General features: G+C 41.7%; 2 protein-coding genes across 2 annotated transcripts; one reads left to right on the forward strand and one right to left on the reverse strand.

The window, feature by feature from the left end:
* Nucleotides 1–10,308: 10,308 nt before the first annotated feature.
* LOC132864640 (alpha-2-macroglobulin-like) lies at nucleotides 10,309–46,540 on the reverse strand. The gene is made up of 34 exons (XM_060898056.1): nucleotides 46,503–46,540; nucleotides 38,023–38,203; nucleotides 37,735–37,891; nucleotides 37,573–37,625; nucleotides 36,525–36,545; nucleotides 36,251–36,416; nucleotides 36,078–36,162; nucleotides 32,988–33,117; nucleotides 32,786–32,906; nucleotides 32,534–32,643; nucleotides 32,243–32,410; nucleotides 31,919–32,152; nucleotides 31,591–31,803; nucleotides 31,334–31,483; nucleotides 27,028–27,153; nucleotides 21,822–21,918; nucleotides 21,446–21,563; nucleotides 20,946–21,171; nucleotides 20,734–20,860; nucleotides 19,714–19,835; nucleotides 19,575–19,626; nucleotides 19,379–19,462; nucleotides 14,932–15,108; nucleotides 14,752–14,827; nucleotides 14,459–14,615; nucleotides 14,282–14,356; nucleotides 13,877–14,039; nucleotides 11,948–12,138; nucleotides 11,615–11,830; nucleotides 11,281–11,402; nucleotides 10,895–10,976; nucleotides 10,709–10,777; nucleotides 10,438–10,543; nucleotides 10,309–10,349 (listed from the first exon to the last, which is right to left on the reverse strand). Exons 1-34 carry the CDS (start codon nucleotides 46,538–46,540, stop codon nucleotides 10,309–10,311), a joined length of 4,254 nt encoding a protein of 1,417 aa, XP_060754039.1.
* A 21,026-nt stretch (nucleotides 46,541–67,566) lies between these two features.
* On the forward strand, nucleotides 67,567–70,965 carry LOC132901132 (uncharacterized protein K02A2.6-like). Its single transcript, XM_060943487.1, has one exon. The coding sequence runs from the start codon at nucleotides 67,567–67,569 to the stop codon at nucleotides 70,963–70,965; it is 3,399 nt and encodes a 1,132-aa protein (XP_060799470.1).
* The last annotated feature ends 1,124 nt before the right edge of the window (nucleotides 70,966–72,089 follow it).

The raw sequence follows: 72,089 nt of genomic DNA on the forward strand, positions 1-72,089 counted from the left end.
TTTTTTTAGGTGATAAAATGCTGTTTTAGTGGTTGCTTTCATGTGACTGTCAAAGTTTAGCTCGCTATCAATGAAAACACCAAGATTTTTAACCATTTCTTTTGTTTTAATCCACTTTGTGTCAAGAATAGTGGTAATTCTGAGTCTTTCATCTTTTTTTCCAAATAGAATTACTTCTGTTTTATCTGTGTTCAGCTGAAGAAAATTTTGTGACATCCAGTTGTTGATTTGATCGATACACTGGTAGAGACATTCAAGGGGGGCATAATCATTAGGTGATAGAGCAAAATAAATGTGGGTGTCATCTGCATAGCAGTGATACAAAATTGAATTGTTCTTGATAATTTGCCCAAGTGGGAGCATATAAAGGTTGAATAGTAATGGTCCAAGAATCGACCCCTGGGGGACACCACAGGTCAAGGACATTGATGTTGAGGAACAATTTCCCATGGTAACAAAGAAGCTTCTATCTTTTAAGTATGATTTTAACCAATTGATAACTTTACCAGTCAACCCAACCCAGTGTTCAAGTCGATATAGCAGTATGTTGTGATCAACAGTATCAAAAGCTGCACTGAGGTCCAGTAATACCAGGACCGATGTTTTGCCTGCATCAGTATTAAGACGTATGTCATTTATAACTTTAATCAACGCTGTTTCAGTGCTATGATTGGCACGAAATCCTGACTGAAAGTTATCAAAACAGCTGTTTGATATCAAGAAGGCAGTTAATTGATTGAAGACAATTTTTTCAAGGATTTTCCCGATGAATGGTAGATTTGATATTGGCCTGTAGTTATTTAATACTGAAGCATCCAGATTATTCTTTTTAAGTAGGGGCTTTACAACGGCTTTTTTCAGGGACACAGGAACCATGCCAGTCTCTAGGGATGTATTTATGATTTGAAGCACATCTGTAATTATAAGATGAAGAACAGACTTAAAAAAGTTGGTGGGCAGAATGTCCAATTCAGATGTTGAGGAACTGAGATTTTGTACAGTTTTTTCAAGAATCTCATAATCAATTAAACAAAATTCTGACATTGTGTTGAAGTTATCTGTCTGTGTCACTGGTGATTGCAGTTTTTCAATTATTTGCAACTGAGATATATTATGAGCAATATTCTGCCGTATTTTATCAATTTTACCTTTGAAGAAGGATGCAAACTCATTGCATTTATTAACTGAGAGAAGTTCAGGTGCTAATTGTGGTGGGGGATTAGTTAGCTTCTCTACTGTTGAAAATAGCACACGGGCATTGTTCATATTCCTGTTGATGATGTTGGAGAAGAAAGACTGTCTTGCTTTACGAATTTCATAATTATATTTACAAAGCATCTCTTTATGGATTTGATAATGGATGTGAAGTTCAGATTTGCGCCATTTTCTTTCAGTCTTTCTATATTCTCTCTTTAGCAGTTTAACAGCTGGGTATTGCTTCCATGGTGCTTTCTGCTTATTATTGACTCTTTTAATTTTGAATGGAGCAATATCATCCATAATTTGGGTCATATTTAAATTAAAAATTTCCAGTAAATCATCTACAGAGTCTGACATTTTGGTTGAGATCCGAGAGAGAGCTTGCTCAAAGAGAACACGTGTTGTCGTTTATGACTCTCCTACCCATAGTCGTTGAGCTGTTCTGAATGTGAGGAGACATAGAAACATCAGAGAAAACACAAAAATGATCAGATAAGGTCAGGTCAACAACAGTAGTAGAAAAAGTAAGACCCTTTGTGATGACGAGGCCAAGGGTATGACCACGAGAGTGGGTCGGCCCCTGTACATGTTGTACTAGGTTGAAGTTGTCAATAAGTGCAAGTAGTTCTTTGGCATAAGTGTTTTCAGGATTATCTACATGCAAGTTAAAATCCCCAGATATAATAAGACAGTCAAACTCTAAGCAAATGACTGACAACAGTTCACCAAACTCTTCCAGAAAAACTTTGGCTGAATGTCTCGGAGGCCTGTAAATAGTTAAAGGTCCCATGGCATGAAATTTTCAATTTCTGAGGTTTTTTAACGTTAAAATGAGTTCCTCTGACCTTCTTAAGTCACCCCAGTGGCTAGAAATTTCATAATGTGTAAACCAAACTATGCCCAACATTTGAGAATGGCGTGCCAAAACGGCGCGTTGATAAGCTCTTCCCTTTACTATGTCAGCAAGGGAGATGATCCCCACGCCCCCCCCCCCCCCCCTGGATTCCCACCCACTGTATGGATTGCCATGCCCAGTTGTAGTGAGGAGACCATAGAGGACACAACAACATAGCATCACCTAAGCGAGCGAAACATGGAAATTGCGCTGTACATGGATGTGACAACACAGAAAAGAGTCTGTTTTTACTGCCGACGGGAGAGCCCCTGAAGACGCAGTGGCTTAATTTTATTTACTTCAATAATACGCCGTCGAGTCTACCTAAGATGGTGTATGTTTGTCGGAAGCATTTTCCTGAGGAATGTTTCCACAACTTGGGACAGTACAGGGCAGGTTTTGCACATCAACTGTCACTGAAGCCTGGGTCCGTACCAAGCATCCCTGTCGCATCAGCAACAAACACCGAACAAGTAAGTGTATAACTGGTCGTTTTGCCATGTTTTAAAATCGGTGCATTAGCCTAGCAATGGCTACATTAGCTGTGCAGCTAACCGCTTCCTGCAGTTAGCCAGGTAATCTGCGCTACAAAACTAAAGAGCATGCAGCATGCTCTGTTAAACTGAGTTTAGTCTGGAAATTGACTGTAACTTATGAGCTTATGTTTGACTATTGCTCCGCAACGCATGTCTTCTGTTGGATAAGCGATATGTTGCTGTAGTTGCTGCTTCTATCCTCTTTGGTTATGGAGTGCGTGTTCAAGCCTAGGGTATTATACATTCGTAAACTACCACTCCGAACACTCTCACTCTCTGTTCTCTGTGTCACGTTGAGTTTACGAAAGGAGTCCGAGGGAGAATGGGGTTTTGTCTTAGCAGCGTGGCTACAGGTGCTGATAGCAGCGAGTATGTGTGTGCGCAGCTTGGTCAAGCCCCTCCCCCTCCCCCATGGCCCGCCCCCACCCTCTACCCTTCCCCGCCTCCTGCTTCTCATTTAGCAAAATGACGCACTGGGAAAAGCGCTGAAATGGGGCTTTCTCCCAGGAGGCTATATTTACGTGCCGAAGGTTCATTTCGAGAAAGCCTGCGGATATAACATCCGGAAGCCTCCACGAGCCCATTTAAAGCATCAACAAACCACCATGCCATGGGACCTTTAATAATAATATGTTAGGAGAGCATGTAACAAGTGCACATAAGTGTTCAAAGGATGTAAAATCACCAAGTGAGGATTGTTTACATTGAAAAGAGACTTTGAATATATTTGCGATCCCTCCACCTTTCCCCTGTTGGGTAACATTCATAAAATTAAAATTTGGGGGAGTTGCTTCAATAAGGGTGGTAGCACTATTTGCTTGATCCAGCCAAGTTTCAGTTAGAAGCAAAAAATTAAGATTGTGTTTGCAGATAAGATCATTAATTAAAAATGACTTGTTTGAAAGTGATCTAACGTTCAGAAGAGCTAGCTTTACAGAAAGTCTAGAAGTAATATCCGCTTGGGCATTCTGATATTGTTTTGAAACAGGAAGGAGACTAGACTGGTTTACCCCCTGGGTTAAATATGCTCTATGTTTTCTATTTCTGATCAACACAGGAATAGAGAATGGCATAGGCATACTGGGTCCCAGCTTATTTTCAAAACTACACCCAATGCAGGGACCCACAGCACATCATACAAGACTTTCTGTATGTTCCATTTGGTTTGACGGTGAAAGAATTGGAGATGTCATGTATCTTTTAGATAGTGAAAAAGATTGGTAGCCAGCTGAAAGTCCTGGGCGAACACAGTTCAGTCTGTTGGTTAATTTTTGATGAACTGGGTACACTGCTTGTCGCGACAGATTTGGGCTGGAAAAAGAGAGTGTAGCCATTGGCAGCAGTCTCTGCATACTATTAGGGAAATCCATGCAGGGGGGAGACGGAGATGGTACAGTAAAATCAGAAGAGCGAGACTTTGGTGAGGTCTTTGTAAGTGTCTCCATGACTGTCTCTGTGGTGACTGTCTCCCTGATAGTCTCTGTGATACTTGCATGGGGTCGAGATGTGGATGATGCAGCCTTGACATGATTATCTTTAGTCAGGTCCTTAATCTGGATGGAATCGCATGATAAAATCGCATGCTCACATTCTCCGTGTGATTGTTGATGTCCTTGGCAGTCTGCCCCAGATGGTTCTTGGCAGTCTGCCCCAGATGGCTGTGTGTCCTTGGTGAAGACTTGCATAGATGATTGTTTTGGCTTTGCAGAGGTATTGTTGATATTAACTAGGTCAGTCTGCGACATCTTATCAACTGTTTTCCTCAATGTTGGCTGAGAGAAAATTGCAAGTCTATAATGATCTGCTAAGACTTTGGTCCCAATCCAGCTGAGTTCAGTGCTATTTGGCTTGAAGAATTCTCTGTGATTCCAGAAAAGGTTAAAATTGTCTATGAAGTTCATACCAGATGAAAAACAAGTTTTTCCAAGCCAGGTGTTAAGACTGAAGAGTCGAGTAAATGCAAAGCTTCCCCTTGCAGGGAGTGGGCCACTGATAAAACATTGTATTCCAGTCTTATAGAGATCAGAAAAAAGTTTTCTGAAATCATCTTGGACAAACAGCTGTTCTCTGAAAACATCATTTGCTCCCATATGCACAACAATACGTTTGATAGTTTCATGCTCGGACATGAGCTTCAAAATGCTGTCTTTGGTGTCAGAGATGGATGCATTTGGAAGGCAGCAAATAATCATCCCATGTCCTTTCAAATGTCTTACAGTGGAATCACCAAGAACAAGGGTTGTGGGATCAGGTGGTGTTACGAGCTGCTTTTTGCCTCTTCCCACAGCTCTTTGGTTGTGGTGCGATCTCTTTTTATGATGTGACGTCCGCCTGCCTGAAAATTCCGCTTCCACATCCCTGAGGCATTCAAATTTGTTCTGAAGCCTTATGGGCTGTGGATTTTCCATAGGATTGTAAATCCTATTGTAATTTGTAGACCTAGCTCTATTTCTAATAGCATGGCTGTGGAGCATGGGTTGCATAGTATCAGAACGAGCTGGTGTTGAGGTAATTACCCTTCTGTTTTTATTTTTGGGCCTGCCACCCATCATGTGCCAGTTTTCTGTACTCACATTTTGCCCTGTTAGATCGATGAATTTATCCACTCGATCTGCAATGCCATCGGCCTGTCGGGGTGCATTCTCTGCATTCTCAGCCACTGTTTCTGTACTCCTTTCCTGAGATATCGCTCTTAATTCGTCCGTCTTTGGCAGAGCATCAATCTTTGATTCCAGGATAGAAATCCTCTGTTCTAGTTCTGTGCATTTTCTGCAGGATCTCCTGGATTTTTTGCCCCCTGGCATTTTGTTTTAAAAGCTAACTTATCTTATAAAGATGAAAAATAAAATGAAAAAAAATAGTGGAAATTAAATTAAAATTAAATTAAAAGCTTATAAAGATGAAAAATAAAATGAAAAAAAAAATAGTGGAAATTAAATGAGAAAGTAAAGTAAAATAAAGATCAAGCAGGAGCAAAGCAGGAGCAAAGCAAAGAAGCATCCTACTCGCTTGAGTAGGAGGAGTCAAGCCTCAGGTAATCAGGTAAAATATCTTAGTTTAAATGAAAGGCCAGTGTCTAAGACTATCATCAACAAGAGGACCAAGCTCCAAGTCACTGATTCCACCCACACTTACATAACTGTGTGTATTTAAAGGTCCCCTTGCATCGCTTTTTCATCAATTTTGTGGCAGTCTCTAGTATGAATGAATGCCCTGTGAGCCGGTTTTGGTGAAAAAAATGCTGTGGTTCTCCTGTTTCAGGCTGTTCTAGTTTGGTGGAGGAGTGGGTGGCGGGAGAACGACAGGATTTCAGCTCTTACTCATTAATATTCATGACATGTAAACGTATTACCTCTGATTGGTTAACAGCAATCAGTAAACGTGTTACCTCTGATTGGCTAACAGCACTGTGACGCTACCTCCAGTGGGTCAGAACAAGCGGATGTGGGTGTCTTTGTAAAAACTGTTTCAATTGGCTATTATGGTCTCGGCATCGATGTTTTGACCAATAACAATGTAGATGTGGCAGCGGGGGCATGGCCGAGCGTCGGTCTGTGAATGGAGGGCGGAGTCAGGGAAGGTAAGTGGCAGAATCAATGCACCCTGACGGGAATTAACGTGTGTTTGTGTGTCTTCCCCAGTGACCATGCCCTATAAGAGGAGAGGGAGAGCAGAGGAAGGGAGCTCTCCCCAACCAGAATGCTTGTGTGTGTGTGTGCACACGTATGCGCATGACTGGGAGGGATTAATTAATTAATTAATTAATTAATTAATTAATTAATTAATTAAACTGAATACTCCCTGCGGTAGCGGCTCTCATCAAGGCACGAGGCACGGAGCGGAGCTCGCCTCGGGGGTGGGGGGAATAACGTCCCCTGGCTGGGAGCTGATGGGCCCTGGCAGCACTGGTTTGTTCGGGAGAGGGCAGGGGTCGCTGTCTGCCAAGTCTGGGGAGGCTGGGACCTAGGGTTAGGGTTAGGTGAATTACGTCCCGAGGCACAGAGCTAGCCCACCCAGGGAACACTCTTTCGTTCGGGAGAGGGCAGAGGGCGCTGGCTGCCAAGTCTGGGGAGACTGGGACCTCCCCTGCCCGAGTTACGAGCGTGTAAATTCGGGCTGGAGCCGCCGTTGAAACGAAACTGATGCGGAGCACTGCGCCATGCCTCGTCGCGAATTACGTCCCGTGGCGTGGAGCTAACCCGCCCTGGGAGCACTGTTTCATTCGGGAGAGGGCAGAGGCCGCTGGCTGCCAAGTCTGGGGAGGCTGGGACCTCCCCTGCCCGAGTTACGAGCATGCAAAGTCGGGCTGGAGCCGCCGTTAGAAACGAAACTGATGCGGAGCACCGCGCAGCCCCTTGGGGCGAATTACGTCTCTCTCCTCGTGCTTTCTTCCCACGGCCAGTCGCAAGCCAAGGTGGGCGAGGCCATGAATACTAATTTTCGAAGTGACGTAACTTCGTATGGCTTTTTCTGATCCGCTCATTTTTCCGACTATTTTCTTTCATAAGCTAATACAGGGAATGGGAGTAGAATTACATTTTCACATGCAGCATGCATATGCAACTCGGAGTGAACTATGGTATTTCAAAAAGAGCCAGTATTAAACGTTTTTGGTTGAAGGGCACCTTTAAGATGCAAGCTGTATCTTAAATACACACAGTTGTGCCCTGAATAGCTCTCTTTTATTCAGTCTTTCACCTGATTTAAATCATATGACACTAGGTATCAGAGAGATATTGCAGTTGAGGCCAGATAATGTGGGATATAGGGCTATTTTTAGGTTTTTAAATGATACAGGAATTATTAGGAGAATTTAGCACAATAGGGTGTGAAACATTCTGGTTCACACTCCAGTCCAGAAGGTGGTGGTAATGCAGCGAAGAGATGTTTGCCAACCGCCATAAAATAATATAAAAGAAGAAGAAAGAAGCTTTACCTAATGTGGAAATCCCGCTCTGGTCATTGGTATGCGAGTCTCGCTCCTCCACAAAATCATGGCGTGCCGATCGCCGTTGATGGAGAATTCATGCTCTGCGTGAGGCTTACGGCTAGTTCGACGAAACAGGAACAACATGGGAATAGTGCAGATTTCGTGTCAATTACGAGAAATACATGCTACTTCTCGCTAATTTCGGTGTTTTTAAAGAAGAAGGTCAAGACATTGGGTTTTATGCAGCCAAGTTTATTTAATCAACATTTGGTTTTATTTATTTTATTATTTTTACTTTTGGTAGCCTATTTTGGGCGCTTGACCTTAATTTGGGCACCTATGACGTTATCCATCGCAGGTTTCATGCAATTGAAAGGCCTGAATACTTTTAACAGGAAAGATACAGGAGTGGGGAACAGCTGTTTGGGATGTCTTTCAAAAGGTGTGAAAGAAATCCCCCAGAATTCTACAAAGAAGGAATTCTCCAATGGAAACACCACTTGCAGAAGTGTTGAGACTTAAATGGAGGATATGTAGAGAAATAGCTTTGTTATTTTCATAAATAAAGATTTTTTTTCAATTTGTCTTAGAACTTTTTGACTTACCCTTGTATATATACATACTCGTGTGTGTGTGTGTGTTCATTTCGTTTGAAATGCATATAGCACTGTTGCTAATGATCTGGACCAAACGAGAAACAGGGTTAAAGAACCAGGATTATGTATTTTCCCCTTTGCTGGTTGAAAGCCATTCAACCCATGCTGCATGTCACAGCAGACATCAAAATTCATAAGGCAGCATTTTACCAGTCTTCAACTGTCCAGTTTTGTTTAGCCTCTGCTCAATGTAACCTCAGATTCCTGTTCACGCCCAACAGGAGTGGAACGCAGTGTCATCTTTTGCTGTTCTCTGACATGTGCTTTTCGAGATGCATGTCTGTCCACCACAGTTATAAAGAGTGGTTCTTTGAGTTACCATTTTCTTCTTGTCATCTTGAACCAGTCTGGCCATTCCCTATCTGACCCGGCCTCTTGTGAACGTTTCTCAACGACCATTTCCTATCTGACCTCCTCAAAGGTGTTTCCACCTGCAGAACTATTGTGTGTGAAAATCCCAGGAGTTCATCAGTTTCCAAAATGCTTTACCCAACCCATCTTCCATCCCACATCAATGCCACTATTAAAGACTGAGATCACATTTTCCCCATTCTGATGTCTGATGTGAACATGAACTGAAACCACTGATCTGCATCTGCATGATTTTATTCATTGCACTGCTTCCACATGATTAGCTGATTGGATAATTGCATGAGCAGGTGTTTCGCTTAATAAAGTTGCCAGTGTGTGAATTACAGTTTGGTACTTTTTTCTTGGTCTACTCCTACTCCTCATCCTTTGAATGTATTTAACTGTTTTTTTTGATTACTGTATTTTATTTTTTGTTTTGTACATCTTTGATATACATACATCATATTAAGTGTGGGTATATTTAACAGTTACTGCATGAAATTGAGTCGGATATGCGCTGATAGCCAATGAGTCGCAGAGCGCCGAGTGGGGTATAAGCCATATATGATAAAATTGAGTGTAATAACTGCTTTATTCTGTCCACATTCACTGGATTTTGAGAAATGGAGCATTTTTATTTTTTGCAAATTCGATAAATAAAAACTTTATACAAAACATTGGACAAAATTTCTGCTTAGACTGTAAACAAACCGGTGAAATGACAGTAGCAATTTGTGAAAAATACTATAATAATAATTCTTGAAAAAATAAAAAGGATATGTTCTTGCCATCAAATACTTTTATTCCATATTTTGTTGCTTTTTGCATTTTTGGGGGGTTTGTTTTTGAACAGAGTTTTTATTTCATCCTTGGTTGGTTCAGTAACACGGTCTGCCATTTTCTTCTTCTTCTTCTTGAGGGTTTTTGGTGGTTTGACACCACCAACTGGGCTGGAGTGTGGAACAGGAGATGGGGGGGGGGGGGACTATATTCTTTTAGCTATTTCTATTTCTTTTAAATACTTGATAACTAAGTGATATCTGACTTGATGCACTCCGTCATTTTGGTTTTCTCTCCTCCCGGTATGTGAGCTGATATCCTAGTAGTAGAGTAGCCAATTACAGTGTGCGACTGTTCATATCCAGTGAATGTGGATAGAATAATAATCAATATATTAAATAATAGATTGCTAAAAAATTACTGGATAATTTACATTAACTGATCAACTGCCAGTTGTTTTGTCTTCTGTGTGCAAGGAGAAATGTTCTGTGTTCCAATGTTATAGAGCAAAACAAAAGAAAATCCGCTTTCCTGGTCTATGCTAGTTTTAGTTTTAAGATTAAAAATTAACGAGTCAAGCTTAATGGTTTTCCTTCACAACCCACAATCTGTTTTACTACCTACAGTATATCTGCTGATGGTGCCAATAGGACTTAGTCCATTTTTCCTTCATCTCTACCTAAAGAGATGATTTCAAAGCTTCAATTTTCATGCTAATATTGCCATCAACCCCACCATATTTGTCATCTTACAGCCTGCAAACCAGCTGAGCTGAATCTCTTCATATTATAGCTGTACTATTACACTGTGAACATCTTCAACACAACAGTAACATAAAAGGAATATTTTGTTTGAAGAGTATTTTTATTTCAGCAAAAACAAAAAGAAAATCTTTGTCATTAACTAAAACCATCATACTGCAGATATACAAAGGATATTCTGCCTCTTTGATCCACATTTCTACACACACGGGGAGGTGTACTCCACCTCTGAATGGTCACCTGTATAAAAAAAAATGCTCAAAATCAGTAAATGAAAGAAATACGGTTACAGTAACGGCTTAAATAATGCAACCTAGGGCAATCTTACTTGTTTGGTAGTAATCATAAACTTTGATCACCGCTGGCTTGAGATTCTTGACAGGAAGCACCTGTTTAATGTGTAGCTCATAGTTGATAGGAATATTCTTTGGGAGCTGTTAGAGATACAGTACACCAATCATATTGTAAAAACACAACATCATATCTGTTTTATGTGCAATAAATAAAGCATACATGTTTCTTGAAGTGGATATACAGCACAGTTGTGTAATATACAGTAAACAATGATACAATATTCTTAAACCATGTTATTCTCTTACCTCATTAATGTATGTGATAATATGGTCATCTTTAGAATCAACCCGTTCCACAAAAATGCTATTTTTCAGCTAAGAAAACAATGGAATAATTATTCTCCCGCTATCATATCAGTAACAAGGCATTTGCATATCTGTTTATTGAGGCATGTATATTACAGAAATTTTATAAACACTACTACTGCTTACTTCACCAGGATCTGCTGTGAACCCTGATAAGAGTTTTATGTCCACTATGATCATGTTAGTGCTGTTAAATGACCCAGTATATCTGAAAAAAAAAAAAAAGTTTTTCAATAACTTCAGGAGTATCAAGAGCAATAAGGATAGTCAATAAAGTAATAATTATTGTCAGTGCAGGGTAAAGTGTCATAAGATGATGTGCAGTCATTAATCATTATATTTAATGGTTTTACATATAAAGCAGGCTTTTAATATATATGTAAAATATTTACAGCAACTTACTGTAAACGTTTAAAATAATGACTAAATTATGGTATTTCATTATACTCTGAAGACATTGTTTACCAGTTTTCTGATTTTAGGACAGTGATTTATCACACATTCATTCTTACCCAACAGTGAACTTGATGGACAAAGTTTGTCCAAATGATTTTGTGCAGTTTCCTTCAGTCTTCGCTGTGATGCTCAGTGTACTGGGTTCATTAGGTACGGGGACGTTGTAGAAAAGTGCTATCTGCAAGCAGGGGTTTAAAAAACAAATGAAACCATGAAGTGATCAATAAACAGATAAACAAAAATCAAGCAATAAAAAAAAATAGTAATTTGTTTAGACTTGCATGGAAAGTAATTGTTGGGGAAACTGGGTAGTCAGTACTTATACAATCCCTTGCAGATTCACAGGACTGCATTTTACTTTGTTAGATAGGAACAGTTAGATGCACTGACCTGTACTGACACACAGGTTGAGCCCTTCACATCAATGCTGTATTTTCCAGGAACATTCTGCAATGATCTTTCTTGGTACAGTAACTTGTTGTTCTGGTTCACATCAAAGTTGTAACTGTGTCCATCTGCTGACTTTACAGTTACTGTACTAGAGCCATCTGAGCTGAACACTTTAGAGGAGTACAGCGCCAGAGCTTGGAGGGCCACAACTGTGTCCTGTTTGAAAAAAGATAAAGCCCTTTAAATAATGCTGCAAAAGTTAAACATTGATTTATCATTATCCTGACTAAATGCAGAACAAGCTAAAGGGAACAATGCAATTTAATTGAGTACCTGGGTGGAGGAAAAGCCTCCATAAGGATTTTGCTGTTTCACCAGCCAGCTGACTATCCTATTAGCATAACCCAAATCAGCAGCAGTGAGCTGACCTTCAGTGAGAACAGCTAGAAGAACGTAGGAGCTGATTTCCACTGACAATGCGCCGGAGTCATCTGATGCTGACTGAGACCAATGAAGACGACCATCTTAAATAAGGGAGACAAGATATTGTAAGCATAACCTCAGATATCAGCCATCATTGCCTTGTCCCAGTGCTAGCTAGCAAAAATTAGCCACCTATAAAGCATTTACCTATTTACCTCACAGACACACAGAGACCTGCAGAGAGCACAGAGATCACAAGAGAAAGAAAGCTTTTCCTTTTAACGTAAATTTGTTTCGACTGCCTTGTTAGCCTGATGTTAGCTAGCTTATTCTCTCATATTGGCTCTGTACTGTCTTCTGATTATGGGCATTTAAAAGTAACACTATAATCCGATGGTGGTTTACCTAGCATAAAGTAATTTTGAATGAATTGCCCTGTGTATTTGGTTAGCTTAAATATAGAGTTAAATTTGAGTTTGCAGTCACTTCATTAACTTGTTATAAACAAAATGATACAGGAAAATGCTTTCATGACTTAAATCTCATGATTGATATTATAGAATTTGTTTGCTAGAATTATGCTCAAGTAGAGTTGAGTGCTACAAAGTATTGTTTGGGTTTATGTCTAGGGATATAGCTTAGGATACTGCCTCAAGGAAGTCTTTAATCATTTACTTAACATTTATATTAATATTTTCATTTATGACCATTCACTGTCAGAAACAGGGGTACAGTCAGAGTCCATTTCTGTCCCTCAAGGCACAATCTACACCAATATACCCCCTGGGGCTGATTATTGGACTTCAGGATAACTATACGTACCTTTATAGTGTCAAAAAAGTACATACGGTACCTGTTCACAATCAGGATATAAATGGTACAAATAAGTACCTTAAAGGGTACTACCTTAGTGACAAGCTGTTGTACCCCTAAAGGTACAATGATGGACTTTGTTTTCTGAGAGTGTTTTGGAGATCGAGGATGCTAAATCTGTGGCTGCATCCAGAAGGCCCCTTTTGTCCAATGAGGAATTGCCAGCCAAGCCAGAGTCACCATGAAGCACATCTGATTTAGCCTTTATCTAACAGGCAATGGGAAAAGGCTCTAAACAGACCATAGCTCACCTCAAAATGGTGACAGCCTATGTTGGTTTGGATACAGAGGTGCAGCTCATAGAGCTAAATGAACTGTTTCATGCAAAGGTTTTTGCAACATTGCAGTGTAAGGACCCCATTAAGAGTGTGAAAGCAGGTGTTAATTTGACAGCAGCATCACACTCACATGTAATGTAGGGTGTTTTAAGTAACATGACTGGTGATGAACAAGTTAACCTCGGCCCCATACTGGTTGTTGGTACTTGCATTGCCTTTTTGGTCCACAAAGATACATGCTGGCCCAGCACTGAGTGCAGGTCCTCAGATGATATTTTGCTAAAGGCTTTTAAGATTGCTATGTGTATTGCACACACAGGCTACATGCTGGCATTTCTGTTGCTAGTATTAGATAGATTGTTCCAATCTTCAGCATTTGACTTCTCTGGAATAAATCTAATTATTTAAAAAATTATGTGGATCCAGCAGATCCCAGTTACTTCAATTATATTTAGGCATCCTGTTTAGTGTCCAGAATGTGGTACAGTAATGCCTACATTACAAAATGTTCCTCCATGAGTAGCTGCAATAGCATGTTTTTCCCCATTTCCAATTATCACATTCAGCAGTCGAAGAAGAAGAAGCCTTTATTTGTCACATGCACACTCAAGCACAGTGAATATAGAAATGTAGTTTGTTGCACTTGTTACAAATATAAACGTGACAATTTTTTCTAATAATTCAGTACCTCCTGAAATGGCAACACTATCCAACTGTTTTAGTAGCTGCTCCCGAGTTTTATTCTCTCCAGCCAGACTGAAAGTGTAGGCCAACAGTGCAGTAGTGTAGGTGTTTGTCAGGTTACCAATAGAAGACTTGAGGCACAACAGTCCATTAGTTACAACAGGATCCTGCAATCCAAATGTACATTATCATATAGAAGAAAAACAATTTCAAAGGTTTACTTAAATGTATTCATAAAAAGACTGGTATATATATTTAATTTAACCACAATTTAAGACAACTTTTAAAAATCAGTATGCTCCTGGTTGAATTAACCAATGTGATTGTGATTTAGATTAGATGCATTTTACCAAGCTTATATGGATTTTGAATGCAGTGAAAAGAATATTTAACGATATCATCCTCTTACCTGGACAGTAGTACCCAATTCAAGCAATGATGCAATGATGTAGGCAGTAATAGTCACATCATCATTTACGCCACCCTATAATACATTAGAATAATATGCATGAAATGTAAAAAGAAATTCAACAAATTAAATGAGAAATGAGTTTTATAGTATGGACTGCCCTAGTAGCATACATACCTTCATTCTGTTATTGAAGAGACGCCCTTGTCGTATAAAACAGCCATCTGGTCTCTGCTTACTTATAAGCCATTGCTTTGCACTATTAATGCTTTCTGGATCAATAAAGATGTAACGTTGTGCTTTGCCAAATGTCCTCAAAACAAAAGCAGTTAACCTGGTGATGGAGATTTTTTGTAATTGTGTTTGCATTCCAGAATTATATAAAAATTCACAATCACTAGCACATAATTATTAAAACACTTTTCAGTTTATCACCAGGTAAGTGGTGGTTTGTTTGAAGAAATTCTTACCATGTGTTCCCCTCTCCCCTGCCAAATGTACTGTATGCACCATTCAAATGTTTATAGTTAAGTTGCCTCTGGTATCCTGTGTAAAGTCAAATGATCTTATTCTTCTTAGTTCAGTAAAAGCATGATCTGATTGATAATAAAGACTGTAAAGATTTAAAAGTAAAAAATAACCTCACGAACCACTCTTAAGGAAGCCAGTAGCCCTCTCACGGATAGCTGTGGTGAGCTGCTCAGTGTTCTCTAGATACTGAAGAATGTAGATATTGGGAGCAAGGAGAGCAATGTTTTGTTCTCCACAGCCATATGGCATCCGAAGCAACCCATCCAGATTTTTTAATGCACGCCCAAGTATGTCTCCTACAAAAGAACACAATAATATTCTTTACATGCTCAGGTAAAAATGTTGGAACTGACAAAAACACAGTGGTTTTGATTGGCTAACATCTAACTCTGTCATCCAAACCCACACATTTCTTTAGCTAATCAGAGCAAAGTTATTTTAAAATTTAAGAAAAAAGTAATTTAAAGGCACAGCTGCAAAATCAGCCTGTCTTCAACAGAGTTTCCATACGATGATAAAACAACATGAGAAAAAACAACCAAGGCATATTTTCAACTAAAAAAAAAACAACAAAAAAAAACCTCACAAACATTTTCAAAAGCATCTCAGGAAATACTATAAAATAATTGAAAAGGGGTATAAATAAGTCTCCTTTAAGAATCAGGCCATACCAAAGGCCTTACAAGAGGCCATACAACACAGGTAAGGAAAGTGATTTAATCTTGGAATGCCATTTGGAGTAAAGGAAGAAACTGCATATGTTGATATCTGGAAAGCCCACAAATAAATGTGCTGGTCAGGTGTCCACAAACATTTGGCCATACAGCTGTAATTTGGCTGTACTGTGGAAATAAAGAAACCTCAGTTTCAGTCTCAGCTCCTCCACATCTGAACTGGACATTTTACCTACAGTCTTTTTCAAATCTGTTCTTCACCTAATATCAGACGAGGTACTTCAGATTATCAACACCTCCTTACGAACTGGCATGTTTCCTTCATCTCTGAAAAAGCGGTTGTAAAACCCCTACTGAAAAAGAATAACCTGGATGTCTCAGTACTCAACAACTACAGGCCCATATCCAATTTGCCATTTGTTGGTAAAATAATTGAAAAAATTGTTTTTAATCAATTAACTGCCTTCCTGACATTAAACGGATGTTTTGATAAGTTTCAGTCAGGTTTTTGTGCCAATCATAGCACTGAAACAGCTCTTACTAAAGTCATAAATGACCTACGTCTTAATTCTGATGCTGGTAAAACATCAGTCTTGGTGCTTTTAGACTTAAGTGCTGCATTTGACACGGTAGATCATTCCATACTGTTACATCGACTGGAGCATTGGGTTGGATTTACTGGTATAGTAATCAACTGGTTAAAATCTTACCTACAACAAAGATTTTTTTATGTGGCCATTGGAGGCCACAGTTCATCACCCGTGTCCTTGAACTGTGGGGTTCCCCAGGGCTCAATCCTGGGACCATTACTATTCAACCTTTATATGCTCCCACTTGGACAAATTATTAAGAATAACTCAGTAAACTTCCATAGCTATGCAGATGACACTCAGCTTTACTTAGCTATGTCACCTAATGACTATGCCCCTCTTGAGTCTCTTCATAGATCAGGGGTGTCAAACCTGATCCATAAAGGGCCGTGTTGCTGCAGGTTTTAATTCCAGCCATGCAGCAGCACCCTGATTTGGCTTATTCAATCAACTGACACACCCACCCTTTAATCAAGGGTGGGTGTGGCTGCAAGTATTTGACTGTGTGAAGACAGTTCAGTTGATTGAATGAGCCAAGTCAGGTGTGCTGCTGCATGGCTGGAATGAAAACCTGCAGCCACAAGGCCCTTTATGGATCAGGTTTGACACCCCTGTCATAGATGCATTGACCAAATTAACAAATGGATGTCTCACAATTTTCTTCAGCTGAATGCAGATAAAACTGAAGCAATTATATTTGGCAAAAAGGAGGAAAGGCTTAGGATTGCCACTGTTCTTGAAACTAAGGGGCTTAAAGCAAAGGATACTGTCAAAAACCTTGGTGTCCTTATTGACAGCGAACTTAACTTCAACAGTCATATGAAAGTGGTAAAAAAGTCTGCATTCTATCACCTAAAAAACATTTCTAAACTCAGGGGTCTCATGTTAAAGCATGATCTAGAAAAACTTATTCATGCTTTCATCTCCAGTAGGGTTGATTACTGCAATAGCCTTTTCACAGGTCTTCCAAAAAAGACCATTAAAAAGAGCTTCAACTAATCCAAAATGCAGCAGCAAGGGTTCTTACAAGAACCAAAAGGGTAGTCCATATCACTCCAATCTTAAGGTCTCTGCACTGGCTCTCAGTGAGCTATAGAATTGACTTTAAAGCATTACTTCTTCTATTTAAAACATTAAATGGGATGGGACCCAGCTACCTACTAGATATGCTTCAATTATATGCACCAACTAGGTCTCTAAGATCACAAGAGAAAAACTTGCTAGTAATACCAGCTGTCAAAACGAAGTGTGGTGAAGCAGCCTTTAGTTGCTATGCTGCTAAGCTTTGGAACCAACTTCCAGATGATATTAAAAATGCTCCTGCTGTTGTTAGTTTTAAATCCAGGCTCAAAACAAAGCTGTTTTCAGATGCTTTCACTTGATTAATTTTTACCTAAAGTGTAATTAATTTCCTTTAACATAATTTCTTTTAATTTTGATTTTAATGATTTTACTTTCTCATCTCATCTCATTATCTCTAGCCGCTTTATCCTGTTCTACAGGGTCGCAGGCAAGCTGGAGCCTATCTCAGCTGACTATGGGGGAAAGGCGGGGTACACCCTGGACAAGTTGCCAGGTCATCACAGGGTTGACACATAGACACAGACAACCATTCACACTCACATTCACACCTACGGTCAATTTAGAGTCACCAGTTAACCTAACCTGCATGTCTTTGGACTGTGGGGGAAACCGGAGCACCCGGAGGAAACCCATGCGGACACGGGGAGAACATGCAAACTCCACACAGAAAGGCCCTCGCCGGCCACGGGGCTCGAACCCGGACCTTCTTGCTGTGCGGCGACAGCGCTAACCACTACACCACTGTGCCGCCCCGATTTTACTTTCTTTAATTTCTTTTTAATCTTGGATTTTAATGATTTTACTTTTACTTTAATTCTTTGTTACTGTTCTTATGCTTTTATTTTTTGTGAAGCACATTGAATTGCCTGTGTGTATGAAATGCGCTATACAAATAAACTTGCCTTGCCTTGCCTTCAGTTGATGGCATTGCAACCTGGTTCCAAATCAGATGGACTGAAGAGTCCAAGAAAACCTTCAGCATTTGCAGACAGATGCAACTGATATAAGCATTAGCTGTCCTATCCTTACTACTCAAAAAAGATTGAACTTGGCACCCTGTGATGGAAATCTGCAATAAGTTGCTTTCCAATGGAAATAATTATGCAACTATTGAGAAAACTGTTTTGCTATTCAATAGGCAATAGAGAAACTCAATATATCTATATTATACACTGTATATTACCTGTTAGGAATGGAATTCACCAATGGCACCTACACTCACCGGCCACTTTATTAGATACACCCATACACCTGCTGTTTTATGCAGTTATCTCATCAGCCAATCCCTTGACAGCAGCACAATGATTCAAATCATGTAGATACAAATCAAGAGCTTCATTTAATGTTCACTTCAAACTTCAGAATGGGAAAAATCGTGATCGCTATGACTTTCACTGTGGCATGGGTGTTTGTGCCAGACGGGCTCGTTTGAGTATTTCAGAAACCTCTGATCTCCTGGGGTTTTCACACACAACAGTCTCTAGAGTTTACACAGAATGGTGTGGGGAGAAAAAAAAACATTGACTGAGTGACAGTTCTGTGGGTGGAAACGCTTTGCTGATAGGAATTTTTTAGAGGAAAATGGCCAGATTGGTTTGAGCTGGCAGGAAGGATATCACAACTCATCGCAAGTCTTTACAACCATGGTGAGCAGAAAAGCATCTCAGCATACAACAGCAGAAGACCACATTGGGTTCCACTCTTGCCAGCCAAGATGAGATATCTTAGAATCAAGAACTAGTTCCTATTAAAGTGGCTGGTGAGTGTTTCATGCCCCTTTAAAATCATTGGTTCAGAATAAGTACAAAAATTGTTAGGGTAAATTGCTAGTTTCATTAGTTGGAGGACTTTTGGTTTACAGAGGAACATGAAGCCTCCAGCACCATGCCAACCACTCTACAGCAGGTGCAGGTTTTTGAATACCATGCTGTGAAAAAGGTATTACCTTAATTACAGCGCATGAATAGCTTAGTGTACAGAGGTGAATCACATTGCACTAAAAGGCATAAACCACTGGTGCACACTATTGGCTCTTCTTATCATAAAGTGTTGTGTTTTATTTGTATTCATTCGCATAAGACATGTAGGATGTTATAAGACAAACATTAGTTTTGTTTTCTGTCTATTTTATTCAGGTGAAAATATTATTTCTATTTCCATCATATACACATCATAAAAATGTACTTTATCGTTAAAATGTTCTTCTCTCAAGCCCTTACCAATTACTGAAACAGAAGCTCGCGCTGATCCCTCTATTACATCATCAGGAAGAATCAGCTCCGGCTCCTCTGAAACACTGTTGCCTGTGAATAAGATGAAAGGCAGCTCCATTATTATTGAGCAGTAAAATATTGTGTGCATCAATTTTAAATCAACCAGACTGGATAAGAAGATAAAAATATTTGCAAGCCTGACCCTGTGGACATAATAACCAGCTCTGGCTCTTTGTCTTCTCAGTTCCTTCAGCCTAAAGGTGATATAGTATTGTTAGATCATAGCTTAATAAAGAACAGGTTTGCAGATTTAAGGTTATGCTTATTTTTAAGACACTGACCTGTACAATCAGACTCCGCGTAACTGTATCAATACGGCCTCTCTCTGGGACACTCACAATTTCATTGTCACACACAGTCTGGGATTGTTCTGCCTCTGCACTCACTGTCACATTCAAGACTCCTGTGATGTAAGAACAGGTGTCAAAAGAAGGTAATTATAATTAAGAAAAATTACCATTACAGCATACAGGTGATCACAGGCCCTGTTTCCACGTGGTGTGGAAAAAAATAAGATTGTCACTGTGTATTAGAAAATAAGTTTTGGTAAGCCAATGAATGTTTTTCTCCCCCTCTTAGAAATTATTAGAACTTTCATGATGTTTGCATTTTAACCCATATAAGTTTTGTGCACTGTTACAGTATGGCTACAGGCTGAAATATTGCTTGTGTGCTGTTTAAATTATGGGCATACGCTGCACAGTACACGGGGTGTCTGAAAAGTCAGGAACCAACTAGAGTAAAGCTACACATACGTGTACATGATTTTGTAGTTATTTACATTATATGCTCTACATGCTCATCCTTATGCTCTACATGTTTCCTAAAGTGCTCTATCATGTTTTTGTGAATTATGCTCAACATATTCAGATCAACATATTTGCTCAGCATTCCCATTGGTTCCTGGCTTTTTGGACACCCTGGAGAATGAATATTTGGTAGAACTTTAATAAAAAATTTAGACTTTGCTTTGTCATACCAGCAAACGTGCAGCTATATACACCAGGAACGTACAGTATAACAGGCAAGAATTCTTCAGAATTCCATTAACATCTGCTCAACCCCTTCGGACATAATGTGTACAATTGTATGCATGAAGTTCCATAGCATTTTTCCTTGCGTCCAAAGGGGATAAGTATGCTCATTTGTGAATATCAGAGTATAAAATAGTGTATATTGGAAAATATTCGTTTTCACCCAACAAAAAATATTAATATGTCTGCATGTACAATCGATTTAGGCTTGCACTGGCAAAAACTATAGAGTCCCTTGAAAGATTGTGAAAGAATTGTAGGACTAACCAAGCACAGTGGGAATCAGAGTCCATTTGAAGGTCTTTCTGCCGTTTGCACACAGACAGGATGTATACTCGCCATCAGAAGAGGGCTTCAGAGTGTAGTCTGAGGAGGGGGCTGGAGTCACTTTAACCTGTTAATGAGGCACGGGTGATTAATTTACTATGCATTATAAGTGGCACAATACTTGTGAAGAGAAAATCTTGGCCTTACAGTACCATAATGCATTTGGAAAGATAATTGAAGACAGTGGCCTTCAGCTCAAAAACCTCTCCCCGAATAATGGAGTAGGGCAATGAGAGCTCCAGGAAGAAGGGCTGAAATACTGTGAGCTGAACAGGAGGAGCCAGTCCCAGACCCACAGAGGAAACACAGAAAGCCTCTGTCTCCCAAGTAGTGATGGTGTCAGGAACAGTGACAGGAAGATGTGCTGATCCAGAGTTCCTGTGAAAAATCATTATACTCTATTTCTGTTACTTATCAAAAAGACAGCATGGATTATTCAGTATATTCTAGTTAAGTTAATACATGCTAATAAAACTGCTAAAAGATTGGGGTCCATAACAAAATTAAAGAGTCAGTGTCATCACGTATGCTCAGAAGCACTACTAATGCTTCAAGCAATCGGTACATTTATTTTAATGATGTACTCGATCTGTAGTTGATTAAAATGCACAAAGAAAATCAACAAAATTAATGACTATGCCGATTCACTAACCCAACTTCAGATAGTTGCCATATCCAAGTCTCCGGGAAGAATTTACGAACTGTCTCAATGGGTTCATCATCTAGATAATTTCCACGAACGTCTGAGAATACCATTCTCTGTGGTGAATCTGAAAATGAGCAAAAATTTTGTTATTAGTGTGCTTCTTTTAACGTAGTAACATCTTGATTTGTTCGAATAATTAGTACAAATAACAACAAGAGCTATGTACCTCACAAATGTATATTGATATCAGCTTTAGTCATCATTTATTGTACAATGCATTTTAATGCAATATACATCACATGATCTCAGTATGATTGAGAAACTGCACTATTTATTGAACAATAATTTATATAGACAAAGTTGAAAAAGGGCCTGGATGTACCATAATATAGATATGATCGACGATATTCCACGCCTTTATATATCAGACACCAAGGTTCTCTCACAGCCAGATTTGTTGCCATCTTGAGCCCCACTCTCTGTCAAGTGATAATAAGTCATAATCAGTGTAGTAAGAATTATTATTATTATTATTGTAGATTACTTAGTCAACCAAATAGTTTCAAATGAAATAAAATTCATTAATATGTACTGAAAGGGAGCATTCATTTTTTCCACATTTAACCTTTCCTAAGCACTTGTAGAGTTATTTCTAAACACCTTAGGTAGTTTTATATCAATTCATATAAATTTTTATATCAACAACTTAAGCAATTTGTTAAAACTAATTCAAATAATGGAGGGGGATGCTGGCAGAGAGAAAGGGAGTGACTTTTGCGCTAACCAGTTCACAGTTTACAGAGACTGCTGACATTTGGGAAAGACTGGTTGGGGTATGGAGACTTGGCAAGCCAAAGCACATCCTACGTAAGGAGGAACCCACTTTCAGTCACTTTGGAATTATATACTATGACACACTTGAGGTTGGGAGAGAGTAACCTACTGTGGATTAGGTCAACCGGCTACTCTAAATTGGCCATAGGTGTGAATGGCTGTCTGTGATAGACTGGTGACCTGTCCAGGGTATACTCTGCCTCTTGCCCAATGCTAGCTGGGATTGACTCCAGCCCACCTGAGACCCACAATGGATAAGCGGCATGGGAAGTGAATGGATGAATAGTAAAGCAGTTCATTGGCCAGTATAGGATTCAATAATCACAGTGAGACAGTTAGACAACAATAGAAACAGAAGCATGTTAATACTATTAATACAACATGTACAGTGCCACAGTGTTAATATTTTGACTCATTTAGTCAGTATGATGGTTGTGCCCGAACTTTCTTAATCCTTGTAATCTTGGCAAAGCCTTGTAATTTGGAGCATCGGTTGAGACTGCCAACTTACAGTAATGTTCAGGTGTCTATCAAGTAGACGTGTGCAGTGCTTGGACTTGAATTTTTCCATTTGTGTGAAAGCATTTGTAAATCCTTGATAATCTGATCATAAATATCCTTGGATACCAACTCCACTTTTCTCACTACCATTGCTGGACCAGTAGGTACACTGTTAATTGCCATTTTTGTCTTCTTTGTTTTTACAGACTGTGAATAATGTGTCAGTGGTGACAGTCATCATTTCTTTTAAAAACTCACCCTCAGTGGGTCTTCTTGTACTTGGCTAGGAGATGGTTTACACTGAATGAAGCCTTGGTATCAGCTTTAGCTCTCTTAGTGCGTATTGTGAAAAGTGATTGCTTGGCTTTAAAACACAATTTTAACTTTTAAATTCTTTTCTCTCGCAGTTTGCTCTTGGGGCTGAATGAGCTCCTGGCTTTCAGATGTCAAGTGGCATGATGGCACTCCAAATTACTTTTGGACATTGCTAAAACCTGATGGCATATCAATCAGGCAATCTTTTTTTTTTTTAACCGCTGTTAAAGCAAATTCCTTTTTTCCTTTTAGGCATGGAAATGATATATTTTCATCTTCTTTCATTGTTTCACTATGGTTTCTTGAACAGAGTTCACTCATTGATGAACATGGACAGAGCTAATGTTAGCTAGCTATGAGCTGAAACAGCAGGTTGACACAGCCAAAACAGTTATCTGCAAAGGTAACCTAATTTCATAACCGTAATGGGCCAGAATTAATGCTTTTTCTTGAGCTACTTCCTGCCAATAGAGATGCATACCGTCAGTAAAATATGTAGCACAATTAAAAACTTGCCAACCAGTGTATATTTTATCATCACATGTTTTTTTTCTTTTTAATGTGTTGCGATCATTGACAGTACGTAGATGGTTGTGTTCTACTAAAAATGCCTCAACGATCGACCGGTAGATCACAATTGACAGGTTGATTTTGACAGCAGTGGCAAATATTTGGACAAAATTATTGTTATTTTAGTGGTCAACTACAGTACACTGAAGTTGAAATTAAATAATAACTGAGTTCAAAGTGTTCATTTTAATAAAAATCAAATATGTTCAACTCAACTTTGAGGGAATTCATATCCAAATTTGGTGAATGGAGCAGGAATTGCGACACTTTGTATATGTTGTCCACCAATATAGATAAGATAACCTTATATACTTCAGAATTCATCCTGAAGCATTTTGTTATATTATCAATAAATACAAGAGAACCAGCTGAATTGGCAGCCATATACAACCCCGATTCCAAAAAAGTTGGGACAAAGTACAAATTGTAAATAAAAACGGAATGCAATGATGTGGAAGTTTCAAAATTCCATATTTTATTCAGAATAGAACATAGATGGCAGGTCAGATGTTTAAACTGAGAAATTGTATCATTTAAAGAGAAAAATTAGGTGATTTTAAATTTCATGGCAACAACACATCTCAAAAAAGTTGGGACAAGGCCATGTTTACCACTGTGAGACATCCCCTTTTCTCTTTACAACAGTCTGTAAACGTCTGGGGACTGAGGAGACAAGTTGCTCAAGTTTAGGGATAGGAATGTTAACCCATTCTTGTCTAATGTAGGATTCTAGTTGCTCAACTGTCTTAGGTCTTTTTTGTCGTATCTTCCGTTTTATGATGCGCCAAATGTTTTCTATGGGTGAAAGATCTGGACTGCAGGCTGGCCAGTTCAGTACCCGGACCCTTCTTCTACGCAGCCATGATGCTGTAATTGATGCAGTATGTGGTTTGGCATTGTCATGTTGGAAAATGCAAGGTCTTCCCTGAAAGAGACGTCGTCTGGATGGGAGCATATGTTGCTCTAGAACCTGGATATACCTTTCAGCATTGATGGTGTCTTTCCAGATGTGTAAGCTGCCCATGCCACACGCACTAATGCAACCCCATACCATCAGAGATGCAGGCTTCTGAACTGAGCGCTGATAACAACTTGGGTCGTCCTTCTCCTCTTTAGTCCGAATGACACGGCGTCCCTGATTTCCATAAAGAACTTCAAATTTTGATTCGTCTGACCACAGAACAGTTTTCCACTTTGCCACGGTCCATTTTAAATGAGCCTTGGCCCAGAGAAGACGTCTGCGCTTCTGGATCATGTTTAGATACGGCTTCTTCTTCGAACTATAGAGTTTTAGCTGGCAACGGCGGATGGCACGGTGAATTGTGTTCACAGATAATGTTCTCTGGAAATATTCCTGAGCCCATTTTGTGATTTCCAATACAGAAGCATGCCTGTATGTGATGCAGTGCCGTCTAAGGGCCCGAAGATCACGGGCACCCAGTATGGTTTTCCGGCCTTGACCCTTACGCACAGAGATTCTTCCAGATTCTCTGAATCTTTTGATGATATTATGCACTGTAGATGATGATATGTTCAAACTCTTTGCAATTTTACACTGTCAAACTCCTTTCTGATATTGCTCCACTATTTGTCGGCGCAGAATTAGGGGGATTGGTGATCCTCTTCCCATCTTTACTTCTGAGAGCTGCTGCCACTCCAAGATGCTCTTTTTATACCCAGTCATGTTAATGACCTATTGCCAATTGACCTAATGAGTTGCAATTTGGTCCTCCAGCTATTCCTTTTTTGTACCTTTAACTTTTCCAGCCTCTTATTGCCCCTGTCCCAACTTTTTTGAGATGTGTTGCTGTGATGAAATTTCAAATGAGCCAATATTTGGCATGAAATTTCAAAATGTCTCACTTTCGACATTTGATATGTTGTCTATGTTCTATTGTGAATACAATATCAGTTTTTGAGATTTGTAAATTATTGCATTCCGTTTTTATTTACAATTTGTACTTTGTCCCAACTTTTTTGGAATCGGGGATGTAGAAAAATGATTGAAACATTTTAATTTATGTGTAATTAGTAAAATATTTTCATTTTCATGTTCTTAAATAACTGATGGAAAATATTTGTCCCAACTTTTTTGGAATCGGGGTTGTATACCCACACCATAAAATGAGGCGGTATGCTTCAGATCATTTGCAGTTCCTTCCTTTTCTTCATATTCTTCTCTGACCAGTTTGTTCTTTTGTAAAATAATGTATTAAATTGTTGATTTGGCCACATGCTATTTCTTTGATGAGTTTATTTTGGTTTTTCAACCTCAAAATGGCTTGCTTCACCGGCAGTGACAGACTATATTGAGAGTTAACAGAACCTCAAGGGACTCCAAATACAAACACCAAACTTGAAATTGACCACAGACTGTTTATCTGCTTACCTTGTGCCTCGTGTTACCAAGCCTTTGTTCTGTCTTTAGCTACTCTGGTTCTTGACTCTGTTTTGTATTTTGCCCTTTGTCTCAGCCTTTGATATCCTCTCTGTGCCTCAATTAACCACTGCCTGTTTCTTTACTCTGATTTTTGATTACTGATTTGGATCTGTTTGCCAGCATGTTTTTAAATAAAACTCTTCCAGTAATTACATTGTCTATCATCTCCAATGACATGACACGATCATCCATCCACCCAAAAAGCATGAGTGGGTCACACATCTTGCACTTTTAATTGCAAAAAGTGCAGAAATTAATCCATCCAAAATTAATTTTTGCACACATCAACATTAGTCAGAATTAGATTGGACCATAAAATGATCAGCCGGTACCCCATATCACCTAGCTATATCATGTCAGGGGTAGATTAGGCTCCATCCATCCATCCATCCATCCATCCATCCAATCATCATCTGTAGCCGCTTATCCTGTTTTACAGGGTCGCAGGCAAGCTGGAGCCTATTCCAGCTGACTCTGGGCAAGAGGCGGAGTACACCCTGGACAAGTTGCCAGGTCATCGCAGGGCTGACACATAGAGACAAACAACCATTCACACTCACATTCACACCTACGTATAGTCCATTTAGAGCCACCAATTAGCCTAACCTGCATGTCTTTGGACTGTGGGGGAAACCGGAGTACCCGGAGGAAACCCACGCAGAGAACATGCAAACTCCACACAGAAAGGCCCTCATCGGCCACTGGGCTCGAACCCAGGACCTTCTTGCTGTGAGGCAACAGTGCTAACCGCTACACTACCATGCCGCCCCTAGATTAGGCTCCATGGAAACAAAATCTAAAGGCATATTTTGTAAATACTATTTTCTGTTATGATTGATTTTATATTGCAGGTATGTTGTGTAAACATTCATACACATACATTTCAGTCATCAGTTATACAACATTTTACAACCAATCAATCATTTACCTTTAATGTATCGTAAGCATGGTCAAACGGTACAGCCCGTCGAGGTCTAACATACAAGCACTCCAGATTATCTTCGACGCTATAGGGGTAATCCGATACCGTTGTCACTGGCAACAAATTAAATATCTATGGGAGACATAGTTTGTCATTATTATAAGGCAATATACAGTATGTCTCAAAACACAAAAATGACTTTGTGACTGTTACATTTATTAATACATTAAAATAAGATGTTTTATTCAATAAATGCCAATAAAACACATTAGTATAGTTGCTATGAGTACAATACATAAGTTCTATAATATAATGATCCTGACAGTAGCTTTCAAGTTTTCTCTCAAGTCTCTGAAGACCACTATGCTTCACATTGAGCTATATCAAACCACCCCGGCATGGATTATTTTGCTAGCAATACCTCCTGTCATGTTTTATTCCTTCCATATCATTCAAAGCTGGATATGACAGCAGAAAGAACTGCACCCTTTCAAACACACCTCCTGACTTTTTCAAAAGCTGTGTCAAAAGCAATGCATCATGAGAGCAGCTGAAAGGATCATTGGTGTCTCTCTCCCTTCTCTAATGGATATCTATAACTCCCGCCTCACCCGCAAAGCCATCATGATTGCAGGTGACCCCACCCACCCATCTCACAGCCTCTTCAGTCTGCTGCCATCGGGGAGGAGACTGCGGAATCTCCGGGCCAAAACCAGCAGGCTCAAGGACAGTTTCTTTTACCAGGTGGTCAGGAGGCTCAACTCCCTCCCTGTTCTGCCCCTCCTCCCCCCTCTGCCCCCTGCCACAGATTCTGCTCGCACACACACCCCTGTCCCCCCTTCAGCATCTGACATGTCACCCTCACACCCCCCCCCCCCCACACACACACACACATACATACATACATACATACATACTCTCAACGTTCATTAACACACTGAACTCAGGGACTGCACATTTCACTTTACCTCACTCATTTGCACTATTCCGCACTACCTCACCTTAACAGCCATTAGTTTATTGTTTATACTGCTTATTTCATGTTTACCTGCTATACCTCAAGTGCCCTTGACTGTTTATTTGCACCAATTTGTGTGTGTGTGTGTGTGTGTGTGTGTGTTTAGTCTATGTCTAGTTCTTACAGTATCTAGAGTGTTTATACTGTTTATATCATTTGTTTATGAGTGTTTAGTCTATGTCTAGTTCTTATCTAGAGTGTTTATACTGTTTATATCATTTGTTTATGAGTGTTTAGTCTATGTCTAGTTCTTATCTAGAGTGTTTATACTGTTTATACTGTTTGTTTTTTCAATTATTCTGTTTTTATTTATTGCATTGCCTGTTTGCACCGTGGGTCAGAGAGGACTGAAATTTCATCTGTGCTGTATGTCGAGCATGTATAGCATATTTGATAATAAAGTTGACTTGACTTGGCTTGAAATGTAAGATCACCTTTCCCACTCGACTGCTTAGCCAGGACAAGAAATATTTCTTTAGTTTTTAGTCACTTATGTTCAGAGGTGGGAAGTAACAAAGTACAAATACTTTGTTACTGTATTTAAGTTTTCAGGTATCTGTACTTCAATTTATTTTTCTGATCACATTTTACTTTTACACTCTGCATTGTAAAACAAATTCCTGTACTTTCTACTCCTTATATTTTCAAACCAGGCTCGTGACTTTAGTTTTAATGCATTTGAGGGGAATTATCAATTATTATTATTTTTTATTTTGCATCATTGTGCACCTTCAAAAAATCAAGACTTCAACCTAAATAGATGGGACAGTAACATAAAGACAACAGTGATTAATCCAGCCCAATCTGGCAACCATGACTATGAATCAAAACATGAGCTGTGTTCCCTATTCATCAAACTGAAGTGAATGGGTTTTCTTTGAAATTTTAATTGTTTTTATGTAAACATACCAAATTGTTTGATCTAAATACCTAACACTTTAACTGTATGTGATGTATGCTCTTCAAACTCTTCAAATAAGTTATGAGCAAGTATGTAGCCTAGTAAGGTAAGGATAGTTATAAGTTACTGTTACATATAGCTGGGTTGTTGGTTAGCACACTGTACATAACTAATCAATATCAACGGCACGTGCAAGTGGATTATTTATTTGTCAGAAAGTACTTGGCAATAAAAATATTTGCAGTGGAGCACCTTATATATGTTATTATTTAATAATTAATATAAGAAAGCATAGATTTGCCTCCTTCTGCCCACACACCGACCCCTCAAATATATTTAAATAATATTGGCTGGCTTTTTTCGTGGTATATCAGGTATATTCCATTCAGTTAGCATGATACCGAACGAGTTGAAGACAAGTTCAATATCATGCCAGCTGAATGGAATGTATCTGATATACCACGAAAAAAGCTAGCCAATATTATTATTATTATTATTATTATTATTATTAGTATTATTATTATATATTTGATGGAACAATTATAGATTTTACCAAAAGTTAAGGGGGGAAAGAGAGAGAGAGAGAGAGAGAGAGAGAGAGAGAGACTTACCGATATTGAATGCTGATTCTGATCAAATTTCATTCAATGTTTTGTCAATCCACTGTATATGTACAAAGTCAAAGTTCCAACAATAAAAACTGTACAATTACAAAAAGCCTGAACAATAACCCAACTGATATACAAGCTATATACAGGTTGACAGTGCAAGTTCAAAGTTATTTTTGGTAGTAGTTAATTGTTACAACGTTATTCAAAACGAAAGGGCTTTGCTGAGTGAAGTCCATGAGTGAAGTCCTCTTGTAAACATCTCTGTCACATTTCCTCGCCTCCGAGTAGAACTTTGACAAAATTTCTGCTATTGCTCCCTTTTCCAGTTTTTCGATGTCATCCAGTTTTTCCATTGTCATTCAAAATTAAAATTCTTTTGATTAACTTGCATATTTTTTGTGGATGTGTCCATATAATATAAAGAACCTTATACGGTGTCATGAAGATATGAAGTTTAGCTGAAACTAAGGACCTTATGAAGTTTAAGAGGCTTAGTTTCAGCAACAGTATGTTTTGCTTTTGTAAATATGTATGAAGAATATCCAGTGGAGTTTTGGTATCCTTTTGGGTGTTCAGCACATCTTTCTCTTTAAATCTTCCTCTTTTAATGAAACAAACCTTACGGCCAAACAGTCCGAGTCACTCACTAGCATGGAAGTTTTATGTCTCCGACGTGCGTCTTTTCCAGTTTTTCAATGACCGTTGGTCTGTTTTTCTCTTGTAAATATGCATGAAGAATATATAATGAAGTTTTGGTAGACTTTCGGGTGTTCAGCGCGTCTTTACTTCCAGTTTTCAGTTTATTTATTTAGTGCTTAAACCGAATACTGAATTAGCCCTATCTTCTTTCTCTCCCGCCCGACAAAGACATGATTGTGAGCATACGCAGCAGAAAAGTTGTCATTGGATCTTCACATGAGCTGTGCGATGTGTGATGTCGTGTTGTCTTGACAATGTGCAATATTATAACAATATTGCATGCTCATTCTCCATTGGGGAGAGTGCTGTAATACACGGAGGATATAACAATATTGCATGCCATCAATAAACCTGCTAGAAGGGAATAGAATACATGCTTTTATTCCATGGAAAAAGTGGCCCATATCTATAATAATTCCTGATATTTCACTCCAATGAGGTCACTTCCAGTGTTTTCCCGCTTACTAGATGTACATTGTCAAAATGGCAAACTGGTTCAAAATTAAAATTCTTTTGATTAACTTGCATATTTTTTGTGGATGTGTCCATATAATATAAAGAACCTTATACGGTGGCATGAAGATATGAAGTTTAGCTGAAACTAAGGACCTTATGAAGTTTAAGGGGCTTAGTTTCAGCAACAGTTACTCCAAAGAATCAGTTAAAAAGAAAGAAAGAGAGAGAGAGAGAGAGAGAGAGAGAGAGAGAGAGAGAGAGAGAAATGCCGTGTACCAAGATGGTACCAAATGTACCAAAATGGTACCAGATTTATCAAAATTTTATTTTATTTTACTATTTATTCTTTTATCTTCAGTAACTGCTTTATCTTGGTCAGAGTTTATTAGAACATTTAGAGCATTCCTGACAACTTCACAATTTGAAATGCAAATGTGATTTGAAAATTCTGAAAACTACATTTTTGTTATGAGCAAATTTAAGGATTAAACAGGAATAAAAAAAAATACAGTTAATTTAGTTTATTTATTACTTAGTTTCAGCACTCTTAGAGGGCACTAGATTTTAAAACAGGCTCAAAATCCAAGCGTGTGTATGTGCAAAAGATTCCGTAAATCTTAACTTCACCTTGTCAGTGTTTAGGCGTTCTCCAGACTCCAAGATGAACACACTCTGATCCACAATACTGAGGCCACACAGTGAACCAGGATGAGCCGTGAGCTCAACAGTGTTCTTCTCACCAGGAACTGCTTTAGAGGGAGAGAACTGTAGCGAAACCTGGAGTCCGTGATGAAAACAAGTTTAGGCAGGTTTAGCAATTTCATGGCTGACTGCAAACTAATTGATTACATATAAAAAGATGATAATGAATGTGTTAGCATTACCTTATTTCTGAAACATTTTTCCACATCAAAATTCTTGCTAGCAGCAATAATGTTCTCACTGGGCAGGACAGAGTATGCCAGAACCTGCAGTACAGGAGCCAGCTCAGCAAAAACAGACAGTTTGAATGAGATTTTGCCTTTTCTGACATCTGGAGAGTCTTCCACTTCAACTTTTTCATGCCCATGATGGACTATGGCTCCTTTAGATAAGACCTGAATTGGAGAAGCCAAATATATGATGATCACTGTCAGGTGCGTTTCAATTACGCTGCTGGAATCTAGGTCATGCAGGTTTTACTGTATCTACAATTATACAGTATGTACTTACCGTGTATATAATGTCAATGCTGTATTTTTCAGTAGTTTCCCCGACAATATAATAATTAACAGTTATGGGAATTTCAGTACCACACTTAAACAGTTCCTCTGAGCTCTCAATTGACAGTTCACTGAATACTGGATTGTAAGGTGTGGCAGGTTGGAGCAGCTGTATACGTGCATCAGCATTTGCAAAGAATGGTGTTTTGTATTTTTGGTCATTTCCGTCTGGATAGACACTTGCCTAGATAACAATGAAACAGGAACATTTGTTTTTGAGATCTACTGAAATGACTTTACAAATTTTGTGAGTGCTTAGGTCATCATACCCTACCATCAATGTTATCTCTGGAGTAGGAGGTTCAGGTGAAGCAACTGAGAAGTTTGCCAATCCATTACTATCTGTAGTGAGATTGAGTAGTATCTTCTCAGACCAGTAACCTTCCAAAAGATAAACCTTCTTGTTTGGAACTGGTGTTCCACTGAAGGTTGTAACTTTAATCTGTTAATCAGGGAAAGCAAAAAAAAAAAAAATGCTGTTAGTTTGCTGAAAACTGTCAAAAACATCACAAATATAAAACAATGTCAATGGTTCAGTGTAAATTTAAAAGCATGAAACTCTTACTTTTCCTTCTATAACTCTTTCCTGTTCAAAATGTTTTGGTAAATCCAAAAGTTCCACTTGACCAATTTGGTAAGTGAGCTCTATGATTACAGATTTTACAATGGACAATTCTAAACAAAAGAAACAAAATGCAACATGGAAGTTGTTATTCATGAATCAGTGTTATAAAAGTATTTTATATTTTAATTATTTTAATCTTTAAGTTTAAAAAACATTTTAGAGTTGACTTTGTTGGCTCTGTTACTGACTCACCTGTTCCTTCCTCTGTTAGTGTAACAGTAGCATTAAGCTTGTCCTCAAAATTACCTTCAAATTCAGAATTGATGAAAGCTGATACATTCAGTTTAAGGAGGGCACAACCAGTCTGATTCATCTGTGGGGAAAACCAAATAACAAATACACGGTGAGATCTATTTCAGACAAAAAAACAAACCAAACAAACAAAAAAATTCACCTTCACTGTTTCAGCCAGGCATGGTGAAATCAAAGGGGCACCAACATTACGAACATAAGGTTGTACCGGTATAAATTTACGACACACTTGCACCAGTGCTGCACCAGGTACTGGTTGTCCATAAGTGTATCTAAAACATGCACAAGCAATGAATGTTGATTTGAACTTTTTTTTAAATAGGCTACAGTGGTGCTTGAAAGTTTGTGAACCCTTTAGAATTTCTATATTTCTGCATAAATATGACCTAGAACATCATCAGATTTTCACACAAGTCCTAAAAGTAGATAAAGAGAACCCAGTTAAACAAATGAGACAAAAATATTATACTTGATCATTTATTTATTGAAGAAAATGATCCAACATTACATATCTGTGAGTGGCAAAAGTATGTGAAGCTCGAGGATTAGCAGTTAATTTGAAGGTGAAATGAGAGTCAGGTGTTTTCAATCAATGGGATGACAATCAGGTGTGAGTGGGCACCCTGTTTTATTTAAAGAACAGGGATCTATCAAAGTCTGATCTTCACAACACGTTTGTGGAAGTGTATCATGGCACGAACAAAGGATATTTCTGAGGACCTCAGAATAAGTGTTGTTGATGCTCATCAGGCTGGAAAAGGTTACAAAACCATCTCGAAAGAGTTTGGATTCCACCAATCCACAGTCAGACAGATTGTGTACAAAATGGAGGAAATTCAAGACCATTGTTACCCTCCCCAGGAGTGGTCGATCAACAAAGATCACTCCAAGAGCAAGGCATGTAATATTCCGCGAGGTCACAAAGGACCCCAGGGTAACTTCTAAGCAATTGAAGGCCTCTCTCACATTGGCTAATGTTAATGTTCATGAGTCCACCATCAGGAGAACACTGAACAACAATGGTGTGCATGGCAGGGTTGCAAGGAGAAAGCCAGTGCTCTCCAAAAAGAACATTGCTGCTCATTTTTAGTTTGCTAAAGATCACGTGGACAAGCCAGAAGGCTATTGGAAAAATGTTTTGTGGACGGATAAGACCAAAATAGAACTTTTTGGTTTAAATGAGAAGCGTTATGTTTGGAGAAAGGAAAACACTGCATTCCAGCATAAGAACCTTATCCCATCTGTGAAACATGGTGGTGGTAGTATCATGGCTTGGGCCTGTTTTGCTGCATCTGGGCCAGGACGGCTTGCCATCATTGATGGAGTAATGAATTCTGAATTTTATCTGTGAATACTAAAGGAAAATATCAGGACATCTGTCCATGAACTGAATCCCAAGAGAAGGTGGGTCATGCAGCAAGACAATGACCCTAAGCACACAAGTCGTTCTACCAGTGAATGGTTAAAGAAGAATAAAGTTTAAGGGCGCTTTCACACCACTAGTTTGATTATTTGGTCCGCACCAGGCAGTAAAATTGTTACATTGTATCATACAGACTGCGTGTGGTCTGCGTTCACACATGCAAACGAACCAAATTGGTCTGAATGACGTTTCGTTATCTTCCGGTGGAAATAAGCGCCAATTTGGACTTTCACAATGGAGTGACACGTTCGCACACTGTTTCTTGCACTGGTCCTTGCTTTTTATATCGTCGACATTACCCGTTTCTGGCAAAATATCCAGTTCCTGAATGAGTCGCGGCTGCAGCTGGAGAACAATCTTCGGATATAGTGGATTCGCCGAAGGCGTATAGCGCGTCATTTCAGGCAGAGGAGACGCACTATTTTCACCAATGCTGTCCTGCTGATGATGAGACAAGCACCTTTCCAAAGACCCACAAGGTAGGCTATAGTCTGTTAGCCTGACAAGCCAGACGGCTTTTACTGTAGAATCTGTTATGCTGTAGGTTAATCCAGGGCAATCTGAATTTCCCACTGACAGAATGTTGACAGAGCTGGAGCACACGCGTGTACCTGATGCTGCTGTTTACAGGACGTTATAATGATCACATTGTGTAGATGCTCACATCATTATCTGGCTCCCAGTGAGCTACAGAATTGACTTTAAGGCATTACTTCTTCTATTTAAAACATTAAATGGGATGGGACCCAGCTACCTACTAGATATGTTTCAATTATATGCACCAACTAGGTCTCTAAGATCACAGGAGAAAAACTTGCTAGTAATACCAGCTGTCAAAACGAAGTGTGGTGAAGCAGCCTTTAGTTGCTGCTGCTAAGCTTTGGAACCAACTTCCAGATGATATCAAAAATGCTCCTACTGTTGTTAGTTTTAAATCCAGGCTCAAGACAAAGCTGTTTTCAGATGCTTTCACTTGATTAATTTTTACCTAAAGTGTAATTAATTTCCTTTAACATAATTTCTTTTAATTTTGATTTTAATGATTTTACTTTAATTCTTTATTTTAATTTCTTTTTAATTTTGGATTTTAATGATTTCACTTTTACTTTAATTATTTGTTACTGTTCTTATGCTTTTATTTTTTGTTAAGCACATTGAATTGCCTGTGTGTATGAAATGCGCTATACAAATAAACTTGCCTTGCCTTGCCTATAGTTATAGTTATTAAAATAGTTACTATTCTTAATGTGGGCAGCCTTTTACATTATATCCAGTGTAGACACACCCCACTTTTCAATGAAAAAATGTGCGTATTATGCGTATTTAGACCTGCGATGGTCCAGGTTCGCATTCTCACCAGAGGGACCGCACCAGAGGTTGACATTTGGTGCGGAATCAAGCGGACCGAGACCACCCCTTTTCGGAGGTCTCGGTCTGCTTGATTTAGTGCGCACCCGAGTGCGATTGATGCTTTCAGACAGACGAAAACGAACCGAACTAAGAGCTTTTGGTTCGGGTGGACTGTTTAGTGTGCACCAGCTGCTGTTGGTGTGAAAGCACCCTAAAAAATCTGATGATGTTTTAGGTCATATTTATGCAGAAATAGAGAAAATTCTAAAGGGTTCACAAACTTTCAAGCACCACTGTATATTTGTGCATCCTGGATATTTATATTGACTATCCGTACAATGTTGTTCTTAAATGTGTTTCAAAAAGATAAATGTTTAAATTAAAGTAAGTAAAGGAACAAAACAAATTTAAAAGTTTAAAACTTCATTTTAGTGGTTTTTCCATTAAATTGTCACTCACTTTCCGCAAACCTCCAGATTCAGTTCCTCCTCACCAATGCTGTGTTTTTCTTGTGCTTTTATTGTAATCTCAAACTTTGGTAAAACTAAAAGCCAAATGTATTTTTTATTACAGTAAATTGTTAGTTACTTCTGTATCAACAAAAAAGGTACTCTACTAAAAGTGTAACTTACCATACTTTTCCACCTTAAATTGGTGTGTGATCAACCTGTTTTCAATTTTAGCAGTCAATGAATAATAGCCTTGTGGAGCTTCAGCATTTAGCTCATGAGAAAGCTGCAGTATCAGGCCTGTTGAGGACACGTTCGTCCACTGACCAATCCTGTTACCATGATTATCCTGATTGGTTCATGAAAATATTAAAGAGTAAGCTACCAAAGTGTACAAATATTAAAAGTGAACAACTGTGTCACAAAATTAAAAATATGGATAGTTTCATTTACTTACCTCAAGAATTACTGAGCTGTACTGTAAATACAATGTAGAGAATACAATAGTGCATAACTCTGATTAATAAACTATCAAATTCTAAAGGCCCAGTCACACAGCCAAAACTTACGATTTACGCATGAATTGCGCATAAATTTCGAGTCGTGCGCGATTCATCAGTGCTGTGCGTAATTCATAAGTTTTTTTGACGTGGAGCATCAGTAGTTGTCAGTGGATGTTCGACGAATCGGGTTTGTGCGCGATTCCAGGTTTTGAGCTGCTCAAAAATATTGATCACGCACAAGTATGCGCGATTGTGCGCCATTTAACGTAATTCGTGCGTCCTTTGCCGTAGTTCTGACGGGGACAATGCGCAACATATGCGTGGACCGTTAGTGGTTGATCGCAAGAAATTTACCGCTACCGCGCACGTCGATGACTTTTCACTGACGAATAACGCACATATCACGCATGTCTCGCTGTAGTAACACGTACATTTCACTGATATCCACTGACATGCGCGCTCTATGCGTCGTTCATCAGTGCTAGTGTGCGGTTCATGCGTGCTTATACGTGGTTCATACGCAGTTTATGCGTGGAGTGTTCGTCAATAAAAAACCAGAAATTGTCCCTCTTTTGACCCTATGCGCTGATGTGCGTGATTTGTAAGTGATTTGTACGTAGTTCATGCGCAATTAATCGGTGATTTTCGACCACGCACACCCCCAAAAAATGGTCAATTTCTCCACTGACAATCACGCACAAGCCAACTTTATACGTGATTTATACGTGATTTATGCGTGATCGGCTGTGTGACTGGGCCTTTACATCATCCTGTACATTAATGCTCTACATTAATTTATTAGAATATCAATACAATACAAATATATTACACAAAATAAGTGTTATATTAATCTTTGCAAAGAAAAATTAAACAAATTTAAACAGTGGATATCCTTCTTGTATAGTTAAATGTAAACACATACTGTAGGACAGGATGAATGATAAAACTTACTGTTCTGCACAAAAGTTACACACTTAGAGGCGTAGAGACTTTGACTCCTACCTTTTGTTTAATTGGAATAAAATTAGAATCCACAGAGACAATTCTGAAATTCACTGTTGAAAAACAATGGTAGAGAAATGTGGCATTTTGAGCTGCACCATCAGTAAAAAAATAAACCTTTATCAGTTCAGCTGGATATTAAGTTTTGCAGGAATCAATCACCTGTTTGGCCTGGACTGTAGATTGGTTTATCAGTCTGAATAAATACCAATGTGTTGTAGGATTTAAACATCACTTTCCTTTTCTCTGTAATCTTAAAGCTTTCACCTTTGACTTCTACTTTGATCTCCTGCACTGATTCACCTTCAACCTGTGGAGCCTGTGAAAATGTCAACCATGTTAAACCACATCAATCACTAACAATACTTAAAAAAAGAAAAAAAAGAAAGAAAGAATCAAATAACAACTATTCTTGCTGTTGTTGTTATTATAGTCTGTGGGATTTCTGACCTCAAAATGAGAGCAGTGGTGAATCTCCTTTTCCACTGTCTCTTGCAAAAGAGTTCTGTTCTGGTTGTTGTGAACCAGATCAATGTTCAGTTGCAGAGTTTCATTTGGCTTCAAAAGACTTAGACAGAACTTAGCATCAGAGCCAGACTCGATTACTGCAGGAAATGTCACAATGAAATATCTAAAGACAAAAATGTAATATTTTAACAAAATAATTTGCGCGAGTGATTAATAAGAGTTGAAAAAGTAATGAAAGTTGTGTAAGATAAACTATTGTAGCTAGATCACTAGTAATCCCTTTATCTCATCAATCAATACTATTGCAAAAGTTTATATACCGTAGAGTGCCTTAAGTTAATCATAATAAAATAAAATAATGTTGAAGAGACAAATTGGTGTCACACAGCATGCCAATATAGCAGGATGGAAACCACACTTATTTATTTATTTATAATGAACCTCCTGTCAGCCCTGTGATGACCTGGCGACTTGTCCAGGGTGTACCCCGCCTTTCGCCCGTAGTCAGCTGCGATAGGCTCCAGCTTGCCTGCGACCCTGTAGAACAGGATAAAGCGGCTAGAGATAATGAGATGAGATGAGATAATGAACCTTCCTCAGAATCTCCCCCGGTGTTCTGAGATTCACATATTAAAGTTCACATTTTAAAAAAAAAGAAAAAAAAAGATATCTATATTCAGTTATTTTTCAGTGTTCACAAATTCAGATTCAATGATTCATCCATCCATCAGTCCATTATCTGTAGCCTCTTATCCTGTTCTACAGGGTCGCAGGCAAGCTGGACCCTATCCCAGCTGACTATGGGTGAGAGGCAGGTACACCCTGGACAATTCACCAGGTCATCACAGGGCTGACACAGAGACAAACAGCCATTCACACCTACGGTCAATTTAGAGCCACCAATTAACCTAACCTGCATGTCTTTGGACTGGGGGGAAACTGGAGCACCCGGAGGAAACCCACGCAGACACAGGGAGAACATGCAAACTCCACATCGAAAGGCCCTCGCCGGCCACTGGGCTCAAACCCAGGACCTTCTTGCTGTGAGGCGACAGTGCTAACCACGACACCACCATGCCGCCCTTAAGTTAATCATAATAAAGTAAAATAAAGAGACAAATTGGTGTCACACAACATGCCAGTAAAGTCGAAGGTAAAGATATTGTAGCTGCCTTTTTATGTTTAGAAATAAGTTAGTATGAAAGACTGCACAATCATAGTCTGATTGCATTCTGGCATATTTGCGGTCTTTTTTCTTTCTTTTTTTAAATACTAGTGCATCTCAAATAATTAGATTATCGTGAAAAAGTACATTTTTTCATCATCCATCCATCCAACATCTGTAGCCGATTATCCTGTACAGGGTAGCAGGCAACCTGGAGCCTGTCCCAGCTGACTATGGGCAAGAGGCAGGGTACACCCTAGACAAGTCACCAGGTCATCGCAGGGCTAACACCTCGAAACAAGCAACCATTCACACTCAGTCAATTCAGAGCCACCAATTAGCCTAACTTGCATGTCTTTGGACTGTGGGGGAAACTGGCGCACCCGGAGGAAACCCACGCAGACACAGGGAGAACATGCAAACTCCACACAGAAAGGCCCTTGTCAGCTGCTGGGCTCAAACCCAGAACCTTCTTTCTGTGAGGTGACAGTGTTAACCACTACACCACTTTGCGGCCCCATTTCTTCAACATTTAATTAGAAAAGGTAAACTTTCATATATTCTACATTCATTACACATAAAGTGAAATATTTCAAGCCTTTTTTGGTATTAATTTTGATGATCATGGCTTATAGCTTACAAAAGTCAGAAATCCAGGATCTCAAATTAGTAGAATTTTCCTGAAATCAATCAAAAAAGGATTTACAATACACACATGTCCAACAACTGAAAAGTATGTTCATTTATACATTCAATACTTGGTTGGGGATCTTTTACCATGAATTACTGCATTAACGTGGTGTGGTATGGAGATTATCAGCCTGTGGCACTGCTGAGGTGTTACTGAAGCCCAGGTTGCTTTGATAGCGGCTTTCAGCTTGTCTGTGTTTTTGGATCGGGTGTTTCTCATCTTCCTCTTGACAATAGCCCATAAATTCTTGATGGGGTTCAGGTCAGGTGAGTTGGCTGGCCAATCAAGCACAGTAATATCATGGTCCGCAAACCATTTGGTCGTAGTTTTGACACTGTAGGCAGGTGCTGGAAAAGGAAATCAGCATCTCCATAAAGTTTGTCAATAGATGGAAGCATGAAGTGTTCTAAAATCTCCTGGTAGATGGCTGCATTGACTTTGGACTTGATAAAACATAGTGGACCAACACTTGCAGATGACATGGCACCCCAAATCATCACAGACTCTGGAACCTTCACACTGGATTTCAAACACCTTAGATTCTGTGCCTCTACATTCTTCCTCCAGACTCTAGGACCTTGATTTCCAAATGAAATGCAAAATATACTTTGATCTGAAAAGAGGAATTTGGATCATTGAGCAACAGTCCAGTTTTTTCTCTCCTTAGCCCAGGTAGGATATTTGTGACATTGTCTCTGGTTCAGGAGTGGCTTGATATTAGGAATGCAACAGTTGTAGCCCCTTTCCTGAAGCTGTCTGTGTGTGGTGGCTCTTGATGCACTGACACCAGCCTCAGTCCATTCCTTGTGAAGCTCTCTCAAGTTCCTGAATTGACTTTTCTTGACAATCCTCTCAAGGTTGCCATCATCCCTGTTGCTTGTGCACCTTTTCCAGCCAGCCTTTTCAGCAATGACCTTCTGTAGCTCACCCTCCTTGTGGAGGGTGTCGATGATTGTCTTCTGGACAACTGTCAAGTCAGCAGTCTTCCCCATGATTGTGGTTGTGCATACTGAAGTAGATCAAGAGATACACGGTATTTATAGTGCTTTACTCAAACAAAATGAAATATTCTCATAATTTGAAATATTTTTATAATTTTTGTGCTGTAGGCCATAATTATCAAAATTGAAGTACAACCCCGATTCCAAAAAAGTTGGGACAAAGTACAAATTGTAAATAAAAACGGAATGCAATGATGTGGATGTTTCAAAATTCCATATTTTATTCAGAATAGAACATAGATGATATATCAAATGTTCAAACTGAGAAAATGTATCATTTAAAGAGAAAAATTAGGTGATTTTAAATTTCATGACAACAACACATCTCAAAAAAGTTGGGACAAGGCCATGTTTACCACTGTGAGACATCCCCTTTTCTCTTTACAACAGTCTGTAAACGTCTGGGGACTGAGGAGACAAGTTGTTCAAGTTTAGGAATAGGAACGTTAACCCATTCTTGTCTAATGTAGGATTCTAGTTGCTCAACTGTCTTAGGTCTTTTTTGTCGTATCTTCCGTTTTATGATGCGCCAAATGTTTTCTATGGGTGAAAGATCTGGACTGCAGGCTGGCCAGTTCAGTACCCAGACCCTTCTTCTATGCAGCCATGATGCTGTAATTGATGCAGTATGTGGTTTGGCATTGTCATGTTGGAAAATGCAAGGTCTTCCCTGAAAGAGACGTTGTCTGGATGGGCGCATATGTTTCTCTAGAACCTGGATATACCTTTCAGCATTGATGGTGTCTTTCCAGATGTGTAAGCTGCCCATGCCACACGCACTAATGCAACCCCATACCATCAGAGATGCAGGCTTCTGAACTGAGTGCTGACAACAACTTGGGTCGTCCTTCTCCTCTTTAGTCCGAATGACACGGCGTCCCTGATTTCCATAAAGAACTTCAAATTTTGATTCGTCTGACCACAGAACAGTTTTCCACTTTGCCACGGTTCATTTTAAATGAGCCTTGGCCCAGAGAAGACGTCTGCGCTTCTGGATCATGTTTAGATACGGCTTCTTCTTTGAACTATAGAGTTTTAGCTGGCAACGGCGGATGGCACGGTGAATTGTGTTCACAGATAATGTTCTCTGGAAATATTCCTGAGCCCATTTTGTGATTTCCAATACAGAAGCATGCCTGTATGTGATGCAGTGCCGTCTAAGGGCCCGAAGATCACGGGCACCCAGTATGGTTTTCCGGCTTTGACCCTTACGCACAGAGATTCTTCCAGATTCTCTGAATCTTTTGATGATATTATGCACTGTAGATGATGATATGTTCAAACTCTTTGCAATTTTACACTGTCAAACTCCTTTCTGATATTGCTCCACTATTTGTCGGCGCAGAATTAGGGGGATTGGTGATCCTCTTCCCATCTTTACTTCTGAGAGCTGCTGCCACTCCAAGATGCTCTTTTTATACCCAGTCATGTTAATGACCTATTGCCAATTGACCTAATGAGTTGCAATTTGGTCCTCCAGCTATTCCTTTTTTGTACCTTTAACTTTTCCAGCCTCTTATTGCCCCTGTCCCAACTTTTTTGAGATGTGTTGCTGTGATGAAATTTCAAATGAGCCAATATTTGGCATGAGATTTCAAAATGTCTCACTTTTGACATTTGATATGTTGTCTATGTTCTATTGTGAATACAATATCAGTTTTTGAGATTTGTAAATTATTGCATTCCATTTTTATTTACAATTTGTACTTTGTCCCAACTTTTTTGGAATCGGGGTTGTAGAAAAATGATTGAAACATTTTAATTTATGTGTAATTAGTAAAATATTTTCATTTTCATGTTCTTAAATAACTGATGGAAAATATTTAACTTTTTCACAATATTCTAATTGTTTGAGATGCACGAGTAGTTTTCATCTTTTCCTTGTTGCACCTTTAATTAGTGTGGCTGTAGGTTATGGCTCTAAGACAATGGCAGATCACATGATGACTGAAAGACAGTAGCCAGGGCTGTTTATTTAATAATTATAATAATTAATTATTATTAATTAAAGCATGTACAACATCTCAGGGCTGTTCTGAGGTCTTTGAGGCATGCTGGGCTCACAGCAACCCGAAGAAGTGTGCAATTGGACGGGTGGAAGTACGGTATCTGGGCTTCCACTTGGGTCATGGGCAGGTGTGTCCCCAAATTGATAAGACTGCAGTGATTGCGGCCTGCCCAAGACCCAAGACCAAAAAGGGGGTGAGGCAGTTCCTTGGGCTGGCGGGCGATTGTAGGCAGTCGGTGCCTAATTTTTCGGACATCACCAGCCCACTGACTGACCTCACTAAAAAGGGAGTGCCCGATCCAGTCCAGAGGATGGAGCAATGGCAACAGGCCTTTAACCAGATAAAAGCTGTTCTGTGTGGTGGGCCACTTTTATAATCCCCTGACTTCTCTCTCCCTTTTGTGTTGCAGACTGACACATCGGACAGAGGGCTGGGGGCTGTGTTGTCCCAAACAGTGGAGGGAAAGGAACGCCCCGTGCTGTGCGTCAGCCGCAAGCTCTCCATGTGGGAGATGAAGTACAGCACCATCAAGAAGGAGTGCTTGCACATCAAGTGGGCAGTCCTCACCCTCTGTTATTACCGTACATGCTGGGACGCCCTTTCACCCTCTGCTCGGATCACGCCCTACTCCAGTGGCACCATTGCATGAAGGATGTTAGTGCCCGGTTCACCCTTTGGTATCTGGCTCTGCAGCTTTTTAAGTTTGAAGTGGTCCACAGGCCGGGGGCACAGATGGTGGTAGTGGGCTACCTCTCCTGGTGGGGGGGAGGGAGTCAGCTGCAGGCCAGATGACTCCCCGGCCTGATTCGGGCAGTGGGGGTATGTGGCAGCGGGGGCATGGTCAAGCGGCAGTTTGTGAATGGAGAGCAAGGCCAAGGAAGGTGAGTGGCAAAGTGCAAGCACCTGTTGTAAATTAAGGTGCTGTCTGTGTGTGCGTTTGTATGCAATAAGAAGGAGCAGATAAAAGGGGAGAGGAGCAGAGAGTGAGGATCTCTTCCCCTGGCTGAAATCATGTCTGTGCAGTGGCACACAGAAGTTTATTTTGAGACTGCTGAAAAGCATTGTGGCAGCGGGGGCATGGCCAAGCAGCAGTCTGTGAATGGAGGGCGGAGTCGGGGAAGGTAAGTGGCTAAGTCATTACACCTGGTGTCAATTAATGTGTGTGTGTGTGTGTGTGTTTGTTTGTTTGTTGCAGGGATAGAGTATAAAGGGAGGGGGAGAGGAGAGAAGAATCTCTCCCCTGACCAGAACACGTGTGTGTTACATGTGTGACTGAGAAAAGCTGAAAAGCTAAGGAAAACAGCAAAATAAAGTCTCTATGTGAACACTTCCTCTTGCCTGCCGTGCTTCTGTGCCCCACCCACATCAGGGATTACTACAGTGGTGCCGAAACCCGGGAAACAGAAGAGAACCACCCCATTGAGTCCTCCCTGTTCGAAAAGCTCATCTTTGCCCTCGCTACTGCCCAGCAGAACCAGCATCAAGCACTGATCACCCTCTGGAAGGAGCAGCAGCAGCGCTTCGAAGCCTTGATGCTGGCCCAGCAGGAAGATCGCCAGGCATTCCAGCAGCTGCTCACGCCAGCCGGGCCGTCGGCCACCGCTGCCACCACCCTCACAAAGATGGGACCACGGGATGATCCGGAAGCGTTCCTCGATCTCTTTGAGCAAGCAGCCGAGGTGTGGGGGTGGCCGCTGGAACAGCGCGCGGCGTGCCTCCTCCCGCTCCTGACTGGTGAGGCGCAGCTCGCAGCGCAGCAGCTCCCTGCTGACAGCCAGCTGGTCTATGCGGGCCTAAAGAAAGCCATCCTGCAGTGGCTCGGCCGCTCCCCGGAGCAACACCGTCAGCGCTTCCGGACGTTGACACTGGAGGAGGTCGGCCGGCCGTTTGCATTCAGCCAGCAACTCCGGGATGCCTGCCGGCGGTGGCTGAGGGCGGAAGACCGCGATGCTGAGGAGATCATCGATCTGGTGGCACTGGGGCAGTTTATCTCTCAACTTCTGGAAGGAACGGCGGAATGGGTCCAGTGTCACCGCCTGGCGTCGCTGGAATGAGCCATTGAGCTGGCAGAGGACCATCTGGAGGTGGCTCTGACGGCAGGCAGACGAGGCGTCTCCCCTGACTTCTCTTCCCTCTCTCTCTCTCCCTCTCTCTCTCCTGTCTCTTGTCCCCCTCTCCACCCTGTTCCTCTGCCACAAAGACGGCGGCTGGCTCCTCCCCAGCCGGCCCATCGCACCCGTGGTGTCCTCCCATCTCCCTCTTCTGTGTCTGTGTTGTCTCCCCCTCAGGTGAGTGACACCCATAATACCAGTGCATAGGGAAAGCCTGGGCCGGTGTGCTGGCGTGGCACGGAATCGGAGCATCTCCAGATTCAGAGCTCCGCAAGGGAGGTGGGTGCTGTCATCTGGCTCCCCAATGCGCCAGAAACCGCCCCCGATCGGGCCGGAATGTATCGCATACCGGTGAGTATTCAAGGGGATACATATCACGCTTTGGTGGATTCCAGTTGTAATCAGACCTCAATTCACCAATGCCTGGTGCAAGGTGAGGCATTGGGGGGAGCACAAGTGGTGAAGGTGTTGTGTGTGCACGGGGATGTTCGCCATTACCTGCTAGTGTCTGTCCATATTCTATTCCGGGGCCAAACGCATAGAATAAAGGCTGCGGTTAGTCCTCGTCTTACCCACTCGTTGATTTTGGGAACTGATTGGCCGGGATTTAAAGAATTAATGGAGTATTTAACACGTAGTGGGTCCTGCCTTAGTAGGTCATGGGAAGATCCCGGTGTGGCATTGGCTGGAGAAGTTGTCTCAGAGCTGTCCACGTTGATACCGTGTCAGAGTGAGAAGCAGCCCGCTCCTCCTCCCTCTCTCGGGGAGTCCCTTGGGGATTTCCCATTAGAGAAGTCGCGGGACAAGACTCTGCGGCATGCGTTTGACCAAGTGAGAGTAATCGATGGTCAAACTCTTCAGCTGAGCATGGCACCGACCTTCCCCTATTTTGCCATTATTAGAGATAGATTGTACCAAGTGACGCAGGACACTCAAATTAAGGAACAAGTAACCCAGTTGTTAATCCCAAAGAGCTGTAGGGAACTCGTATTCCATGCGTCTCACTTTAATCCCATGGCTGGACACTTGGGGCAAGACAAAACACTAGCCCGAATAATGGCCCAGTTCTATTGGCCAGGGATTCGCGGGGATGTCCGTCAGTGGTGTGCGGTGTGCCGTGAATGCCAATTAGTCAATCCTGCGGCCACTCCAAAAGTGCCTTTGCGCCCTCTTCCTCTAATCGAGACCCCGTTTGAGCGAATTGGAATGGATCTCGTCAGGCCATTAGATCGGTCAGCATGGGGATATCGCTTTATTTTAGTTCTAGTGGACTATGCAACGCGATATCCGGAAGCAGTGCCTATCCGCAATATCTCAGCATGCAGCATTGCAGAAGCACTCTTCCACTTTATCTCCTGGGTCGGGATTCCGAAAGAAATCCTGACAGACCAAGGCACCTTGTTTATGTCACGCACATTGCGCAAGCTGTATGGGTTACTGGGGATTAAGTCTATCCGCACCAGTGTCTATCACCCACAAACAGACGGATTAGTAGAGCGATTTAACCAGACACTCAAAAACATAATCTGGAAATTCATAAGGGAAGACACACATAATTGGGATGAGTGGCTCGAGCCCCTGTTATTCGCAGTACGAGAGGTCCCACAAGCCTTCACAGGGTTTTCTCCCTTTGAATTATTATATGGGCGTAATCCGCGTGGCATTCTGGATGTGCTGCGGGAAAATTGGGAGGCGGGACCTTCACCGAGTAAAAATGAAATCCAGTACGTTCTTGACCTGCGCGCAAAATTCCACACCCTCACGCACCTAACCCAGGAGAATTTACGGCAGGCACAAGAACGTCAAAGCCGGCTGTATGACAGGGGTACACGCCTTAGAGAGTTCACGCCGGGAGACAAAGTACTCGTATTATTGCCCATGTCGAGTTCTAAATTAGTCGCCAAGTGGCAAGGGCCCTTCGAGGTCACTCGGCGAGTCGGGGACGTTGACTATGAGGTGAAGCGAATGGATAGGGGTGGGGCACTGCAAGTCTACCACCTCAACCTTTTAAAACGCTGGAATGAGGGGGTCCCTGTGGCGTTGGCGTCAGTAGTCCCAGAGAAGGCGGCGCTGGGGCCGGAGGTAAAAAAGATAACATCTCGAATCACTCCGGTCCCTTGTGGAGACCACCTCTCGCTGACTCAACTCACAGAGGTAGCCAAGTTGCAGAAGGAATTTTCCGACGTGTTCTCGCCCCTTCCGGGTCGTACCCACCTCATAGAACACCACATCGAAATGCCCCCAGGGGTGGTAGTGCGTAGCCGCCCTTACTGCTTGCCCAAACACAAGAAAAAGGTGGTTCGGGATTAACTCAAGGCCATGCTCGAAATGGGCATAATCGAGGAGTCCCACAGTGACTGGAGCAGCCCAGTGGTCCTGATTCCCAAGACTGATGGGTCGGTCTGGTTCTGTCTGGACTATAGAAAGGTCAACGGGTTGTCTAAGTTTGACGCGTATCCAATGCCTCGCATTGATGAATTGCTTGATCGGTTAGGTGCTGCTCGCTTTTATTCAACACTGGATCTAACCAAGGGATATTGGCAGATCCCCTTGACTCCTCTATCCTGAGAGAAAACGGCCTTTTCCACACCGTTTGGTTTACACCAATTTGTCACGCTCCCTTTTGGGTTGTTTGGGGTGCCCGCTATGTTCCAGCGGCTTATGGAAAGGGTCCTCCGCTGTCATGCTGCCTACGCGGCTGCCTATCTAGATGACAATAATCTACAGTCTTGATTGGCCGCGGCACTTGGAACACCTGAGGGCTGTTCTAAAGTTGCTGAGGCAAGCGGGCCTCACAGCTAACCCGAAAAAGTGTGCGATTGGGCGGGTGGAAGTACGGTATCTGGGGTTCCACTTGGGTCATGGGCAGGTGCGTCCCCAAATTAACAAGACTGCAGCGATTGCAGCCTGCCCGAGGCCCAAGACCAAAAAGGAGGTGAGGCGGTTCTTGGGGCTGGCTGGCTATTATCGTAGGTTTCTACCTAACTATTCGGACGTCACCAGCCCGCTAACCGACCTCACTAAAAAGGGGGCTCTAGATCCGGTCCAGTGGACGGAGCAATGCCAACAGGCCTTCCCTGAGGTAAAAGCTGCACTGTGTGGGGGGCCACTTTTACACTCCCCTGACTTCTCTCTACCCTTTATTTTGCAGACTGATGCATCAGACAGGGGGCTGGGGGCCGTTTTGTCCCAGGAGGTGGAGGGGGAGGAGCGCCCGGTGCTGTACATCAGCCGAAAGCTGTCGATGCGCGAAAGCAAGTACAGCACAACTGAAAAGGAGTGTCTCGCCATCAAGTGGGCAGTCCTTGCCCTCTGATACTACCTGCTGGGGCGCCCTTTCACTCTCTGTTTGGACCACGCGCCCCTCCAGTGGCTCCACCGCATGAAGGATGCCAATGCGCGGATCACCCGTTGGTATCTCCCTCTCTAGCCATTTAAGTTCGAGGTGATCCACAGGCCGGGGGCACAGATGGTGGTGGTGGCAGACTTCCTGTCCCATGGGGGGGGGGGGGGGGGGGGGGACTCAGCTTCAGGCCGGACAGCTCCCCGGCCTGAGTCGGGCGGTGGGGGTATGTGGCAGCGGGGGCGTGGCCAAGCAGCAGTCTGTGAATGGAGGGCGGGGTCGGGGAAGGTAAGTGGCTAAGTCATTACACCTGGTGTCAATTAATGTGTGTGTGTGTGTGTGTGTGTGTTTGTTTGTTGCAGGGATGGAGTCTAAAGGGAGGGGGAGAGGAGAGAAGAATCTCTCCCCTGACCAGAACACGTGTGTGACTGAGAAAAGCTAAGGAAAACAGCAAAATAAAGTGTCTGTGTGAACACTAACTCTCGCCTGTCGTGCTTCTGTGCCCCACCCACATCAGGGATTACTACAAACTTCTCATCTCATTATCTCTAGCCGCTTTATCCTTCTACAGGGTCGCAGGCAAGCTGGAGCCTATCCCAGCTGACTACTACAAACATGTTTTGTGTTAATTAACAGTTAAAAATAAAAACGAACGTGACCTTAATCCCACCTGTCTGTTTCAGTGTCCACTATACTAGGGAAGCTGTTACAGGGTTGTATTACTAATCAGCAATTCATAAATTGCTCATAAAGGGAGGGCACTGTTGAATCAAAGGAGCAAAGAGACAGCTTCTCTATGCAAGGGCAGTCTCTTATCTGCACGTGTGTAGTGAGACAGATGTCTGACGCTTCAGAAACAGTTTTCTTACTGAATAACAAACAAAACTGTGCATTTTATTTTAAAACCACATATCAGAAAAAGTTGGGACAGTATGGAGAATGTAAATAAAAAGAAAGCAGTGCTTTCTAAATTTACTTTGACTTGCATTTCATTGCAGACAAGATGAACTCAAGATATTCCATGTTTTGTCTGGTCAAATTCATTTCATTTGTTAATAGTGGAGCCCCATAGGCATAGTTTTCTTCTTCTGGCTGCTCCTGATTAGGGGTTGCCACAGTGCCCCATAGGCATAGAGTGTGGATACATAATGAAACCCATCGAGTAGTTTTCTGATGGTTTCGGGCCTGTGCATGCCTGCCACCATACCAGTGTTAGTAATTACCAGTCCTAAACACCATCTGGGTGGCACGGTGGTGTAGTGGTTAGCGCTGTCGCCTCACAGCAAGAAGGTCCGGGTTTGAGCCCCGTGGCTGGCAAGGGCCTTTCTGTGCGGAGTTTACATGTTCTCCCCATGTCCGTGTGGGTTTCCTCCGGGTGCTCCGGTTTCCCCCACAGTCCAAAGACATGCAGGTTAGGTTAACTGGTGACTCTAAATTGACCGTAGGTGTGAGTGTGAATGGTTGTCTGTGTCTATGTGTCAGCCTTGTGATGACCTGGCGAATTGTCCAGGATGTACCCTGCCTTTCGCCCGTAGTCAGCTGGGATAGGCTCCAGCTTGCCTGCGACCCTGTAGAACAGGATAAAGAGGCTAGAGATAATGAGATGAGATGAGACACACCGCCTAGTGGCCAGTGTTAGTAATTACCACTCATACACACTGTTGGTCAACAGGGTGCCAGCGGAAAGTGTGCTACTGTTGCACCAAAACGGAGAAAGAGAAAGAGAGGGGGAGGCGTGTTAGGAGAGAGCATGAAAGGTGGAAGGGAAGGAGCTTAGAATTGAGGGTAGGAACACTGAATGTGGGAACACTGACTGGCAGAGCGAGAGAGTTAGCAGGTATGATGGAAAGAAGGAAGTTGGACATTTTGTGTGTGCAGGAGACAAGGTGGAAAGGAAGCAAGGCCAAGAACATTGGAGATGGATGCAAGTTGTTTTATTATGGAGTCAATGGAAAGAGAAATAGTGTTGGTACTGTTTTGAGGGGAGAGTTGGTCAACAGTGTGATTGATGTGAAGAGGGTGTCAGATAGAGTGATAGGCATGAAGTTGGAGATTCAAGGAGTGGTAATCAATGTTGTGTGTGCATATGCCCCACAGGTTGGATGTGAGAATGAAGCGAAAGTGTCTTTCTGGGAAAAGATGGATGAAGTGGTAGAAAGTATACCGAGGGAGGAGCACGTGCTGATAGGAGCAGATTTCAACGGACATGTTGGTGAGGGAAATGGAGGAGATGAGGATGTGATGGGCAGATATGGTGTAAGAGAGAGAAATGTGGAAGGGCAAATGGTGGTTGATTTTTTCAAAGAGGATGAATTTGGCAATCGTCAATACATACTTTGAGAAGAAAGAGTAGCACAGGGTGACATTTAAGAGTGGAGGAAGATCTACACAGGTGGACTACATACTCTGCAGAAAGGGTAACCTGAAGGAGATTGGAGACTGTAAAGTGATGGCAGGGGAGAGTGTAGCTAGACAACATCGAGTGGTCGTGTGCAGAATGAGCTTGAAAGTGAAAAAGAAGAAGCATGAAATAGTGGAGCCAAAGATTAAGTGGTGGAAACTAAAAGAGGTTGAACATCAGAAGGAGTTTAGGGAAGAAATGCGATGAGCATTGAATGGTCATGGAAGTCTGCCAGAAGATTGGAATACTACTGCTGTACTAGTCAGAGAGACAGCAAGGAAGGTGCTAGGGTGGTCATCAGGAAGGAGGAAGGAAGACAAGGAGACATGGTGGTGGAACAAAGAAGTGCAGGAAATTATAAAAGAGAAGAGGCTAGCAAAGAAGAACTGGGATGATCAGAGAGATGAGGAAATCAGGTGGTTATACAGAGAGACAAGACAGAAGGCAAAAAGAGCAGTAGTGAAGGTGAAAGCAGATGCATACCAGGAGCTGTACAAAAGACTGGAGACCAAAGAAGGAAAGAAAGACCTGTACAGACTACCTAGGCAGAGAAACAGGGAAGCGAGGGATGTACAGCAGGTAAGAGTGATGAAAGATGGAAATGGAAATGTGCTGACAAACAAAGAGAGTGTATTAAGAAGGTGGAAAGAGAACTTTGAGGATTTATTAAATGAGGAGAATCCAAGAGAGAAAAGGTCAGATTCATTGGAGACCGCAAATCAGGAAGCAGAGTTGGTTAGTAAGGATGAGGTGAGGGTAGCCATGAAAAGAATGAAGACTGGGAAAGCAGTCGGACCAGATGGTATCCCGATTGAGGCTTGGAGATGTTTGGGTGAGACGGCTGTGGAGTTCCTAACGAGATTGTTTCATAAGATCCTCGAGAATGAGAAAATGCAAAATGAATGGAGAAAGAGTGTGCTAGTCCCAATATACAAGAATAAGGTTGATGTACAGAGCTGCAGTAATTACAGAGGGATAAAATTGATGAGCCACACCATGAAGCTATGGGAAAGGGTATTGAAGGTGAGATTGAGAAGAGAGGTAGCAATCTGTGAACAGCAGTACGGGTTTATGCCAAGGAAGAGCACGTCGGATGCAATTTTTGCTTCAAGAATGTTAATGGAGAAGTACAGGGAAGGCCAGAGAAAGCTACATTGTGTCTTTGTAGACCTGGAGAAGGCATACGATAGAGTGCCGAGAGATGAGTTATGGTATTGTATGAGAAAGAGTGAAGTGAATGAGAAGTATATTAGAATGGTGCAAGACATGTATGAGAACAGTGAAACAGCAGTGAGGTGTGCAGTTGGAACAACTGAATGGTTCAAGGTGAAGGTGGGACTCCATCAAGGATCTGCTTTGAGCCCTTTCTTGTTTGCCATAGTGATGGATAGCTTGACAGACGAAGTGAGGCAAGAGTCACCATGGAACATGATGTTTGCAGACAATATTGTGATATGTGGTGAAAGTAGAAAGGAGGTTGAGTTGGGTTTGGAGAGATGGAGGTATGCATTGGAACGAAGAGGAATGAAGGTGAGCAGTAGCAAAACAGAGTACATGTGCATCAATGAGAATGGGGATGAGAGTGTAGTGAAGATGCAAGGAGTAGATGTAAAGAAAGTTGGTGAATTCAAGTACCTGGGGTCAACTGTGCAGGGAAATGTGGGCTGCGATAGTGAGGTGAGAGAGTGCAGGCAGGGTGGAGCAGTTGGAGAAGGATTTCAGGAGTCATTTGTGATAGGAAAGTCCCAGCAAATGTGAAAGGTAAGATGTATAAGACAGTAGTGTGACCAGCTGTGATGTATGGATTGGAGACAGCACCCTTAACAAAGAGACAGGAGGCAGGGTTGGAGGTGGGGTAGTTGAGGATGTTAAGGTTTGTGATGGGAGTGACGAGGTTGGACAGGATAAGGAATGAGCACATCAGAGGGACAGCACATGTGGAGAGCTTGGGAATTAAGCTAAGAGAGATGAGACTGAGATGGTATGGGCACATCATGAGAAGAGATGCAGAGCATATTGGAAGGAGAATGTTGAGGATGGAGCTGCCAGGCAAATGAAAATGAGGAAGGCCAAAGAGGACACATTCACAACTTTATGAATGAAGCGTAAATTTGGCCTGCGGATTGCTCGCTGTGATTGTTTTGTTTGGGGAGATTCACATCGATTGTGTCGTGTTAAATGTTTGTTTTGGGGTAAAATTGGGAGCAGTGTTGAGCAGAGTTGAACAATTATTCCAATCAGTTGTTTGTATTGTGTTTTGAGCAAAGTGTTTGCGACCACGTCGTGGAGTGACATTTGCGGAGCCTATGCTTATCCCCGTTTTAGAGCAAGCTGGCGCTTGGGTTAGGCTGGAGCGTCACTGGAGCCTGAACCTTGGGCACCACCGTGGATCACCGGCCTGGATCGTATTACGGGGCAGTTTGGCTCCAGCGGTATTGGTGAGTGCTCCTTTTTGGTTCACTGATCCTCGGTTTTTGGGCTCAGTGCGAAGATAGGTCAGTATAGTTGGGGGGGTAAATGTTTAGGGGGAAGCTCCGCTGTTGTCCTGTTGCGTGTATTGCATCCACTTTGTTTTGTGTTGTTTTGTTGAGGGTTGGTAAGTTAATCTGAAGTATGTGTAGTTTGTTTGTTGAATTGATTGGTGCACAGTTTTGATCTTGCTTACTGGTGAGTTTAAGCAATGAGTATACTTGATGCTTTTCTAGCTGCCCCGTCAGAAAGTTTGTTGGTAGCTTTGACGAAAGAGCAGTTGTGGAGTGTAGCTGATCATTATGTGATTGAGTTAACATTACCGAAATCCGCAAAGAAGGACGAACTTGTAGCGGGTATTCGACAGTGTTTAAAAGACAGGCAGATGTTGCCTGGTGGTACTTTGCGGGAGTGCAGTGATCAGGGAACATTATTTTTAGAGGATCCCCTTATTTTAGATATGCAGCCAGTGAAGTCTAATGAATTAACTTTTGAGCAACAAAAATAATTATTGAAGTTACAACACAGGGCTCGAAATTCGCGGTGGTCCAGTCACCTGAGGTGACTTAATTTGTCATTTGGTGGGTAATTCCTGTCACTAGTCAGCCTGGCTGGCTAGTTGAAAATAAAAAATATATATGAAGTGAAAATTCAGACTAGGGCTGTGCGATATATCAAATATACTCGATATATCTCCGAAAATTCTGTGTGAGATACATTAAATTATTATATCGTAACTATCGAGTATTTTATGGTCATCTGCCGACTTGCGTTTGTTTCGTGTTTGTTGTGTTTGTTTAAAACATTTTCCGGTGGTTTTCTCCCTGTCCCTCAGGCAGTAACATGAGAGGCTGCCTAAGGGTAAAAAAAACAATAACATCATGCACTCGCCAACCAATCCCAGGCGACATCTAGTGCTGAAAGGAACTTGCGGGAAGATTTTCTAGTTTCGGTTTACAACGCTGACTCAGTTCGTGCAATCGCTGGTGTTGCATAGGCTACCGTGTAAGCTCTGTCAATTTCAGCAACAAATTAAAAATGGAAGCGGACGAATTGGTTCCTAAAAGAACTAGTAAGGGGTCAGTCATCTGACATTTTTTTGGATATCGTGAGGAGGACGTGGAACAGCAAATGCCAATTTGTAAAGTGTGTAAAAAAAACCTGTCATCACGAATGGCAGCAGCACTACAAATATGTTCCATCACCTGAAATCTCACCCGGTACGGTATGAAGAGTCTCTTAAACTCCGAACTACTTGCCCACGAGCTAAAACCCCCCCACAAGCTAAACAAATGACCATAGTGGCCTCGTTCTCCAAAGCCACCCCATATGTTGCAATTTTCAAGATTGTTTTTTCAGTTTGTGCGACATCTTTGTTGAATAAAAATAGTCTTATTTCAACTCAATTGTGATTAATCACGAACATGAAAATTTAAAATGTGTTGTTGAAAACCACCTGTAAAGTTAACCAAGAATGTTATTTAATCTGCAGGGATTGTAGTGAAAACAGTAAAGAGTAAAAGTTAGATTTCATGGGATCCTTTAGAGGAGATTTCAGTATATCATATATCGTGAAATGGAGAAAATGTATCTGGATATTCATTTTTTCCCATATCGCACAGCCCTAATTCAGACACACCGTCAACTAAAGCCACCACATATTAAGCGTGTGCCGTGTCTGTGTTAATCAATGTGTTTATCGGCAGGATGGAAAATACCGAAGAATTCCGTATCATATCGTGTACAAGTCAGGCTGTCGATTTTTTCACTACTGCGCATGCATATAACGCATCTCGTTGAATATCGCAGTAGTCACATTATCAAATTCAATAGATGTGGCCACATTATCGCCCATTTAAACACGTGTTTTTGTTGTTGTTTACATCTACATCTTCCAAAGCTACGTTGCGATGTGGAATTTTCTGAAAGGTGTACAGAAACCGCTAGAGACGGGGACAAAGCGACCTCAGTCTGAAGAGGAGAAAAAGGCCGCCGATAAAGTGTACGAGAAGGAGAAACGACAAAGGACTTATAAGCAAACGTGGGAGCAGGGTAGGCCTTGGCTGCGATATGATTTTTATGGAATAATTATTTTATTTCAAGTTGATTCCTAGTCAATATGAAGCGCTTAATGCTTTCTCTCTCATAAATGGTTAAATACAGAAAGCATGTTGGACATTCGCGATGTTGCGATTTGCTAGTCTGGCTAACGCGACTTCCAAGCTCTGCGAGCATTTGGTCTGGCAAAGATATTAAGCCCAACCGTTTCCCAAAGTGCGTGGTTGACCCGCCTCCCTGAAATGCCTCAGTTTGCTACTGGTCGAAGCCAGAAAAGGCTGTGACGAAGCTTAAACCAATCACATCACTCTTTCCTCTGACGTATGTGATGCGACGGGACTAACTGGTAGATTAAACTCTTACCGAAGCCGGTCAGGAGCAAGGCGAAAACGTCCTTCCTTTCAATAAATACCTCCAGGGCTGCTCTTTGCTCCGTTTTCAATGAGAACTTGCTCCATGTTCGTAATGTTTCTAGTGAATGAAGCGCTTCCAGCCTAGATTCTGTAAACAATCTATGGCTTCCGGTCACAGTTCTACTACGTCACTGCCTTGAACACGCCTCTACCCAGGGCCGTTGGAGATGCTCAAAGTTGATTGGCTCCCGATTTTTCGGGGGCTTGGAAGAACTGTAGATAGCTTGCCTGGCCAGACTAAGCTCGCAACAGGCCCTCGTGTTGCGTCATGCTTAGGATGGGCGGGCCCAGGCTAGCGATTTGCAACTTCAACGCAAATTCAACCAATCCCCACGAATTCAGGGTGGTGTTGCAATTATATCCAATCACCGCAACTTTCCCGCAAATTTGACCAATCATTGGCGTCGTCTTGAGGTGACGTCGACAAACTACCTTCCGCCTTACTTCCAGTGTTGCCAGATTGGGCAGTTTCAAGTGCATTTTGGCGGGTTTTGAACATATTTTGAGCTGGAAAATGGCAGCAGTATCTGGCAACGCTGCTTACTTCCGTGTATACGTTCAAGAGAAGCAGCATGTGCGAGTCAGTGTTTATATAGGCTTAAATTCTGTTACTGAAAGTGTGTTATGTTGACAGTGAAGGACTGTGTGCACTTTACATTTTTTTTTTTACTTAATGCAAGAAATTAATGGATGCCAACATTTTTGCCAAAATGGTATTTTATTTTCAATTGTTTACCCTGGTAAAAAATAAATGTGCCAAGTGTACTAAAATTTAGCATACTTTTGTGTATTTGAAGCCACGCTAATCATCAATATACTTCAAGTGTGTTTATGATTTTTTAACTTGAGGCATGCTATTTTGGAACAACTAATTTTATACTAAATATATTTTAATCATAATTAAATTGTAGAAGAGTGCAACTTGAAGTGTATTTAGTGTACTTTTATGTGCTAAAGTGGAACAACTTAAAGTATATTTTGTATACTTTAAGTATATGACTTTATATGTACTAATATATGCTTAATTAGTCAAATTAAAGTGTACTCTGTTTGTATTATAGTACACTTTAGAAATTGCCCATAACTTTCACTTAAAGTATATTTTTAGTATAATATATTTCTATAAAGTGTAATATAGTATAATTATTTTAAAGTGTATTAAGTGTTAGCGTGAAAACGTGGTGTTAGTATACTTTTTATATATTTACAAAAAAGTACAATTTGTGTAAGTACATTTTCAATATGAATATACTTTAAATACAATAAAGTACATTTTTTTTTCGCCAGGGTAGGCAGTTTCAGCATCATACTGTGAGGTTCTGTTCAAATTGTTTTTTTTTCTTCTATGAAGCCTGAGCCAATTATTTTATTAGTTTATAATTATTGTTTAATTTAGTCTTCAGGAGAGACTGCCTGCACACAGTACTAGTATTAATAGTTTTCTTTTCTTACATGAAAGCTGAGGCATTTATATTATATTATATTTTAAGGTAACTTCATGTTGTGCTGTGAGGTTCTATACACTTTAACTTTTGAACCAACAGGTGCATTTGGATAAGTAAAGCCTATTTTTCTGCATTTTTGTAGTCCTGGTAATCTTCTATATTGGTAAAGTTGTTTTATAGGACCATTTCTCAGTGTCTTTGTTTTTTTAATCAATAGTTTTTCAGCAATAACTTGAATATTTAACATATCACTCAATTTTAATCACAAAAAGAGAAAATCGCAACAATTTCTCGCAACTTTCACTTCCTCCCGCAATGTAATCACAACAAAAACCTAAAAAACACCGCAACTTTCATCGCAATTTTTTGGAACACCCCCCCCCCCCCCCCCCCCCCCGCAACATCAGACATTTTAGCCCGCAACAATCACAAAAAAGGCCCGCAAAATCCTGGGGGGACTGATATATACAATATAGACTAAAAAAACAGCAGACTATGGTAACAATATGGTTAAATCAATAGCATGACAGCCATGCAAGACATTGTGTCCATGAAACCAGTACAGCATTCAACAAATAGCTTGAAGCGGTCCAATATAAACAACACAAAGTTCAAATCCAATGCCGACATCACTTGCATCTACAGCTAGCTTAAACTGTTTATCAAAATCTGGAGCTAAGAGCACTGGAGAACTCTTAAGTATAGCCTTTAACTTATCAAATGACCCTTGACATTCATCAGACCAAAGAAATGTAACATTTTTTTTAAGCAACTGAGTCAAGGGCTCACTAATGCCGCTTTTCCACGACAAACGCGGCTGACTCGGGCTGAGCCGTGCCGTGCTGAGTTGGGCTGAGTCGAGCTGAGCGGGGCTATTGAAGTTGCATTTCGACTACAACCGCGCTGAACCGTGCTGGCTGGAAGTGGGTGGACACATTGGGTGGAGTTAGCGAAAGTGGGTGGACGTCACGTGATGTCGTTAAGCGGCGCAAACAGTGACATCAGTGATCTTTTAAGCGGTAGTCTCACGACCCGGATAGTAAACAATAAACATGGAGGACATGGAATCGTTAGTGTTGCTGGTCTTGGTGCTGTGGCTTGTTGTCACCGACAACGCCAACAGATACTGGCAAGAGCGTATAGATGAGGCGAGGCGCATAAGGCTTCAGAAATTCTCGTAATTCGTCTTCTTATGGGTTTGCCGTGTTTACAGATCCCAGCGTGCTCGCGGGGCGTGTGTGGGCATGTGAGGACACTCCTCCTCACCAATCAGTGCACAGGGGAGTGTCTGCTCACGCCCCCAGCCTCACTCAGCTCGGTTTGGCTCGCTTCAGCCCTACTCCAAAACTGTGCGAGTTTTGGGTGCTAAGCAGGGCTGAAGCGAGCTGAGTCGTGCTGTTCTAAGGTAGTCGAAACGCGAGCCGTGTCGGGCTGAAGTGAGCTGAAGCGAGCTGAAAAAGGGTAGTGGAAAAGGGCCATAACTGTTGAAAATTTTGAACAAAACTTCCTATAGTAACCAGCCATACCTACAAAGCGCTTCAACTGCCTCTTACAATCTGGTACTGGAAAATTTGTTATAGCACTGACCTTAGAATTGACAGATTTAACCAGTCCCTGACCAAATAAATAAATAAATAAATAAATAAATAAATAAATGTGTGTTGTTTCCAACCTGATATATTTAAATATTATGAATTCAACTGCCTTTAACTTCCATTAATAATAAGTTAATGGAATTCAAATTTCAAATCATTTTTAAAATTAATTCCGTCACTTTCCTGTTTTCTTATACAGTTAAAAAATTAGATTTTATACACACACACGCACACAAACTAAAATGGAATGAGGGCTTCAAAACAAAAATCTTTATACTTACAAAAAGGCATGTCTGCATATGGACAATGTATTACACAAAACAGACCACTCTATTTTCAACAGCAGAAATCCTTATGTTTACTTACGGTCCTGAGGTTTGTCCATAAACAGAAATAAAGAGGAAGTAGGCTAACAGAAGCCTCACATTTCTGTGGGCCTGCCTGACCCCCATCATGAAGTACATTGAAATGAAAGATATGAATGTTTCAGGACCGTTTTAAAGATATGCACTCCAAAAGAGCTCCATCTGCTGTTATCCTGTCACCAATGATTAACCAGTATTCCAGGTACATTGCAAATGCAATGTCAAAGTGCAGTGTAATGTAGTAGCTTTTACTATGTGATACCTATGAAAATAAGTAAAATATCTTTTGTTTAGTGATTCTACTGATAGTCTGTAAGACACAAACAGCAAAGTAGGCAGTGAATCATGACTCAGTAGTAGTATTCTCTGAATGTTCATGATGGGATTAAGACAAAATATCAATGACTGTAGACTTATTTCTGTGGTTGCTGAAATAAATATTCATACCTGTCTATATCTAGGAAATATAATTACATAATTTTATGTGGCAGACATTGGGAAATCAATATTTTCTTAGAAAGAAATGTGACAAAATATATGACACATTTCAGTGGAAACCTTGCATTCATGAAAGAGTGCCTAAATATTTTATAGAAATGTAGAGAACTCACAACTTAGATTTTCTTGGCAGGCAAATCTTCCTACTGAGTGTTTTATATATAGTAGGATTAAATTATAAAACTAAACTAATACAAAACACTGAAAATCTGCATGTATGAAATGGGCTTAAAACAATTTAAAAGACATGGCCTTTTAATGTGCATTCATTAATATAAATCAAATGGAAATGTAACTCAGCATGAGGGATGAGGGAGGTCTGGGAAGGCGTGAAAACCATCACAGGCCACAATACAAAGACCAGAGTCGTTGAGGGGACAGTGGAGAGGGTGAATGAGTTGAATGACTTTTTCAATCGGTTCAACCAGCCCACGTCCCCCCCCACCCTCTCCCTCACTGCAGCCATCTCTCCTTCTTCCCTCAACACACCTCCCCCCAGTCATCACAGCAGCCCCCTCCTCCCCCACCTCAACACAGACTCCTCCATGCATTACTGCAGACCAAGTCAGAGGTCAACTGAGGAAGTGTCACCCCAGGAAAGCAGCAGGCCCGGACAAGGTGTGTCCCTGACAACTGAAGACCTGTGCTGCTGAACTGGGTGAACCACTCCAACGCATCTTCAACCTTAGCCTGCAGCTGGGGAGAGTGCCCACCCTCTGGAAGACATCATGTATCGTTCCAGTTCCCAAAAAGAATCGGCCCAGCAAGGTGAACGACTTCCGACCGGTGGCACTCACTTCACATCTGATGAAGACGTTGGAGCAGCTCTTCCTCAGCCTCCTCAGACCCCAGGTACAACATGCCCAGGACTGTCTGCAGTTTGCGTACTGGGCAGGTGTCGGTGTGGAAGACGCCATCCTCTACCTGCTACACCGAGCCCACTCGCATCTGGATAAGGGAAATAGCACAGTGAGGATCCTCTTCTTGGACTTCTTGAGTGCCTTCAACACCATCCAGCCCCTATTGCTTCAGGACAAACTGAACAGGATGCAAGTGGACCCCTGCCTGGTCACCTGGATCTCCAGCTACCTCACTGACAGGCCGCAGTACGTCAGGCTGAAGGACATCACGTCTGACACTGTGATTAGCAGCACCGGAGCACCCCAGGGCACGGTGCTGGCCCCTCTTCTCTTCACCCTGTACACCGCAGAATTCTGCTACAACTCAGAGCTGTGTCACATCCAGAAGTTTGCCGATGACACAGCCATCGTTGGGTGTATCAGTGATGACAGAGAGGAGGAGTATAGGAGCCTGGTGAGGGACTTTGCTGTGTGGTGCAACAGGAACCATCTGCAGCTCAACACCTCGAAGACCAAGGAGCTGGTCACTGACTTTGGGAGGTCCAGACCAAGGTCATGACCAGTTCTGATTGAGGGAATCGAGGTGGAGGCTGTGGATTCCTACAAGTACCTCAGGCTGTGGCTGGACAGCAAGCTGGACTGGACTTGCAACACCAATCACTTATACAGGAAGGGACAGAGCAGGCTATACTTCCTTAGGAGGCTGCGGTCCTTTAACATCTGCAGGAAACTCCTGTGGATGTTCTATCAGTCTGCGGTCACCAGTGTCCTGTTTTACACCGTGGTGTGCTGGGGGGGCAGCACATCCAAGAAAGACACATCCAGGCTGGACAAACTGATCAGGCGGGCCGGCTCTGTGGTCGGCATGAAGCTGGACTCTCTGGTGACAGTGGCAGAGAAGAGGTCTATGGACAAACTATTGAACGTCATGGACGATGCCAGTCACCCTCTGCACACCGTCATCAGCAACCAGAGGAGCCTGTTCAGTGACAGAATGCTCCTTCCCAAGTGCAGGACGAACAGACTCAAAAACTCCTTTGTCCCTCACGCCATCAGACTGTACAACTCCTTCCTGGGGGGGAGGAGGGGTAACAGGAGGACAGAGGATGGGAAGGAGCAGTAGCCTAGCCTAACAATAAGCAATACCAGACAATCAGTGCGTTTACATGCACATAGAGAGAATCGAATTTCTGCCGTTGCTCGACTGAAATTGAAGTTCAAAATGCCATGTATATACCTTAATTCGGCTGAAATTGAACCGTACTTGATTTCTCGGAATCGAGCTACACGACCTAGATTATGCGATTTCTGCCGAGCTACTTAGTGCATGTATACCCTATTGAGCTACGTATTCGAGCTACTTACTTCAGCACTGTCCCTTCCGGAAGTGATGAGTGACGAGACCACAAGCGGTAAACACAACAGCCTCGGTCGGCATGACAACGGCATGAATCTTTTCTTTTTGTGGCATTGTTTGCACTGTTAAAATTTAGCTCACTTACTGTATCACCAAATACATCTGTACAGCTGTTGCATAGCTGTGAATTGTGTACATAAACAAGTCATTGTACTTGTGTGTGTGTGTATATATATGTCCAACATCTGAAGAATGTCAATAAAAACAAAACAATTGAACTTTTTTGTGTGTTTATTAAGACATAAGTTAAATTGTAAGCAAAAATATATATTTTTTGTAAGCAAAAAATGGACTTTAGAAAAATATACAATTGTACAAAATAAGTTGTCTTAAACAGTGGTCTGCGCAGGACAGTTTGTAGCCATACAGTCTGTTAGAGCAAGCCTAACAGCTTGAGCACGGAACTTGTGAACACGGAACTGCCAGTGTTGCCAGATTGGGCGGTTTTAAGTGCATTTTGGCGGATTTGAACATGTTTTGGGCTGGAAAACGTCAGCAGTATCTGGCAACACTGCAATAACTTTGTTTATACTCTTGAATAGCTCTTCTTCATGACGACAACCGGAAGTGTACCAACATGATGGGGCGTGTAGCGCCACCTGTAGCTCGGGTGCACAATGTACCTCACACAGCTCGATTTCCTTGTGTGCATGTAGGATTGGATTTCTCTGGCACCCCTGCTGGGACCCTTAGCTCGATTACCGACAGTAGCTCGATTTGGATGTGCATGTAAACGTACTGAATGTCCAATATAAAGTGCAATATCTCTCCTACCGTGCACCCCCTTCTCCCTACCTTTTTTCTTCTTCCCCCTCCTTTCCCCCCCTCCCCCTTCCTCTCTTCCCCATATCTTATTCTTTTTATATATTTGTATTTGTAAATACTTAATTTATTTTATCGAGAAGTTTTCTCTATTTCTTTTCTCTGTTTACCTGTAATGATGCTGCTGGAATCTTAATTTCCCTGAGGGAACCCACCCAAAGGGATCAATAAAGTTTTATCTAATCTAATCTAATCTAATCTAATCTAATCTAATCTAATCTAATCTAATCTAATCTAATCTAATCTAACTCTGTGGTGTGAACGATAGCATATCAGCAGTGTTTTGGTTTAAATCTATTTTGGTTTAAAATATGTTCAGACTTTTTTCAGTTAGTCAGTATATTATAGACTGTTTAGTTACAGGAACCGTACAGCCACATTATGTAAACTCTTTCTCGTGTACAAACATCTCACCCACACAGATACGAGCCTTGACCTTTAGATATTTTATTTAAATAAAAACCTGCTGTGTGGTTATTTTTTGAAACACCGTTGAGGTCAAAACATAAAGTATATACTTGCAAATATTAAACTAGGGGCCTATAATTTTAGATATGTGGCAAAAGTAATTCTAACTGCAACCTGTAAATTAGAAAAATGAGTTAAGCACATAAACTAATACTTAAAAAGGTTATTCTCCTGTGGGTTTATTTTTATATGATTTTGTTGTAGCATTTGAACAAACTAAATGTTCTATTTCCAAACTTCCAGATAAACTAACTTTTATAAGGCTTTATCTGCCAACTTATCATCATCCAGAATGAAAATAGGATAAATACATCAGTAGCCTGGAGCAATCAGTATCAATCTTCTTGTATGTCACCCATAGTTGACTGTTTACTGCAGATTTGTTAGATTTCAAAACCTAACATTGTGACTATCATCACATAACTGACATTAGTATGTTACATACTATGTAAACTGAACATTCTGAGTGTAACCAGGTATTGTAAAAAAAAATGTGGCTGTACAGATGCACAGAATTATTTATTATATATTCTAATGTTTTTTGTTTTTAGAAATCAATGAGAACCAAATTTTATTTTTCTTGTATAACTTATTTTTATTTTATTACTTATACAATGTATTATTTGCTGGCAGATGCCAAGGCAAGAATAGACTTGTTGTTTTGGTAAAATATGTTTATATTCAATGCAGTTTTCTCCCCAGGATTAAAATAAAGTCCTAACTGTTGGTTGTCCGTGTGGTCTGCCAAAGGTGCGTGGGGGGAGGATACAAGAGGGGGGGTTCCCCCCTCTCTTTGGGGGGGTCTGGGGGTCCTCCCCTGGAAAATTTATTAAAAAGGCAGCCCATTTGGTGGCATCTGATGACTTTTAGGAGCATTTAATGGTGGTACTGAGACCGTCACTTTTTATTGTTAACATGGTTCAGCGAGTATCAGAGCAAAGAAATAGTGTGTCGGAAAATTTAAAGCGTGTCGGCATGAAATTAAAGCGTGTTGACTCCGACACGCAAAAGTGCTCTGGGGAGAACACTATAATATTTAATTTCACCCATTTTAATATTTAATTTCCTGTCTGTGTGCGCATGTGTGTTAGCATGTTCTCTTCATGCCTGTGTGGGCTTTCTATAGGTGCTCTGGTTTCCTTCTCCAGTCCAAAGACACTTGGATAAGGTCAACTGGCTACTCTATTAATTTATTAATCATTCTAGCTAAACCTGACAGTTTTCCCAGTTTTCACTTAGTACATAGACATGTTGGACTTTTAACTGGATCAATGTGCTGATGATGTAATAAAGATCTCAGCAGTCAGCCAAATATACTCAGACTGATGGACTCTAATTTTGTTTTATTTTAAAGATAAGGAAAATTGCAATCCATCCATTATCTGTAGCTGCTTATCCTGTCTTCCAGGGTCGCAGGCAAGCTGGAGCAAATCAAAGCTTTTAAATGATCATTTCCGTTATTGAGAAAATTATAGGTTCTGTAACACCAATTGTCCATGTGAAAAAGTAATCACCCCCTTAAAATGATTAGCTGATTATGCCATCTTTGCCACAACAACTACAACCAAACCCTTTCAGTAAGTGGTGACCAGTCATTCACATTACTGTGGAGGAATTTTGGCTAAATGTTCTTTGCAGAATTGCTATATTTTAGCCATGTTGGCTTCCAATGTGACTAAATTGGCCCTGGCTCAAGCCAGCATTTAAAAATTCATAAGTCAAGTCAAGTTTATTTGTATAGCTCTTTTAACAATAAACATTGTCGCAAAGCAGCTTTACAGAATTTGAACGACTTAAAACATGAGCTAATTTTATCCCTAATCTATCCCCAATGAGCAAGCCTGTGGCGACGGTGGCAAGGAAAAACTCCCTCAGACGACATGAGGAAAAAACCTCAAGAGGAACCAGACTCAATCCACATTTGGGCAACAACAGACAGCATGACAATAACATTAACAGTTTTAACATGATGGTTTTGTTGATGTTGTAACTCTTCATTGATGGAAACTTGAGTGCAAAACTGTTCATGACAACTGCAGTCCTAAAATTAACAAGTCAACTGTAGTCCTCAGCCATAAAAGCATTACTGTAATACCCTGTCCACACTAGGGATTTTGTACCGATACGATACTACTTTCGTACCCCAACACCTGTCCACACTAGCAACTATACCTGTACTGTAGCGGTATAACTGTAGCGGTACGAAACCCACAAATGTATAGGTTTCGTACCGGTACAGTATCGGTACTGTAGCGCTTCGCTGTAGTGTGGACAGATGAAGCGGTTCTGTATCGATACAAATATAATGCGCATGCGCAAAGTCACACACCTCAATCGATGTCTTCGCTGAATAAAATAGTGAAGAACGGAGATTCGTTTTCTTTGTTTCTTTCTCAACTGCCTCGCGCATTTTATATGATTCGACTGAATAAATGACCACCAGAAATCCAGACTGTACATTGACAACAAAAAGCACACACACGTTGTTTCATCCGCCATATTCTCTGAAGGAAGTTACTCGGTAACCACGGAAACATTTCGCGCATGCGCATTTCAACTACCTTGAAAGAAGACCACAAACATTTCTTGCTAGTGTGGACAGATGCACTAAACTGTACCGGTATACTTTGTATTGATACAGTTATACCACTATCGTACCGGTATATATGTGAACACAGCTTAAGAGTCCAGAGCGTCCTCCAGGTGTAACTTTCAACTGTCCTCATAACTCGGCCACCCAAAGTCATAGCCCTGCCAAACTTTGTAGGCACATTCCTCTCCACAAGCCCTTTCAAACAAGTCCAGGCACAGCTCAATCCAATGTCAGGAGCAAGAATGGCTCACGGAAAACTTTAGCATGATCCTTGCTCCAGCTGCTTTTGTGTGGGGGTTCAAAAATTCATACCGTGGCCACTAAAGGTCTTAGCCCCATCATAATTTACAGGCACCTCCTCTCCCCAAGTAGCACACTAAATAAGACAATAATAATACACTCCATATTGTGTTTATTGCACAATGCATTGGAACTAGTGTTTTAGGGTTGACAGTACCTGATTGATCCAGTTAGTTGATTAAGAGTTCAGTTTACATGAAACTTTGCAGTACAGCATTATGTTAAGTGTCAAACTGCCAATCAATGGTTATGTTGTTATTATTATGTGGATTTTTTTCATTCATAATATGAATGACAATAATAGTCATATGCTTTTTAGGATGTAGATTTATATTTTAATAGAATTTTTATTTTCTTCTATTTTCTAAGTTCTAGTCCAGCAGATTTTAGTCTGAATGCGAAATGATATTACCATGTTGTTAGGTTGCAGGCACTTATGGATGTATGTGCAGGGGAGAGCAGGGAACGCAGACAGGCTAACAAATCCAAAATGCTAGACGAAATTGAAGTTAAGGGACAGACGGGGGTCGATCGATCGGCAGACAGAGTAATAAGGGCTAGACTAAAGAGTAATGAGAAGGAGACAACCACGAGGATCGAGAACACGATAAGGCAGGCAGAATAACAAAGCTTGGTATGACAGGTAAGACACTGAACGATACTTTGCATCAAGCGAGTGTGGGAGAGGTGTTTATATAGTGTGGGCTGATTAACCAGGAAATGAGTGGCAGGTGTAATTACTAGACAGGTGATAGAGGGTGCTGTGGTTCTTGGCTGTTGTAGTTCAGATTGGCCATGTTTGTAGTCCGACTGGAAGTGGCACTCTCTATCGCGTTACTGACAGATCCCCCCCCCCCGGGTGAAATTCTTGAGTAAGGAGAGGGTCTAGGATGTCCTTAGCTCCCACCCAGCTTCGTTCCTCTGGTCCATAGTGTTATGTATGTACCGTGATTATCTATTAGTAATACTTACCTCCAGAGGACAGACTGCCACGAGCGCATAAGGGAATCTTCCTGTGTAACCATAGCGACGTTCAATAATAAAGAAGTAACTGAATCAGCTGTAAGACGTTGTCCTCCGTGCTCTGTGTTTATCAAGTAATAATGATTACTATGAAACCTTAAGGGAGCAACATAACATAAATTGGCGACGAGTCGTGTAGTCCGGAAGACTTTCCATGAACTGTCATTGAATGACAAGTCAGTTTTTGTGAGTTTTGGACTTAAAGAACGCACGCAAAGTGGTTAGCTAATGTGCTAACGGCACCAACTGTCATCCGAGGAGGAACAGTGAGTGATTCAACAAGTGTTTCAACAAGTGTCTCAAGTGTTTCAACTGTGTAAACAATTCCAGAAAGAAGTAAAATGGCTGGAATAATTGGACATATGGACATTTTTGACGAGTCTGGTGAGCAATGGGCAACTTACATTGAACGTTTTGAACACTACGTTTTGGCCAATGACATTACTGTTGCTAAGAAACTGCCAGTGCTGTTTAGCGTAATGGGACCAAAAACGTATGGACTGCTTCGGAGTTTGGTAGCTCCCGTGACACCCGGTGAAAAGTCGTACGAAGATATTGTGACTGTGCTAAAAGACCACTTCACTCCGAAACCGCTTGTTATAGCTGAACGGTTTAGATTTCACAAGCGAAATCAGGGGGAGGGGGAGACAATAGCGCAGTACGTAGCAGTGCTAAAAAGACTGTCAGAACACTGCGAATTCGGGGCTTATTTGGAAGACGCACTAAGGGACAGATTCGTGTGTGGGCTGAAATGCGAAGCTGTACAGAAGCGCCTATTGACAGAGGATAAGCTCACGTTTAAAAGGGCAGTGGAAGTGGCAGTGTCAGCCGAGACAGCAGCACACGACGTACAGCAGTTGAGCAGCTCCCTGAAAGTGAATGCGGTGTTCTCCCAAAGTGAGAAATGTCGCCGCTGTGGGAAAGCAAATCACAATGATGACAACTGCTGGTATAAAGACCGCGAATGTCACCAGTGCGGGAGGAAGGGCCACACGAAATTAATGTGCAGAAGTAGTAAATCAAAAAGTAACAACGAGAGAGAATACAAACAGAAAGGGGGAAAGCATGAACAGAAAAACAGTAACAGACGCAGTGGGAAAGATAAAAAGAAAAGGATACATCACGTCGAGGCGAATGAAAGTGATAGTGAGGGAACAGGATCAGGCAGTGACAGTGACTTGGGACTGTATGCAGTGTCACAGAAGGGCAAATACTCACGCATAACAGTAAAACCAAAAGTCAATGGGAAGAGAATGGAGATGGAGTTGGATACAGGGGCAGCTGTGTCACTCATTCCATACGAACTGTACCAAAGAAAACTGCATAAATTCCCTCTGCAACCCACTGGTATTGTCCTTAGGACATACACAGGAGAGCCATTGGCACCTGAAGGCGTAATTACAGTGCAAGTAGAATTGAATAGGCAACATGCTGACTTGCCACTGTATGTGGTGAAGGTGGATGCACCACCATTGTTTGGCAGGGAGTGGCTGAGAGCCATCAAATTGAACTGGCGAGATTTAAAGACTGTACATGCAATTGAGCACAGAGAGACAGACAGTTTAGAGGCAGTGTTAAAGAGACACTCCGCTGTTTTCTCTGACAAATTAGGCACCATGAGAGGAGTGAAAGCCAGGCTCACTCTCAAACCAGACAGCACACCCAAATTCTGCCCACCACGCAATGTGCCCTATGCTCTCCGACCGCGAGTAGAAGCCGAGCTGAAACGCCTCACTGAGCTAGGCGTCATCTCACCAGTGTCGCACAGTGACTGGGCAACACCAGTGGTGCCCGTAAACAAAAAGGATGGCACCGTGAGACTTTGTCGGGATTTCAAAGTCACCCTTAACTCAGCTCTGTGCGTTGACAAGTACCCAATACCACGCATCGAGGACTTGTTCGCTTCTCTCGCTGGAGGTCAACACTTCAGTAAGCTAGATCTATCTAACGCCTACCTACAGATGGAAGTAGAAGAGAGCTCCAAGAAGCTACTTACCATCTCAACGCAGAAGGGACTCTTCTGCTTCAACCGTCTGCCGTTTGGTGTAGCGTCATCGCCCGCCTTGTTCCAGAAGGCAATGGACCAGGTGCTCCTCGGCCTTCCACACACTCACTGCTACCTGGATGACATCCTTGTCAGTGGTCCTGATAAGCAGACACACCTGAACACCCTGGATGCTGTCCTGCGCAGGCTAGAGGAGTACGGCCTGCACCTGAAGAAGGAGAAATGTCTCTTCTTCCAGGAGTCCGTGGAATACCTGGGCCACATCATCGACGCTGCTGGGCTTCACAAGTCACCGGAGAAGGTACGTGCCATCATAGAAGCACCAGCACCAGCCGACATAAGTCAGCTCAGATCTTTCTTAGGAATGCTGAACTACTATGGACGCTTTATCCCTGACCTGAGCACAGTTTTACAACCGCTGAATGAGCTACTTAACAAAGAGAAAAAGTGGCAGTGGACATCAGCCTGTGCGTCAGCGTTTCAGCAAGCAAAGACACTTTTAACATCGCAAGAGGTGCTCACTCATTACAACCCTGAGCTGCCTCTCCGTCTTGCTTGTGATGCTTCACCCTATGGGGTCGGAGCTGTGCTCTCCCACGTCATGCCGGATGGCAAAGAAAGACCAATTGCTTATGCATCGAGGACCCTGAGTAAAGCTGAGCGTAACTATGCTCAGATTGAAAGGGAAGCTTTAGGCATAGTGTTTGGCATACGGAAATTCCACCAGTACCTGTATGGCAACACATTCACTCTGCTTACTGACCATCGCCCACTAACCACCATCCTCAGTCCAGTGAAAAGTACACCATCAATGGCCGCAGCTCGCATGCAACGTTGGGCCCTCCTGCTTTCTGCTCACAACTACACCATCGAGTACAGGAAAGGTGCCCTACATGCCAACGCTGATGGACTGTCAAGGCTACCACTCCCTCATGCTCACAGTGAGAAGCCAGGAGCAGTAGACGTGTTCTACACATCACAGCTAGAGACATTACCCGTCAGCAGCACTGTGATCAAGCGCCACACCATGTCTGATTCCACCCTGTCTCGTGTCTTGGAAATGGTCACCACTGGACATTTTCCAGCAGCCAAGAACACAGGTGATGAGCTGTCACCCTATCACCACCGACGGCGTGATCTAACTGTGCAGCACAGATGCCTCATGTGGGGTTTGAGAGTGATTGTGCCACCCAAGCTGCGCCCCCGTGTGCTGGAAGAGCTACACGCAGCACACCCAGGTGTAGTAAGGATGAAGAGCTTAGCTCGCAGCTACGTCTGGTGGCCTGGCATTGACTCCGACATCGAGCACAAAGCTAAGTCATGCCACACTTGTCAACGAGTGCAGAAAGACCCTGCTCAAGCACCCTTACACCCGTGGATGTGGCCAACCAGGCCCTGGGAACGCATACATGTGGACTTTGCTGGCCCATTTGAAGGACACATGTACCTTGTCATCGTAGATGCACACTCCAAATGGCCAGAGGTACACATCATGGACAGCACTACATCCTCCAAAACCATCACAGTGCTTAGGGGACTCTTTAGTCGCTATGGCATTCCTCACAACCTTGTCAGCGACAATGGCCCCCAGTTCTGCTCTGAAGATTTCAGCACGTTCCTGAAAGCCAATGGAGTCAAGCACATTCGATCAGCACCGTACCATCCTGCTTCCAATGGCCTGGCAGAGCGCTTCGTGCAAACATTCAAGCACGCCCTGAAATCTTCCAGAGGAACTGCTCCAGTGCAACAGCGTCTTGACACGTTCCTCCTGACCTACCGCAACACGCCGCATGCAACAACAAAGGAATCCCCAGCCATGCTGTTCATCGGACGCAAGCTGCGTTCAAGCTGCGTTCTCGACTGGATTTCCTGAAGCCAAGTGTTGCTGAAGCTGTGCACCAGTCACAAGATGCACAGCTACAGCGACGTCTGCTGCACTCAAAAGAGAGACAGTTTGACGTTGGCGAGCCAGTGCTCGTGCGTGATTATAGGAGGGGGGAGGATAAGTGGACACCAGCTGTCGTGATTCAGAAGACCGGACCAGTCTCCTACAAGGTGAATGTAGGAACACAAGGCGTCTGGAAACGCCATGTTGACCAGATGCTGGCTCGGCCCGAGTCAGACACACAAGGGACTGCAGGAAACCTTCCTGTGAGTCCTCCCTTGTCACTACCTCTGACCACCACTGCAGGTAACACACTTAACACAAGTACACCTCAAGAGATGGAGGATACTGATATCATTCCACCCACACTATTCCAATCACCCACACCACACAGATCACCCAAAACACTCATTGCACCACAGTCCACTGAAACAATGCACACACCTTTTACAGAGACAGAGACTGTGCAACGTTCTCCTACAACACAACCAGAATGTACAGAGACAGAGACTGTTCGACGTTATCCTGTGAGGATCACACGCCCGCCAGCACGTTACGGTGTGCAGTAAAAAAAAAAAAAAGAAAGAAAGAATCCTACAAAAAAAAAAAAAAAAGAATCTTACAAAAAAAAAATGTTGACATTGCTGAATGTTGTAAAAAAAAAAAGAAAATGTTTACATTGTATGTGTATGTAAAAAAAAAAAATGATGAAAGAATGTGACATAGTGATGTTTTAAAACAAACAAACAAAAAAAAAAAGAATGCCTTTGCAGGATGTTGTTCAATGTTGTGGTTATCAGCCGTAATCTAACTAACATGTTTCTAGTCATATGTGTCAGTAGTAATTGAAGATCGAATCTTAAATCTTTGTAATTAAAAGACACATATAATTGTTTATATAATACGATATAATTATCTGGATGTTAGTCTGAAGTAATGTTTTGTTATTGACAACAAATCTTAGTGGGGAGGAGATATGTTATGTATGTACCGTGATTATCTATTAGTAATACTTACCTCCAGAGGACAGACTGCCACGAGCGCATAAGGGAATCTTCCTGTGTAACCATAGCGACGTTCAATAATAAAGAAGTAACTGAATCAGCTGTAAG

The sequence above is a fragment of the Neoarius graeffei genome, chromosome 17 (assembly GCF_027579695.1).
Source record: "Neoarius graeffei isolate fNeoGra1 chromosome 17, fNeoGra1.pri, whole genome shotgun sequence".
Classification (NCBI taxonomy): domain Eukaryota; kingdom Metazoa; phylum Chordata; class Actinopteri; order Siluriformes; family Ariidae; genus Neoarius; species Neoarius graeffei.

Coding starts and splice junctions, on each gene's coding strand:
- LOC132864640 (XM_060898056.1), bottom strand. CDS start 46,540: ATGTTTTTGAGTGTCTGGTTAAATCGCTCTACTAATCC. Junction 36,546..37,572: donor TTATTCCAATTAAACAAAAG/GTAGGAGTCAAA, acceptor TTGTATTTACAG/TACAGCTCAGTAATTCTTGA. Junction 15,109..19,378: donor AGCTTCTGTTTCAGTAATTG/GTAAGGGCTTGA, acceptor GTTCTTTTGTAG/GAGACATACTTGGGCGTGCA.
- LOC132901132 (XM_060943487.1), top strand. CDS start 67,567: ATGGGACCAAAAACGTATGGACTGCTTCGGAGTTTGGTAGCTCCCGTG.